Genomic DNA, 72089 nt, shown 5'->3' on the forward strand with positions numbered 1-72089 from the left:
TCAGAAGCAAGCAATTGTATGATTGAGTTCGACATTGTTGAAACATTTTAAACAAACTCTATTAAATATGCATCTAAATCCATTTTTAGCAAAACTTAATAAAGTGCCCAATAAATATTTATTTATTTGCAACGATACTTAAGTGATTTAGAACAATTACTACCGAGGGGCAGTCAAAAATTCCTTCACAAAAGCAAGACAGTTCTTGACCAAATACTATTATCCAGAATAACTCATATTCCAATAGTTCTTTTGGTTATCGCTTTCGGTCAAGATGTTTACTAACAATTAGTAATTCTTGTAAGTGTGACCCACTATTTTCAGATCTTATAGAACTGTATGAATATGCCTTCGAAATAGAAGACAATATCCAAGACGGAACTATAAGACCCTATTCATTTTACTGAAGCTTGGGTTGTTCCGAATCTTATGTTACAACCCTTTGAGGGGATCGCCACGGTTAAACGACTAGCTAGTGCTGCCTAAACACGACAGTGGGCGCAACATAGAAATCTCACAGTTCAAACTAATGGAGGAGACCGTAGGACAATGTTGACACATTTCCTTCACCCATTTATTATGAACGATATCCCTCATTCACCTTGTTATTGACCCATGCAAACACTTTCTGAATGGAGCAATCGAGGTGAAATTAACAAGAAGCCGAGCATGGATCTCACGGTGTGAACTCTTGAGGACGTAAGAGCTAATAACTATATATCAAATATATTATTAATCTCCCACTGAAGTGTTCTAAATGTTTGGGTAATTTACTTAGACATGACGACTAATTTCATATAACCTAAGTCTAAGTGGTTTATCCAAGTATAACTTTTATAATTAGATTTAACCTACAATGTCTAGGTGATAAACCATTTTATTACCTCACATCGCTCACGCAAGCTCATAAAATCAGTTAACAATTCTCAACCGTTTAGTCATAATCCCTAGGTAGGAGGTGTTCTGTAAACTGTCAGCTTAAGTACCTCTAGCCTTAGATAGGTTTATGAACTAAAATGAGTTTGTAATTGTATTTTATAAGGTAACAATCTATTTTAACGTTTAAAACTAGTTGTTAATGTAAGTGAGCATGCAGTTGTTCTTTGTTATGGATTTTAAACATCTAACCAATTTTATAACAACCTACAAAATTTAGACATGCTTAATATCCACAACATTCAACAAAGATATCTAATATAACCATTATATTAAACATAACCCTAACATGCATATTATGTATTATAACAATTATAACATACTTTCAATGCATGTAACATGCTTCCTATGGTGGGGTTTTAAATCTACATGGCATACTATATGGATATACATGAATTATTTAATTATTACATATATCTCATGTATAAAAAATTAAATACTAATTGATATGGTTTTTGTTTTGGCATAAACAAGCAAACAGAAGCCTAACTATTACAAACAGCTTTAAAATCATCTTTGAACCGCTCGAACTGCTCCAAACTGAATCTAAGCATCTTGAACCGAGCTGGATGAGTCTGAACCGGACTAGACAAAAACCTTTTGAAGCTGAACCAGATTGAACCTTGAGAAAACCAATCGAACCGGCTGCTCTCGGTCCAACCTCAAAGTCTTGCTAAAGCCGATCGTGTAGCGCTGAAGGCAATCATCTAGTGCCATCACCTTATGTTGAGAAGAGGTACACGATCGCTTAGTGACTGCCGAAGCTAAACGATTGCTTAGCTCTATCTTATAGAATTACACAATCACTTAATACCATTGCCTAGCTATCACTTACATGTCATCGTTTAGTATCCGTCGTAGCTAAACGATCATTTAGCTCTATCGTATAGAACATCATCATGTCGCTTAGCATTTTGTCTACACAATCGCTTAGCACCACATCTAAATGATCGCTTAGCGCTATTGCGTAGCACTTCATCGCATCGTTTAATGCACGCTGTAGCTAAACGATCACGTAGCACCATCGTTTAACAAATCCAACATATTGTTTAGCTCCCACGCCAAAGCTAAACGATTGCATAATGCTATCGTATAGCATTTGAACGCATCGCTTAGCTCGTAGGTACACGATCGTTTAACGTTCAATGTCACAACTACCAGTGTCCATTGCTATATGATCGTCTAGCTTTTTTTCACATTGTGTAGCGACGGGAACTAGATGATCGCTTAAAAACTACCCAACAACGAATTTGAGCAGAAGTTAAAAAAACTGGAACAACAGCTTGGCCTCTTTCACTTGTTTCTTCAATTACATCTTAATTTCAACTCTAATGACTCCAAATAAATTACAGACTCTTGCTAACATATAAAAGCTCATCAAACAAGAGCCAATTACAAATTTAATTGAGAAATTAAAGAGAATTAAAATGCCAAAACTTAGAAAACTATATCAGTGCATCAGTTTCATATATCTCATGAAAAACACACACCAGACCAAAATTAAATTGAATTTAACGCTTATATGATGCTCTGATACCAATTGTTAGAGTTAGATAACATGCAGCGGAAATATCAAGGATCCATAAGCATTCAAATTCACTAATTTTGGCAGAAACTAAAACATGATCTTCTAAAAAAAAAGGGTTTTAAGATCATATCTTTGAAAAACTCTTCAAAAACTTGATTGTACAGCAGAAGTCTTCACCAAAGATCACCGTGAACCACCTCAAGATCTTCCCCACTATCCTCTTGGAGCTTTAGATTGAGTTGTGGGACTCAAGAACAACTTGAAACGATGAAGAATAGTGAAAAACTCACAACAGCTCACTTTGAAGAACTTTTTCTTCTCACTGAAATTTTTTCTCAAAGTTTATGTACTAGCATGCCCTCAAATCACTCTAAACTTCTTTGTTTATTGCAGATGAACATGCAAAGAAGAGAAATGCATGGCTTGTAGCTCATGCTTGGAGTATTAATGAAGGGAAGAAAATGGGTTTTGTGTGAGCATGAAGAAGATGATATTAGAAAATCAACATTTTCCTTTTAATGCATGCAAACCGTTTTTTCAATTTTCTTTTAAAATCAAAATTTGATTTCAAAAACCATTTTAATTTATAAAATTGAAAAATAATTTTATAAAATTAATTTGAAATATTAATTAATTTAATATCAAATATTAAATTAATTTTTGCACAATAATCATCTTCATATATTTAAATCATATTTAATTATATATTTTCTATTCCCATTTAATTTGAACGTTTCAAATTAATTTCTCAAGCTACTCTAAAACTTAACCATTTACGAGCTAGTAGGGAGACCTCGCAGACCTACAGATCATGGGCTCCAACGATTCGAGATTAATCGACTAAACTCATTAGTCCGATCTAACCCTCATTCGTTAACTAATGGGACACTCCACTATAGCCTATAGTTGAACTCCCCTCACCATAGATATATTATGTCCACTTAAAACCATAATCATTAAGTCGATCCTTCACAGGTTGTTCGTAATCACAACTAGGTCAAAATTACCATTTTACCCCTGTGAATACATCTTGTTCCTTAAGTTCCTACTAACCCTCTAATGAATAATTTTGATTCATAATCTCTATGAATCAAATCCTTTCTCTATCATGAGAAGGTGGGGCCCCGATTATTCAAGACCTGGAATCAGTACTTAAGAGAACAACCTACTTGCTAACCCTAAATAGGGTAGGAGTGAATTCCATCTTGCAAGGCTATGTCCCCAGCTATTCATCCGATCTTATCCCCAAAATGGGAAACTTATTGAGCAGTGCTATTGGATTACTCTCACTGTTTGCAGATCAAAGGATAATCTTGAACAAATAGGAGTTCATAGCTAGCTCAGGATTAAGATCGAGGTAACCTAGGTTGATGATAAATGAAATAGTCAGTTTTAATAGTAAACAATCGTTATAAAGAAAAATTACTATTTTCGTGGTCCAGTCTATATACAAACTCATTGCATAAGATGCCCTCACTCATATGTCTCAACATGAATGATTTGTGGATCACATCATTTGTAACACTTTACAACTTCTTGTAACAACTAAAGAATGGGCCGCATCCAATAGTGTTACTAGGATGAGATACCCAATTTCATCCATATACTTATTAGACCATTTAGGCTATATGCTATCAACTTGATCCTGTTTATGTCACTATATAAAGTTACAATACTCAGACTATAGCAAAGGATACGTTTATTGGATTTTCATAATAAGATGCAAAATCAACAAGTCATTATTATTGATAAATAGAATGTTTAACATGAACTGTGAGTTCTAGGACATTCCCAACACCTATCTACTATCCCTAAAAGGGGGTAAGAGTGAATTTTATCTTGCACCCTATAACACCTATCTACTATCCCTAAAAGGGGGTAAGAGTGANAACACCTATCTACTATCCCTAAAAGGGGGTAAGAGTGAATTTTATCTTGCACCCTATAACACCTATCTACTATCCCTAAAAGGGGGTAAGAGTGAATTTTATCTTGCACCCTATGTCCCCAACTATCTACCTGGTCTTACCCCTGAAATAGAAGTTTATTGAGCCGGCACTGTTGAGCCAACCTTCACCTATGAAAATCTAAGGATAATCCTGAATAAATAGAAGCTCATAGTTAGCTCAAGATTAAGGTCAAGTTACCTAGGTCATTGCTTTGAAATAGTCTATCTTATACAGTAAATAACGTTATAAAGTAAGAGTGACTGATTTCGTGGTTCGATCTTGTACAAACCCATTACACAGGATGCCCCCACTCCTCATGTCATAACATGTACGAATTAGGATCACATCGTCTATAGCACTTTACAACTCTTTGTAACAACTAGAGAGTGGGCCACATTTAATAGCATTACCAGACTAAGGCACCCACCCTCATTCATATATTATAGATCATTTTGACTATTTACTCGAATTTGATCCACTTTTATGTCTCCACATATAGTTCAAGTACTCATGTAATATCATGGGTCTTTTAATTTATTGGATTTCTAAAACGAAATAAGCAATACATATAGTTAATAACAACTTATTGAATATTCAGAATAAGTTTTATTGTTTACAAACCATGAGTTTTAGGACATAAAATCCAACACATCAACGGATATACTTTCCTAATGCTGATATACGTTGAAGGGTCTGGCCAAGAGAGAGTGATATCGTCGAAGGGTCTGGGTGTCGGTCCGATTTTGGGTGAAATAAAAAGTTGGGTAAAATTTTGAGATTTCAGGAATTTCAGACAATAACTCCTGATGGTCAAAACCACCGTTGGGCATTATGTTCTCTCCCGACAAGTATAAAATATCATCGGGAGTAGTCGTTTAATTTGGTGGCCATTTCTTATTCCGAACACCTACCAATAGGGCGTCGGGAGATCCGTCCTATATGCCGATGGTGTTTCTACGACGTCGGCAATAGTCTTAAACTCCTGATGCTTGCATTAAAGGCATTGGTAGATATTGTTTCGCCCAACAATCTAACCACCAACGCTTCAATGTAACGTTGAAAGATACCTTTTATTCTTGTAGTGAATGGACATTAATAAGAGAATTATTTTTGGTAAATTGCAAAAAAAATCCACTAGTGTTTAAATACAACAATTGCACTCCTAAACTTTCAAGGAGGAGAAAAATAAATCTAAGAGTGAGAAATGAGAAAAATGGAACAAAGAGACCATATCAGCCACAAACTTTTAGTTATTTTTATTTTTATTTTTTTAAGAAATAGAGGACCTTAACATTATTTAGTAAAACAAAAATGAATATAGCTCAGCTGAGTCAAGGGTTTGATTCCCCTAACCTCACATATTGTTGAAAAAACAAAAGAGACCACATCGGTCACAAATTTTAGGCAATCTATTTTACAACTAGATAAACAATTAAATTAAAAGAAGAAGAAGATGAGCAACCAAATGACATGTATGAAGTGAACTTCCTAGAAGTGAGTCGTTAAGATATAATATCAATTAAGAAAGAAGATACAAAGTTTTACCTTTATAATAGTTTGAAGGGTTGTTTGATTTTTTGGAAATTTAAATCCTCTAACCAAGGGGCTACAAGGATTTAATTTTTACTCAAATTAAATTTAGGGTCCAATTTTTACGCTTGTAGGGTGGGTTTTTGAAATTTGGCTTTCTTACAAAATGCAAAAATAATATTGAATATTGTACATTTAAAACTAATTACAAACAAAATTGTACATTTTGTAAGGATTTTTAAAGAGAAAGATGGTAGTTTTGCAATAAAAAGCTAAAAGGTCAAAAGGTTCAATTCATGGTGGTTATCTATCTAGAAATTAATTTCCCACGAGTTTTTTTAACATAAAAGTGTTGTAGTGTTAGACGGGTTGTCCCATAAGATTAGTCGATGTGTGTATAAACTGACCCGAACACTTGCGGATATAAAAAAATAGTAATTTTGACAATATGCAATATATGGCAACAACTATACTTTTCTTTTCTTTTTCTTTTTCTTTTCCCTTTTGGTTTGAGAAAGAATCAAAGAAAAACAAAAGGGGATTTATTCTCATCAACAAGTTGTTGAAGCATTCCAAATTTGAGTTATTATTGGACATTCATATGCCTTTAGCTTGAAATGTTAACATAAACTAATTAACAAATTTAGATTAAGCAAGAACCATTTAAGCATGGTATAATAATAGTGAATCTGAAAAGTGACCTTTATTCATTGATTTTGTTGGTTTTGTATAGGAAGTTTGCAAAGTGCCCAATTACAATTGCAATTCTGTGTCAACAACTATGAGACAAATTTGACAAAATTTTGAAGTTTTGGTACTTGATTAAGCTAGGTATTAAAGGTGACGAGACGATATTTTTGGGCACCAATTGTAGAAGAAACTCTAGCATTTGGAGGCTTTATTGGAAGAAGACATTGATTATTGGAAAAATGATACAACCCGATTCTCCTGGCTAAAGGTTAAATCAGGGTTAAGATTGAGAAAAGTTATATCAGGAGTTATATACTTCAAGCCTTCATCTTTCTTTCATCCTTCTTTTCTTAAACTCTATTTTAGCATTTCAATTTAACTAATTATGTTATGTTCAGTCTTATTATTATTTTTTGGGTATTTTCCTTAGGTGACGATTTGAATATGGTTATTTAGGTGTGTCACCAATACTTGATATTTTGCAAATATGGCAAAAACTTCGGATCTTGATTTCAAATTATTTTTTATTTCAATAATGATAGAGAGAGAAATGGCAATCCACATTGTTTGGTGAGGCGACCAGTGATCAGATGCGTGACAAGATTAAGGGGATTGACAGATGTAAGTGGCAAGAAGGGCAGAGTGGTGGTCGACAACGTATAATTGTAGACAGTATGTTGGTGAAAGAGAGATGTTAGGAGGGGGAGGGGTCTATTGTGTGTGAAGAACAAGAAGTTGAGTGGTTTTTTTCTTTTTTTCTTTTTAATCTATCAATAGTATATCAATCAAGCGTATCAATAGTAAATTAGTCAAGTGCATAAATAATAAAAAAGAGTGCATCACTATCAAGTCTATCAACATTATATTAGTAAAGTGTATCATTACCAAGTATATCAGTCAAGTATATCAAGTCTATTAGCAGCATAAACAAATATATCAGTCAAGTATATCAAATTTATTAGTAGTATAACATAAATGCATGATTGAAAATTTTATCAAGAGTATATCAATCGAGTGCATCATCATTAAGTATATCAAGTATATAAGTCAAATGTATCAAATTTATCAAAGTATAAATGAGCGCATGATTGACAAGTATATCAAATATATCAGTCAAGTGCATCACTATCACATATATCATATATATCAATAAGTGTATATTAGTAGTGTATATCCATAGAGACTTTATTTTTATTATTATTTTTTTTAAGTCAATCCTTATCCTTGCATCTTTTATATAGGACTAAACAAGGTTATCATAGGACAACACTCCAAATTATCATGGGTGGACAAAATAATGCAAAATTTTCAAAAACAAATCAACAAACATAATAAGGACTCTTATCGCGATTTAATTCTCAATCTTTTACCTACAAATAGAGATGTCCAAAAAACTCATAGGATCGAAGCCTCGCAGGACCAACTTCGAATGGGAGGGGGAATATCTAAATACACGGAAAATGGGGAAGGGAGTGGAGAATATTTTTTCTATTCGTAATTCGGGGCAGGGGAGGGGAAATATATTCCTGACTTCGCCCCACCCCAACTTTTGTATATAAATTATAAATTTATCGTGTATATATATATATATTAATATTAATATTGTAGACTTTGTTAGGATAATTATGGAGGTTTTAATTATTTAAGTTTAAGACTTTATTACTTTAATTTAAGATAGAATGTTCTAATTGTTGAATTTTAATTTATAAAAATTATGAGAATTTATCATTTTAATTATAACTTTTTAAATTGAATGAGTATTATTGTTTTTATTACCAAAATTGATAATATTTTTTTAAATGAAAATTGTATTAGATATGTTTAAGAAAATGTTAAAAATATATATTTAATTGAAATTAAAAAAAAAATGATGGTAGGAAAATTTTTGGGAAGAGGAAATGGAAAGGGAGTAGGGAAGGCTTGCCTCACCCGGCCATGAATATCTCTAGGTACAATAAAAGAATACACGACAATCGAAACCACAAAACGCAACTCAAAATTCCTCACCATAGTGAAGTGTGACTCAATTATTCAAACCAATATTATTACATCAATGAACTATAAAGATCCTGAGCCAATGAAACCTAACTATAAAAATGTTAGCCCACCTCTCCCAATTCTTTAGAGGTTCAAGAAGAAGAACCAAGATGAAATTTTTTACAAAGTTTTTTTAGATATTTTTAACCAGCTTAACATCAATATCTCGTTAGTAGAAATCTCTTGAGGAAATTTTTAGCTATCTAACTTTTTATTAGACGAAATCTTAATGAAAAAACACATGTTAGAAGATTTCGAAACAATTTCATTGATTGAGAATTATGACATATTGTTAACAAGAAAAATGACACCTATGAAGCACAGATACTTCATGTGAGACAAAAAATACGTATCTGACACGACGTATCTATTTCTACGCATACTTTTTTTTTTTAAAGAAAAAAGACAAGTAATTCATCTAATTTTTTCTATCTAAAACTAGGCAATCTATTTAAAAAGCTTACTACTCGAGTCCAAAATTAAAAGGAAAAAATAAATAAATAACCGACCAAACCCTAGACTAGAATTATCTAATCTCCATCTTTACATTTGAGTCCCCACAAAGTCCACCAAAATATAAACCATTTGGATATCTTCAACAACAATGAAGAAGTTCTTCGTTTATCTTCGTACTTCTCCCTCTAATCTTCTTCTTCTTCTTTGCGATATGAATAACTTTTCTATTGCATTTTATTAACTATAGTACTTCAACATCTTAGATGTTACTTTTTTTTGTATTGTATTTCAGTGTGTATTCTATTTTGTGCTATTGTTATTAACTTGTATGCTAAATTTATCTATATCCTAGATTTTTTTAAAGGCAAATAAAATGTATCGTCAACATATCAGTATCCTTGTTTTTTACAAATATATATATTAAAAAAATATAATAAAAAATGGCACATCCTTAGAGGTATCCGTATCTTAGTTTTTTTAGAAATTGATGAATCATCATATCCGTATCGTATAGTCGTATATGTGTCTGTGCTTCGTAGAATGACACCCAAACTACAAAACCTAACAATTCCTTACAAGGAAGAAATGTTGGATGTGCATTTTGTGATTTAGGCATAAACATCAACTTAATGCCCCATCGATCTTAAAACATTTGGGAATTGTTGGTGAATTTAGGAAGTGATGTTTTAATTAGTAGGTAGGTTTCTAACTAGATTATTATCAAATTTGTGATAGAAATCTAAAAAAATATTCATTCAGTGAGAGTTGGGCAAATCGTTAAGAAATCGTTAAGAAGATGGAAAAGAAAAAAAGAAAATTGTTTATTTTTTTAAAAAAATAGATTAAATTATAAAATTAGTCAGAATTTAGTTTTTTTTTGTTTGATAAAGCTTTTTTTAAGTAATCTTTGTGGTAAATCACAAGGATCCCTTAAAAAAGGACCAATAGTATTTTTTCCACCTATTTTTCAAAATCTTAGGACTAAATTTATTGTCAATTTTAAAATTACAATAAGCCCTAGCGAATTCTATTTCCCACGCTAGCGCTTAAACCCTCCCCTCCCGTCTAAAACCTTCTCAGCCGAGCTGTTGAGCGCCGCCGCCGCCGTCTTTCCCGAGTTTGCTTCTCCACCGCGCAGCTCTTCAGAGTTCTGATCTCAGGTATTCTCTCTGTTCGCAACTTTGTCCTACAAAGCTTGGTCTTGGAGCTCTCTCTTTCTAATTGTTGTTCTTATTCCGTTAGAAGCAAGTTTCTTACAGCCAGATTTGACCCTCATCTGTCTGATTTTGTTCCCATCTCCTTTAAAGTTACGGCCGAGCCCAACGACCAAATTGTGCACACTCTGAGTCGAAGATTGATAATGTCCGGTAAAGATAAGAGTTTGCATAATATGTCGGATTCGGAATCTGAACAAGAAGGTGTTGCCAAAGAAGGCATTGAATGGATTATGAACCTTCCAGACGTACCCATGAAGCTCCCACCACATTTGGAATTGCAGAGAACTCGAGTCGAATGCAAAGCCGATGCTCCCATTCATGTACTCTTCTTTTCCATTTCACATAATTTGGTTATTCGAACTTTAAGAATGCTTTTCAATTCATGTTAGAATAAATTTTGTATTGTTTTATTGCTCAAGCTAAGTAGAAGCTGGAGGAAATATCCTTTTTAGCATGTTTTCTGTAGTTGAATGTTAAATGTGAACCTATTAAATCACGTTTCATGCTTCTGGAGCGAATTTAATGGAATCTGTGTACTTTACTTGATTTTTATTCATTGTACGTGTACTCGCATTATTTTATGGTGTAACAGGCTTACTTTAATTTTCTTCTCATGGTCCTTGTTGTAAACGTGGACTTCTGTAGACAGATACCATACAGTATTCTGGAGCATTTGCTTCGATGGGTGTTGATAATAGTTTGCGTCTGGATTATTTTCGCAACAACTTTAAAATTGAAGTTATTGATCTCAAAGAGGATGACATTGAGTTTGACATGATTGGCATTGATCCAGCACTTGCTAATGCATTTCGAAGAATCCTGATAGCCGAGGTAGGTAATCAACCACAATGAATTAAAACCATAAATAATTGATTATTTTAGTGAGACTTTGCTGAGTTCTTGGCTTTTACTTCCTTATCACTACTTCTGGTGTTGTATTGTGTGTCATATATCACAACGCTTGAGATTTAGCACAAGCTACAAGCTCTTAGCTTTCTTTGTTTCATCTGAAGCTTGTGCTTTGTAGGAAAAAGACGTATTCTTTCTATGACAATGTATGAATGTTTGGAGTCTGTGGCTTATGAAATGGTTATAAAAATTACGTTAGTTGTTGTCTATTGTTCAAAATTTGTAAGTTTGTTCATGTATTCAAATCTAATAAAATGGGGATATTGGTGGTAATGGCTTGGGATGTTTAAGGTTTGTCTTGTCAGACATGGCCCAGGGTGCAAGCTCACACTTTGGTTAAGAAGAAAAAGAAATTTGTGTTGTAATACCCTATTGTTTCTTTTACCACTTTAGCTCAAAGAGACACTATTGACGTGACAAACATTAAGAATGAGACAATCCTGCTAACCTGAATGATGATGATAGATTTAACCAAGAAGGAATCAACTGATGGTAATTTAGACCCTTCTTCTTCAATCCCTTTCAGGTTTCAGCGTCCCTAGTATGATAGGGAGACATTAAAATTGGCTGATCTTTTCTCTCTTCTTCGAGACCAGCATGTCATCCCAAGGAGAAGGAATGTTAGTATTTGGTCCTTCGATCCTTATAGGGGTTTCTTTTGCCATTCTTTCTTCTTTTCCATATTTTGTCCTCCCCTTCTCCACCTCTTGTTGCCTCTTTTTTCTCTCTCTCCCAATGTTTTGTTTCCACAATGGTGCACTCTATAAGGGCTATGAGGAGGACCTGTTTCATTTGTTTTGGGATTGCCAGTTTACTCACCACATTTGGAGTTGTTGGTCGAGAACTTGAGAATGTTTGGTGTCTGTTTGGTTTGGAATAGAGATGGCACCCAGGTGGAGGAGGTGCTTTCACGCTCTCCATTCAAGGAGCAGGGTAAAGTTTTGTTGCATGTTTGCTTTTTCGTTGTTTTGTAGGGGCATTTGGTGAGATGAACAATAGAATTTTTACAGAGGTGGAGAGATATGTGAGAGGAAGTTTGGGGGCTAGGTTTAATGCTTCTTTGTGGGCGTTGGTCACGGTGCCTCTTTCTAGTTATGAGCCTAGTCTTGTTTTTTGGATTGGAGTCCTTTTCTGTAGCTAAGGTCAAACTCTCATTTTTGGTTGGGGCTTGTCCTTTTTGTGTGGCCTTTTTATATTCTTTCATTTCTCTCAATGAAAGTGCAGTTTCTTGCCAATAAATAAAAAATAAATAGAGGTTGGAAATTAAAAAAGGTGAAAATTCATAGAAATGAGACTTTTATTTATTTACTTATATATTTTTATAAAATAATAATTATCATAGCATAGAGTATTTTTAGTGTTTTAGAGCATTCCTTGTGGTTAGGGATAGTTAATACTTAATAATGAATTGCATATATGTTCTTTTGTTTGCATTTGCTCATATTTGATCTTTTCCTACGTTAACTATTGCATTATTTACATTGTTGCCATTATTGATTTCGGTTTGATCTGTATTTTTATGTAGGTTCCCACTATGGCTATTGAAAAAGTTCTTGTCGCCAACAATACATCAATAGTCCAAGATGAAGTGCTTGCCCATAGGTTAGGTCTCGTTCCAATTCATGTTGATCCAAGGCTTTTCGAGTACTCAGGTATTTCAGTGTATATATATAAAAATTTAATGTGCTTATGCATGTTGACGCTGAGAACTTCTAAATTCTTGTTGTCAGATACTTTATATTTGACTCTTATCCTTTAACTAATTTCAAGGATATTTAACTAATAGCTTCCGTTTATAATTAGATAAAGACACACCAAATGAGAAGAATACCATTGTTTTTAGACTGCATGCTTGCTGTGAACGTGGAAAACAGCGTCTTACAGGTATTTTTCTAGTTTCTTTTGGAGTTCATGCTCTGTGCATACTTTTCTTAATCATTAACTTATTTCAGAACAATTTTCTTTTCTCATTACTAATGATGAATGTATAATTGGTGATTCAGTGACATCAAAAGCATTGACGTGGTTGCCAAATGGTAGTGAATTTCCTTTGGTGTCAGACAAATCAGTTTCAAACTCAAAACCCAAAACCTATACTTCTTTTAGTTGCAGCCAAGACACACTGCCAGAATTTTCCAACAATCCAATTGGTCCAAAGGACAGTGATATTATACTTGCCAGACTTGGCCCGGGTCAGGTAACTGAACTCTAAATTTTATTTCTCATCTATTGAAAGATAGGGAAGCAGTGGTGTGCATGGGTAGATGACAGAAGCTGATGAGTTATGCTTAGAATAGCATGTTTTAAATTTGAAATTGTGATTTATGTGCTTGTAGTAAAAAAGTAGCACATTTACACCAAGTCATAGCAAGGAAAACAATATGATCAAAGAAGCTATCAAATGTGTTTTCCTTATCTTGAAAGAGGCGGCTGTAGAGCTCCCTCCGAGTTTTCCACAAAAAAGCCCAAATGGGATTCATCCAAAGGCTTCTTTTCCCCAAAGTGTAAGGGTGGTCATTGAGAGAATAGTTGAGAAGACGGTTGAAGTCTCTTGAAAAAAGCGCCAATTTGCTGCTGCAATAAGTTCTTTCGAGAATCTATTGGAAAACTGACAATTGATATATAAGTCATCTTGTGACTTATGGAAAGCTTTACAGATGATGCGGCAATGGGGGTAGGGACATGTATGAACATGATGCTGCATTCTATCATGGATATTGATGGCAATGACATTGTGGCAAAGCTCTCAAAGGAATAATTTGGCTTTCTTTTAAGTAATAATCAGTCCAAATCGCTTCATGTAGAGTGTGAATAGTTGCTGCCCAATTATTTTCTAGGTCTGCCAAGAAGGACTTTGTAGAAAAAGAGCTTTTTGTAGTCAACCTCTAAGCCCATTGGTCTCTTTAGTGTGTCAAGTGGGTATTATTCAGTGGGTTCATGATGCTGAGCCATTCCTTCAATTCCTCATTGGAGAGATTTCGCCTCAAAATCAAATAGGAATTTGATGTAACTAATTTATAACTGGAGTTGATATCACTTCCAAAATAAGGGTTTTTATTTTATTTTAATAGATTTTTTATGCTATAGTTGATAAAGTTGTCTCTTGGAGCAAATGCTCCCCTCTCTTCCATCGATATAGCTATTCTTCCCTCCTCTCGAATGAGAGGTTTTTTGTACATCTTCTGTTTGGGGGTTTCCCTCCATTTTGTAATTTCATGCCATCAATGAAATCGTTTCCTATCGTGAAAAAGATATCACTTTGAATGTGGTGCTTGTGCCTAATTATTTATGCTGCAAGTACCTTTGAATGTGGTGCTTATGCTATAAGGCTAATTGTTTCAGTTCATAATGGGATATTGTTGCTTCAAACATTTATAGGAAATTGAACTTGAAGCTCATGCTGTTAAAGGTATGGGTAAAACACACGCTAAGTGGTCCCCAGTGGCTACTGCTTGGTACAGGATGCTTCCTGAGGTGAGTAAATATGTTACTGTGTTACTCAAAGATGCATCAATATTTTGAACTAATGAAACTTGTGATATTAGGTTGTACTCCTGGAGGAGATAAAAGATGAGCTAGCTGAAGAATTAAAAAAGAAGTGTCCCGTTAATGTATTTGACATTGAAGACATAGCTGGTTAGTTTCCTTCTTACATTTGCTATTAATTATGTACGTACTTGGAACATTATGATGGTGATGATTCCTAGATGGGAAGGTTTCCTTGAGAGTAAAGTTCTTGTCATGGATATAACTAATTTTCCTACTTTGGGAGTCTTGTTTATATCCTTGATGGAGCTATAAGCTTTGTAACCTTTCAAATATCAAAGGTGTGTTACAATGTAAGAGAAAAAGAGGGGTTGTCTACCTTTGCCTTTAGGCTGTTCTTTGGTTCTTTTGAAGAATAAATGTCTCTGTTTCTTATTAAAATGTAATTGGAAAAAAGAGTTAAGTTTTTGTCCTCTCTAGGTATGTTATATCCCTTGCACTTCTGATGAATAAATGAATAATTATTTGTTGTTTCTGATACTCAAAAGATGGATTCCAAAGTTGTTACATGCTGTTGGTCTCTTTTTGCTGAATTCAACTTGCATTTCCTTTTATGGACAATTTTTATTTTGTAGGTAAGAAAAGGGCGACTGTAGCACGCCCACGAGCTTGCACATTGTGTAGAGAATGCATAAGAGGAGATGTCTGGGAGAAACGTGTCGCATTGCGTCGTGTGAAAGATCATTTCATTTGTAAGTAATGGCTGGTTCTACCTTTGTTAAGATGCTTTTAGTGCCTTGGGAACTAGAACTTCTATAAAAAAAGAACTCTTAGGGAGTGTTTGGGGCAAGAGTTATCATCAAAATATAATAACCACCTCTTGCTATAGTAAAAACAATTTTAAAACCTCCAATTAGTTACGGTCAACACTATTTTAAAATCCCCATTTGCTACAGTATTTATTATTTACTACAGTTTTTACTATTTTATATTCATCATTTTTTTATTATTTGCTACAGTGTTTACTATTTCCTTCTCAAACTAAAATAGTTTACACCTCAAACACATACTATTATAACCAAAACTAAAATAATCTACACCCCAAACACAAACTATTATAACCAAACTATAATAACCTAGGACTATAATAACTAACTCATTGCCCCAAACGTCCCCTTATAGATTACTTTCAAACATATTTAAGTCTTAGTAGGTAGTATTTTTGTCATGAAAAACTTCTTTTAGTTGTACCAAACATGCTCCCAAATAAACATGAACTTAGTTATCTTTTTTTTTTTCCCCAATTATTATTATCTAGGGATTTGAATCTCGAACCTTTAGGTCGAAGATTTAGTCTTGGTCTATGCTCAAGTTGAATCTTAGTTATCCCAGTCATCTTTGTTTCAAGAAACCCGTTTTTAATTGAGATAAGGTTTTTATATTTTCATTCATTTCCTCTGTGCAGTTAAGATTGAATCAACAGGAGCTTTACCTCCCGAGGTGCTATTCACTGAAGCTGTAAAGATTTTGGAAGATAAGTGTGAACGTTTAATTGCGGAGCTGTCTTGATTCTTCTTGTCCAAAAGACACGGACCTGTATATTATTTCATTATATTTTTAGAGGTCACCAATTTTTGTAAAATATATGAGTTGAATAGTTGAGTTTTTCTTTTTGAATTGACAGTGGAATAGGATCACCAATGGATTACCAAAGGTATCTTGGACTATTCATATGTGTTTATTTGATGATGGATCTAACATAATTGAAGTTGAATATAACTAACTTGAACTAATTTAGTACAGCTGTAGAAAGAGAAACTTGAGACCATTACAATCTGTCACTTAGAACATTTTTATTTTCTTTGGAGCTAATGTGTGAAATTATACTGATGAAATGAAAGCATTGTGTATCTCTAAAGACTCTTAAGGTACTCTACTATCTTCTTTGCTTCTTTTTAGCTTTGATTAATATCAAGCTTTCTTCTTCCTTGCCTTTTCTGATGCTAAATGAATAATACTTTTAGTTGATCGTATCCCTGAATATTTTGTTTTATTTTCATTTAGACCTTAAAAAAAAAAAAAGATAATGTTTTTTTCCAGGTTTTAAGATAATATCAAAATTTATTTTTCAAGTTCAACAAGATTTATTTTTCCAGGTATTCATTGATAACATTTACATTTTTTTATTACTAGGTAGTATATTTGGTTTAAATCATATTTTAGTCCCTCTTGGATTTTGAATCTTGTTCTATTTTGGTCTTTAAACTTAAAATATATTCATTTCAGTCCATAAACTTTTAAGAAGTGTTTATTTTTTGTCCCTACAATTAAAATTATGTTAAACTTTTCAACATAAATGTGAGGGAGTTTGTATTTTTTGGATGACTAGGCTCTAGATGTATTGAACAAGATGAAAGTGAAGTAAAATATCAATCAATATACACCAAAATATGAAATAGTCAAAATTTTAAACAAAAAAATGTCTTTTAAATTTTTTTACATTGTCACCTTATTCAAAATTGAAAATTTAGATTTTTTAATATAGCTAACTTTGGTAGTCTAGTCATCTAAAAATACAAATCACTTTGCCATTTTGTTAAAAAATTAACAAAATCTTAATATATTAGGGATTAAAATAAATATTTTTTAAAAGTTTAAGGATTAAAACGTTCATTTTTTAAATTTTAGGAACCAAAATAAAATAATACTCAAAATTTAAGGACTAAAACGAACCTTTTAAAAAATTTAGGGATAAATAAAATATTATTCAAAGTTGAGGACCAAAATCAAATTTAAACTATGATATTTTTATTGTAGTTTAGGTCTTTGTTTTTAGTTTTATATATTTTTAAATTTATGTTTGTTTCCTCTTAAATTTCTAATTATATTTTCATATTTTTAAAAAAATTATTGAAGTCTTCGCTAAAGTCTAAAAACAAATTTGGTTTATGGTAATTTACAAAGAGCAAATAGTTATCTATCGTGGAGTGCACTTTCACTAAGTTACCTAATGTCATGTTTAAGGGTCACTGACATGTGATTCTTCAATTTGTGCTGCTATCAAATTCGATTTTAGTCTTTAATTTCCTTCTCAAGTTGCCATTTTAGTGATATATATATGAGAGTAGTCAATAGCCCATTATTAGCTCGAACTCTCTTCACATTCAGAAATGAAAATGAAGAAACTAATAATATTCAAACGTTATATTACAAATTTAATTTATCAAAGTATTGATGTATTATTTATCAAATTGATTTTTATGTGTAATAGGGACTATAAACTTTCAATTTAATGTCTAGTAGATTTATGTTTTTTTTTTTTTTTAAAAAAAAAGCGTTGAATAGGTTAAGTACATATTTGACCTAAAATTGAAATTTTAGGTGCATATTGGATACGAAATTGAAAGTTTCGAGGACCTATTAGATATTCTTTTAAAGTTCAAGAACCAAATTCACAAGCTTGGAAGATTAAGAACTTATTAGACACATTCTAAAAATCATGGACCAAATATACACAAACTTAAAAGTTTATATTTGTAATTTAACATGGACGGAATACCCATTTGGGCATTACGAGTTCTAGATTTCAAATACCACATAAGATAACACATGGGGTTTCTCTCAAACCAATTGGCTATGAGGGTCATAATGAATGTATCTTATAAGGATCATGAATTCTTCTCATTTTTCCAATGTGAGATCTTCAATATGCTCTCTAAAGATGGTTCATCTCTGGATTCATCATTTTTAAGTTCAACAATATGTGGGGCGAGAAATTCAAACCTCTAACCTCTTAATCGAAAGTACACGCTTTATGCCAACATAAGTGGGCATGCTGAGAAATGAGAATCTCATACAACGAAAAGATAAAGAGACTTAACAATTATTATAAAATATATTAGTTATTCCACTCATTGTCAATTGGTTTGAGTTGAAACCTTGTGTTTATTTAATAGGAATTACTTCAAGAGTGTACATGATTCATACGACTCACACAATTCAAAGTTAAAATGATCAAGCTTCATTTCAAAATCATTTCAATTCTAAAAAATACTTAAGGTAGTTTTCAAAAATTGGCTTGGATTTTTAAAACATTCATAAAAATGTGGACAAAAATAGGAACTAGGTGAAAATAAGTATTTATAGGCACAATTTTCAAAGGGAAAAAACAAAACACTAAGACCTCATATGATAACTATTTTAGTTTTAAAAATTAAGCTTATTTTCTCTCAAAATCTTATCTGGTTTTCCTTTCTTAAGTAAAAGAGTTGAATTCTTAGCCAAATTCTAGAAAAAAAAAAAATAGTTTTCAAAACTTAGCTTGGTTTTTTAAGACATTGGGAGAAAAGTAGATAAAAAGACAAGAAATTTAGAGGTGAAAAAAGTATTCATAAGCTTAATTTTCAAAAAGTAAAAAATAGAAAACTAAATAATTACCTAACGGAGCCTAACCATTTGGCTTTTGTTTTTAGTTTTTGAAAATTAAGTTTATCAATATCTCTTTCACCTCTAAATTTATTGCTTTTTAGTTACTTTTTACCAATATCCTAAAAAACAGGTTAAGTCTTGAAGACTAAAAAAAGTAGTTTTTCAAAAACTTATTTTTGTTTTTAAATTTGGCTAATAATTCAAATCTTTTACATAAAAAATAAAGAGAAAATAAGTCAAATTTTTAAAAATTAAAAGCTAAATGATTATCAAATGGAGCTTATATTTGACATATGAGCGAAGAATCTAACAAGGGAGTGAGAACAATAGAGTATAAAAGCTTTCTTGGGTTGATAGCAACTAACCACAAAAGATAAAAGTTTCTTGCATTTCATTTCTTCTAATTATTCTTGAAAAGAAAATATAGAGTTGACAAGATGTAGTGATTTGGAATAATATATGTTGTTTACAAAATATGTTAATAGATTCTTGAAAATAACATTTCATATTTCTCTATCTCTAAATACCCTTTGACAAAAAATTGCAATGACTTTGGACTCTCTTGAGGAAGATGATATCATTATTGTTATTATTTTTAATGTCAATATGATATTAGATTCTTTACCAATATAATAAGGAAAAACAAAAAAAAAAAAAAAGAAAAAAAAGAAAAAAAAAAGAAATGAATTTTGGTGGTTTAATGGAAATCTTTCTCACATCAGAATCTTTAAAAAGTATCATATGAGTTGAGCCCTACCCTCACAGACAAACAATGAAGAACCCACTTGCATCCATGAGGAACATCACGAGCATCATTTTTTTTGCCCATAATATATATATATATATATATATATTTTCTCAATGATTGTAACTTTATTTTAAAATTTTTGGAAAACTATCCCGAGTTTTAAAGAATAGTTGCATTTAATTACTGAATTTTCAAAACGTCGAGTTTTTTAGAATAAATGCATTAGGTCACTCAGTTTTCAAAATATACTTTTTTAGTCTCCAAATTTTAAGAATAATTTTAAAAATTCTTTGAGTAATTTAGAGAATTTGAGAACAAAATTACCATTTGAAAACTTAGAGATCAAATGTACATGTTCTTAAAAAACGAAAACTAAAAAGTTACACTTTGAAATTAAGGGACCAAACACATTCTTCAAAACTCGGAGATAAAAAGTTTTACTTTTTTTTTTTTTTAGTACAATAGAAGTAGGGAGATTCAGAGCACAAATCCTTTGGTCACTAAGATATCCGTACATCAGTTGAACTATGCTCGATTTGGTTAAAAATTTTAATTTCATCCTAAGAGTTAACATCAAAACACATTATTTTATTAACCTAGTTTGAAATACTTTATATTTGGAAAAAATATCTTTTTGGTCCTTATGTTTTAGGTATGATTTCTATTTAGTCCTTAAATTTTGATTTTTGTTTCAATTTAATCTTTAGGTTTCAAAATATTATAATTTTACCTTTGACATTTTGATTTTGTTTCAAACACTTGGTCCCTAGATTTTAAGATATATATTTTTAACATAGATTTTTCACTAAATACTCATTTTCGGTATTTAGTGTTAATATATGTTAATAAATTTAAAATAATTAAAATAATTACAATGAATTAAGTTCCACTATTTTTCATCACCTTTAAAATTGAATTTAAATTTTCACTTAATAATTATTTAACATTAATTAAGAAACATTGACGTCAATGATTGAAAGTGCGTATTTAATGAAAAAATGATGTTAAAAATGTAACATTTTGAAACCTAGAAGTCAAATTGAAACAAAGCTCAAATCTATGAGTAAATTGCAACATTTTGAAACTTGGAGACTAAATTGAAATCAAACTCAAAACTTAATAACTAAATGTGTAATATTGTGAAACATAGGGACTAAATAAAAACTAGGTCCAAAATCTAGGGACTAAAAAGGTATTTTCCCTTTATATTTTAATTGAATGAAATATATATGTCTATCCAATTAATCTAATCTAAAAGCCAAACTGAACATAGTTCAATTAGCATACAAGCGTGCTAGAAATCATTAAGTCTATAATTTGAATCCTCCTACCTCATTATAATAATAATAATAAAAAAAAAAGAAACAAAATAATACCTAAACATCTTAGGATTTATTGCTTTGAAAATCGAATACTCATTTAATACTATCCTAATATTTAACAACCTCATAAAAACATCATTTAAATTTATACGTTATCATTCTTAATGGAAAAAAAAAAAACTTTTAACCTAAAAAAATCTATAACTAATAAGTGAAGTTGAAACATATAATCAACCCAAGCATAAAGTAATCGATACGTATTCTTTTTAAGTCGGAAGTTCAAATTCACACTCTATATTTATCATAAAAAAATAAAATTAAAGGGATTGATAATATAGACAAATATATATATATAGTACTATATATATATATACTATAATATATATGATTTAGTGATTTAGGCACAAGAAAAGAAGAGGTTTTCAATGGTTGAAAAAAGCTCATTGTGAGTGAAGGTGGATTCTTGGAGGCATTGAATTGGTTATACTTTAGATGGGTAGGGAGTATCAAAACTTCAGCATATATTCTACAATAAATAGTGAAGTGCTTGCCATTTACTTATAATTGAAAAGAGAATATTATTTAGAAATCTTATGTAATTTAATCATATCAAATCTAGGGACTCATGCACAATTTTTTTTTTCTTCCAAGGAGTGGGGAATCCAATTGAGGATGTAATTTTTTGTTTTTCCAATTTAAAGTTTGGGACCATGATTGAAAATAGGGATCGAGAATGTATTCTCTATTTCTGTTCTATGTCTATATCTCTAACTTTTTTCGTCTTTTTATTTTTTAGTTTTATATTATAACTTTTAGGTTCTTAAATTGAATAAACTGAAACTTTAGGGACCAAATACATCTATTTCTAAAAACTAATTAAAGAAAAGTATTTTTAGTATTTTTTTTCCAATAATCCAAAACTAATTTTCTCTCTATTTAACTTTAAAAATATATTATTAATATTTAATACTAAATTATTTTTTTTAAAAAAAGGAAAAAAGTAGTTGAAAATTTTCCTTCTTGAATCTATTCCCAAACTCACCTCCCACCCTCCAAATTAATAGAAATGATTGAAGGAGACAACACAGTATAACTAACAGTTTCGTATTTTGTTAGAGAGCTTGCAACTTTTTTAATTTATGCATCCAAAATAGTTATTAATTGGCAGTTGTATAGTTGTCAGATTGAGAAAATCTTTTTCCCTCAAAATCAAGGGTAAGACGGTTGACGCGTGAATCTTGCACATGTTCATCGTCGTTGCAAGTCTCTCATGGGCTTGACCTCTAACCCACTTCTCCTGGTTTGGTCTTATTTTTCGAGCTAACTTGCATGAAAGATCCTCGCACTAGTGTTGTACTGAGCCTACCATACTCTGATGCTTAAGTTAGCTGAATATACAAAAGTAAGGTTAGAGCCCTCCTTTAGAGATTACTTATTCTTCTTTTCGGAATCGTCAAATGAGACTATTTCTAGTGCCCTCCTTCTAGCTTGTGGTTATGTATAACTCAAGCGATGTTATGGTTGTTTATTACGCTTGAGCTTGTAAGCACCAGACCGAGCATAGCTTGGTTATTTATTGATTGGTATATATTTATCAGTTCGGCTGGTCGGCCCAAAACTTGAGGCTTTAACTTTTTCCTACTGAGATGTGTGTTTCCCTATGCTACCTTAAAGTTTCTCTTGGATTTGGACATCTTCGTGAGTTTTAGATCTTGTCTGCAACAACCTTCAACATTTGAGAAAGTTCTCTTAAGGGACATATAAAAAAGACATCTTTATCTTCACTCCTGCCCTATCAACATCTCTATTCAAATCCATAGCAACTGTTAATTAAATATTACTAATGCTACTCATGGAAGTAGATACTTTAATCTTAAGATCAGACAATTATTTGATGAAATTAATACAAATGTATTGAAGCAATTCCTAAGATTTTGCTCATATTATATAAAATATGAATTGAAGGGGACAAAATCTTAGAAGATGACAAGATGTAACATGCCATGTGATTGAATGAAGCATGGTATAGTCTTCTTGGCCTTATTGAAATATAATTTGTGTTGATTGCATACAAATTTGTTAGTCTTGTGGATGGGGAATTAGATTAAAGCATTCAAAATTCTTCCACATGGCTTTCAATAATGCCAATCTAATTCTAATAATCATCTATTCAATTCAAACTTTTATTTCATTTGGAACTTAGGGTTTCTTGGTTTTGGAATATTTTTTTATTTGAAATTATTTTAGGTTCCAATTATCAGGTCAATAATTTTTTATTTTTAAAAATTAAGCTTATAAATACTATTTTCACTTATAAGTTTTTTTTTTTTTTATTTCAAAATTTGTCACTAAAAAAAACATATTTTTATTTTTGAAATTTAGCTAGCCAATAATTCAAAAATTTCCTCGAGATAGATGTAATTCATTGTAAAAAAATTACAAAGCACAAGTAAAAAAGTTCTAAATATTTATTTTTTAAAATATTTTTAATATGAAATTTCAATTTTATGAATGATGAGAATGTTTTTCAAATATTTTTTTCTCCAAAGATTTTGAATTGTATCAAATAGATAGAGACAACAATAATTTGAGATTAATACGCAAACAAATCATAGAAGAGGTAAAAACAACGTAAAAGAAAACAAAAAAACATACAGAATAAAAACTCACACAAATTTTTTTTCCCTACAAAATCACTTCAAAATTAAACATGCTCTAACTTTTTAATGTGTAATTTTTAGTAGTTTACTTTCATGAGTACCCTATTTTTAAAAATAATTAAATCAATTTTTTTTAATTTGAAAATCATATACTTATAAAAGTTGCATTAGTTCTACATAAAAATTCTTTGTTTTAAATGACTCTTGGGAGTGCTAGAATATCAAGGCATGAATATACAACGTATTTATAGTTATATAGAATATTGTTATCTCATTATTATTATTTAAAAAAAAAGTGCTTAAATTTAATCATAAAAATATAAAAGCATATCCAATATGGATATGGAGATAGGAATATTAATGTCTTGAATTCCATTATATAGGTAAGGGTCATTATTTGTTGGATTCCCAATTGCATTACCAAATCAACATACGAGTAATTCGAGGAAAAAAAAACATTCCAAAAATTTTGTGAAAGAATAAAGGACATGCTTAGAAATAAAGTTAGCAAGATTCAAAATGTCGATGTCGACGAACACGTTGAAATCTCAACTTTACGAAAATGTATTGATAAAATATCGATCAAATGTCGATGTAAGTTTTAGAAAAATTATATAAATAAAATATTTCAGGCTATTTAAACAAGTTAACGTATTATTATTTATATTATATTTACGACATGATATTTCTTATTTTTATATTTCATGGATTATTTTATGATATAATGAAAATATCGATTTACCCTTCATGTCGATATCAACTCTACAGAAAAGTAGAAATATCGAAGAAAATACCGACATGTCGACGAAATTCAATAACATGAATTTGAGTTCAAAAAATATATATGTCTATATTTTGTTTTATATGTTACTAGAAACTAACTTAGATTCAATAAAAGGAACATTTTAAGCATAGGTTTGGTGTCAACTTGGATTTTGTGAGGATTGACGAGTTTGATGTCTATTTAGGCTCTTGAAATTTTAAAATGAATATTTTCATCATAAATTTAAAAAATGATTCTAAGAATGTCTCGACTTCATTCAATTGTTAGTTAACCTAATAGAATGTTGTCATGGAGTTGATGTTGAAATTAATTTATCGATATTGGTCAAACTAATCATCAATCCATTTCGAGATCAGAGGTTTGATTCTTTCATCCACATAATGTCAAATTTTTTTTTTTTATCAATGTTGAACTACGTGACCAATTTTTCTGCTCTTTCTCTCTCATTTCCCTTCTCTTTTATTCCTTCTATCAACATATTAATCTCTATGTCAACATTCGGTTAGACCAACTTAATGACCAAATTAAAAGAGATTAGAGACTTTTTATAATATTTTTTTTTAAAAAAAATTAAGGGATTAAAGTTTCTTTTTTGAAATCTAAAGACTAAAAAATTAGACTTAAATCTTCTGAATAAAAGTATATTTTGTTCCATTTTAAATCTAATTTTATTTTATTCTAAAAAATAATTCTATATAAAAAATCGATATGAGCATAAGTCAATAATTAAGAATAAAAGTTCTAATTTTTTAGCTATATTATTATATTATTTTTGTCAACAAGTGTATAGGTAAACTAAAATCGAGGTCAGAAATTCGATTCCTCCACTTTCATTTTGTCAAAAAATATATGTATTGCCCATATTTTTTAAGATCATTTTTATACGTTAGGTTTAGTAGAATATTACATGCCTTTTATATTATTATAAAAAACCACATCTATTCTAAAATTTAAATGGTCCGTGTCATGTTGACAAAAACATCAATGTCTTAATTTTATAAAAATATTAATTAAATATCAATATTGATGATTTTCTAACAAATTACAGAAGTAAAATGAATTCAAAAAATTATTTAAATTAACAAATAAACATCTTACACATTTTAAATTAATTAAAATGTTATTATTTATAATTTATATTCACATCAATAATATTTTGTTCCTTCTTTTATTTTCATATCAATCTTCTTACCAATAAGGACATGAACTTCCAAAAATATAAATAGAAATGGGACACTTCCATGTAAATTCAAAACCTTACTTAAAAAATAACCTTTATTTAAAACAAAAAAAATTAAAATATCATTTTAGACTCTATACTTTAACGTTTTTGTAATTTTAGTACATATACTTTCAATAAATCTTAAATTTAATCTTCAATGTTAGTTTATTGTTGATTTATTAAAAACTTTTTGTTATCTCGAAATATTTTTACTATAAATTTTAAAAATATATTTACAAATTATATTAAATTAAATAAAAATTATTTTTTATTTAACCAATTTCGAAAAAAAATCAACTTTCATAGATTAAATCTAAAATTTATTGAAAATATCCTAGACTAAAATTATACCAATTATAGGAAGGAAAATGTCAGTTTAACCAAACAAATTGATATTATTTTAATTACAACTTATTTATTTTTTGTCAGCAGCTTCCGTTTTCTAGCAATCAGCATTGATTGAGAGAGGATTTTGGTGTTTAATTTTAGATTTTGTAGAACAAACGCTTGTTGTTGTTGAAACTTGAAATTCTAATTTTTGAAGCTTAAAACCAAAAAACCCAAGTGAATTTCCCTCTCATTCTCACTCTCTTCATCATCATCTTCTTCTTCTTCTTCATCTTCAAATCAAACAATGTTGTTGCTCTCACTCTGATCCTCCTTCCACCTTTCATTCCCCCAGATTTGGTTGAACCAACTCTGAATCTCATCACTAATTATTACTTGGAACGAGGATCATATTTGAATTTGAAACAAACCCACTTTTCCTTTTCTTTCCATTGCCTGGTTTTGAGATTCCTTCTCTCTTTTTGCCCAAGTTTCTGCTAAAGAAAGGTGAAAGAAGAAATGGGTATTGCCAATCGAGAAGCCATGAAGCAGTTTCAACTGCTAATGGAGGAAGGTAATCCCATTTCCTTGTAGTTTCATCTTGTTCTGTTCTGTGATGGATATTTGTGACCTGACATTTTTCTCTCTCTAATTTTCTTTGTAACGCCCAACAGTCGATGGATCAATGAAGAACACATTTGAGGTTTGTTCTTTGATTTTGATCTTTACTGCTGGATCTGTTTTTTTTATTGGATAATGTGAATAAAACAAAATGTATTGCGACATTGGTCGGGCTTTTCGATCTAAAAGCTTTATAAACGCAAACTAGTATATAGAAGGTTAATTGCTCAATCGCAGCTTCAATTATTGAATCGTAAATTTCTCTTTGCCTTAGATCTGAATCTATTTTTTTGGCTGTTGGAGACAGTGGTTTCGTAACATTTTATAATCATGAATGACATTCATTCTTGGTAGGAAATAGGGCTGCCTTGCAATTGAAGCTAGAATAAATTTTTGTTGTCCAGAGAAATCGATTGATTTTTTTTTCTCCTTAACCAAGATCATGATTTGGTTGATATGGGATCAAGTCTTATGAATAGGTTTGAAGATCAAATTGTTGTTAATTTAACTGCCTGGACGAATGAAGATTTGTTGATTTCTGGGTGAAGTAGTTTAAAAGGGTTTAACAAGTTAATTTCTCCAGGCTTTGTAGGATGAATTGAACTGGTAGGCACTCAAGTTAGAATCTGGAAATTGTTGCAGGATTGTTTTGATGTTTGCATTGATAACAAAAATGAAGGGTTAAGAGATTTCTGGATGTAAAAGTAATGCAAGCTATTTTCTGGAAAAGAAGTTGAGCTTGTTGAAGATTGCCAATAATAATGAGAAAGAAACTTGTTCAGTTATAATATTTGATTCCAAAATGTAACTGGGATGATTACAAACTTCCTTACATTGGAAATGATTTGCATTTTGTTACTGTTATTGAATAAAATTGTACTTTAATTGCATAACTGACTGAATTGAATATCTTATTATCTCCAGAATATGCATCAAGGTCATCCAGCTGAAACTTTGGAACGGTTTCTGAAGGCCAGAGACTGGAATTTAGCTAAAGCCCATAAAATGGTTAGATAAGTCGGTTAGCTTAGTAGTTTCAATTTTCTGTTAAATTCTCTTAGCATTTTTTGTCTGTTTCACATTCACTCACTTTTGGTTTGTTTTGCTTCGGAATCTTCAGTTAATAGACTGTCTACATTGGAGGATACAAAATGAGATTGATAACATATTGGCGGTGAGTTTTTCCCCCCTTCTGTTATTATTGAATAAATGTGTCATTTTTTATAATTCCTTTGATTCCCCTAGTTATGTGTATTGTAATACATTTTTTATTTCCATCAGTAGAAGAAAATTGAAAAACATAAATGTAGAGACAACCATTACAAGATATGCCTTTATAACGTCAAATGCCAATGGTAAACTATCTTTTCCCCCCAGAGAATATGTAAAAAGCATTAAAAGGTCAAGTTTCTGGCAATTATCACTACAAATAGAAACAAAAAGAATCAGGAAGGTGGAGGAGAGATCAAACATCTTGTTTGTCTCTATTCAATGCCACAAAAGCAAGAAAATGGAAAAGCTAGCAATTGTTATAGTAGTCTCAAGTCTGTCTTTTTCATTCCTACATTTGCAACGCAAGAGTCTTAACTTCAGTTAATCTTTTGATAAATTTGATACCCTAGGCTTTTTTTACAACATTTATGTCTCTATGTAAATCATGGATTAATTGTAACATATAACTCAAGTTTTTTTTTTTTTTTTAATTTTTAAATTTTAATTTTTTATTATTAAGCATACTGACAATAGTAAACCAGAGGTGGTACAATATGTCTCATCACTATTCTATGTTGAAGTTTTCAGGTTACTTTTGGCTTTACATACGTTTACAAGTTTTAATTTATCTCCTATTCTTACAGAAACCGATCATTCCTCCTGAGTTATACAGAGCAGTGCGAGACTCTCAGCTAGTAGGATTGTCTGGATACTCAAAAGAGGTACATAAATTGAATCATGTTGTCTTTCAATATTTGATATTTAATACGTTTCCAGTTATCCAACTAGCAACATGAATTATATTTTGCTACCGAGAAGTAAATCAACTTTTCTTCCCTTGGGTAGGCTGCTACATTTTTCCTCCCTCATTAATTTATTCCTCTTTTCCACTGAACAATATTTTCCAGGGTCTTCCTGTCATAGCTGTTGGTGTTGGTCAAAGCACATTTGACAAGGCATCTGTAAGGATTTACTTCCCTCTGTGTACCATCTCTATCTTGATCTTTTCTTAAAGCTTAGAGAATGGAAATCCTAGTTTTGAACAAGACATGATCAAATAATATGCACAGATCAAATGCATGACATTGCAGCTATGAAACTTTCTGCAACTGTGTGCACATTAACTATATCTGTGATAGAATTCATTACATTGAGCAATGTGCATATACATTCACTACATTTGTCGTGATATCATGGATAATAAGGTTAATTGATGTCACATCACATCTGCTAGAAGCACAAGACTTCAATAACCATTTAATTCCATTAAAATTTCAAAGGATATTTACATGGGTTCTTTCGTTTTAGGTTCATTATTATGTGCAGTCCCACATCCAAATGAATGAATATAGGGATCGCGTTGTGTTGGTAAGTATGTAAGATTAAGACCGTTTAATCATTTTGCTGGCTAATAAATGTTGCTTAATATAACATGCTCTTTTTGCTGTAGCCTGCTGCGACAAAGAAGCATGGGCGACACATAAGCACCTGCCTCAAGGTTTTGGATATGACAGGGTTAAAGCTTTCAGCATTAAATCAAATAAAGGTACTTAGCTCTTTATACGTCACAACATTTCCTTACCTTCAGCCTTATTTTTGGAATCAAACGTTCACAAACATGACAAGCCTAATTTAGTCAAACTTCAGTTGACAGAATGCATTTTCTATTTTATCATTGATGTGAAGCTTACAATACAGTTGCTTGTTTACTCGTTGATCTTTTTTTCTCCGGCAGCATATGCTGTTGGTGCTTCCTTCTACGAAAACATTTGGTATTAGTAATATGCTAATTATGTTTTTTTTCCCCGGTTAATGCAGCTTCTGACTGTCATATCCACCATTGACGACTTAAACTATCCCGAGAAGACCGATACTTATTACATTGTAAATGTTCCATATGTATTTTCTGCTTGCTGGAAGGTGTGTGCCTATATTAATTCATGTAGAAGTATTCTCGATATACTTACTGTATCAGAAAGAAAAAGAAAATCCTGGGACGGTAAGCCATTCGAAGGGAATGTGAATATGATTTGTTGACCTTGCTGACAGGTCGTAAAACCTCTTTTGCAAGAAAGGACAAGGAAGAAAATCCAAGTGCTACAGAACTGTGGACGAGATGAACTACTAAAGGCAAGCTTCCTTTCTCTGTTGTTACTTTTCACCCAGTATGATTACCATTTCGACATGAAATTCTCTCTCTCTCATCCTTTTAGAGAAGAAAAAAGTCACCCCATATTAGTGGAATGGACATAAAACATCTCTTACTGAAAGTTACAGTTCCACTAAGCTGACATTGACATTTGGTACTATACTACAGCATCACCATATCTTTCTATCCTTAGAAAATCTGGAAAATCTCAATCTAAAACGAATCATCATTGTATTTCTCACTCCATGATACATGTTAATTCTACAATACTGAGATTCACTTATGATGGAACCGAATCATCAACTGTGGATAGGATAGCTGCTTTCTTGGTGGTTATACAGTGGATGTCGAACCCAGCCTGATATCCATATGGGTCCGTTCCATGTTGATTAGGTTCATCCTTGCCTCTTTAAATTTCAAAACTACATAAAGTTGCAGGGTTTAAGCTGGACAATACGGTTCAATTTTGTTTGGAACCGATACCTTGTTTTATAAAGATTACAAGAACTGTCAATCAAATATTGTTAGAAACTAAACCAATTGTCCAACCAAAACTGATGAAAACCAACTAAGAACTTTGATCAAATTGCATTGCACTAAATCAACTGAAAGTAATTAGAACCAGCCAGTTCATTTGGTTTTTGTCAGCTTTTCAAACTTCAATTCTGCACTTTAAAGTTATAATTCTAGTGGTGATTGATACGAAAGTTTCCATTACTATAAGAGTTACATACTTTTTTTGTTCACACCATAAATTTGTCTTTATAAATATTAGTGGACCTCACATTAGTATCAATAGACCCTACCCTATTTTTAAAAGCATGCTTACGTGGCACACAATAAATTGAGGGAGTATGGAAAATTTTTCATACTCCCATCGTACTAGAAATTTTTTTGAGATTGACTTAGAGCTCTTGTGAATCTAGATGTTTCTGATCAGATTTGACCTGTCGGTTGTTACCTGCTCTCATGCTTTACAACTCTTGACATCTTCAACTCCCCCCCTATAGTAGAAGTTGAAAATTTAAACAACTATGTGTTATCATTTAGTGCACTAATTTAATCCTTAACATCAATTTTCTTATTTTAAAGTTTGGAACTCAATTGCAGGTAATGGATTATGCATCACTACCACATTTTTGTCGAAAAGAAAAATCAGGATCATCTCGGCATGCTGAGAATGGAAATACAGAAAACTGTTTCTCCTTTGATAGTGCATTCCATCAACAACTCTACAATTACGTTCAGCAACAAGGTGCTGTTAGGGAGTCGATTGTACCAATCAAACAAGGATCATTCCATGTGGATTTCCCTGAACCAGATCCAAGAGATGTCGAAATCGCCAGAACGATAGAAACAGAGTTCCATAAGTTGGAAAATCACAATGCACTCAGTTATTCTATGAATGGCCTTCAAGTCAATGGAGAATGAATGTAGAATACCAATCATGTCTTGGAAACTACAAGCCTCTTGTTCTATTATTACATTTAGGATAAAGCTCCTGCTTCCAATTTCATATGTAATAGAAAGTTTATTTACACTATCTGCTGCATTGGTACACATCTCTAACCTATGCTTAAGGCTGGTCTTGTTCGAGATGACATAAAATGAAATGATTCAATGCTCTTATTTCGATTTCTCAAACTAAACTAAAAAAATCCATGAATTAAAGATCTAAGTGCACATGGTCCGAAAGGGGCAAAACTTTTCAACATTTCATCGTTTTCGAGAAGAGACATCTCATTTCATTTCATTGAAATTTAACATCAGCAGCTGATTAAAACATATAATAACACCTTCCATGTACAACGAACCAAGAGAATTATGGCTGAAACAAGACCCCCTGGCTTGTCAAACTAGGCACTTCATTTGCCGATTATGCATTTCCAGTTAAAGAGATAGGTTGATATGATTAGTAGTAACAAATGTTGATATGATTAGTAGTAACAAATGATCCATCCCTTTTCAGCTCAGTAATCCAATCATACCTTGATTAGCAAACAAATTTCCGTTAGCAGATAGAAAATCTCAATACAATATGCTTCGATCAATAATCTAACAAACCAGCCCATATACAAAATCACTCATCCATGTTGCTTACAAGGTCATTTTTGGTTACCTGAGCACAAATTTACAGGCAACAAAATGTACACACAATGATTATATGTTCCCCCACCTGAATACTAAAAGTAACATGAAAGTCAAGCAAAAGAAATATCACGTAGACTTCTCACCAGGCAGGTAGGAGGGCGATCCACCCTCGACTTGGTTCTTTTTCCTAACAAATAAGCCGCTGAGGTTCGGTAAAAGCACCTTCTTTGAGAAGGTTTTATCTTTCTCCAATTTTTTGGACTCAACTCTTTTCACTGTTGTGCTCTGCTTTTGAATCCTATTGTGGGTTGGAGATGATTCCAATGACACCTCTGTTTCAGCCAAAATTCTTGATGCAGCTTCTACCGCTTTTTTCTGCTCTCGCTCACGCCACCTCCGTAGCTCTCCTTCCACAGCTTTCTTAGCTGCTTCTGCCATATTGGCTTTCTTTGAAGCTTCCTCAGTTGCAGTCTTCATATCCTCAATTTCCTTCTGGGATGCTTCTAGCCTTTTTAGAACTTCATTTTCACTAGCCTTCACAGCTTCAACCTGAGCTAATGCAGCAGCTACTTTCATTTCTGCTAATGTGTCAGACTCCTCAACTTTCCGGCTTAATGACTCAAACTCTTCCCTGGAGATGGTGATGTTAGCGCCTGACTCTGAAGTCGAAGCTCGTGCAGCATTGGTTCTCTCAGACAGTACCTTAATCTGATCAAGGGCCCTACCTTCCGCTGCTTTTGATTCTTCAGCTTCATCCAGTGCAACTCTCAGCTGCTTCTCAGCATCTTCCAATGCTATTCTGGTGGCTTCTGCTTCCTTCCTCAAATCTTCTGCTTTATTATTCATTTCTTCTGCTCCCCGTCTAGCATTTTCAGTTTCTGACGACAGCTGGTTAAGAGTTGAGAGCATCTCTTCACAAGCACCTCTTGCTTTAGATTCTTCTGTGAGGTATGCTTCAAGTTCAGATTTGCTCTTCCGGAGCTTGACATGCAAATTCCCAGCAGTAGATTCTGCCTCTGCTTCTTTCTCCTTGAGTTCAGAATGCTCTTTCCTCACATTTTCCAGTTCCAACTTCAGAGCTTCAACCAGGTTATGGAGAGTTCTTTCCTCTTCAGCCACTTTTTGTAGGGACTCTTTTGCATCATCAAGCTCTGAGGTGACATTCTTCACTGAATCTAAATCCAACGCCTTTTTATCTTCCATTTGTTTCTGCAGTTTCCCAATTTCATTCATCGTCTCGCTCAACTGCAATTCAAGATTCCGGGTGAGATCAGGGTCAATTTCCTTCTGCAAAGAAAACAATTTTTTTGCCGAATCTTCAAGAGCCGCTTTATAAGACTGCCTCTGGATGTCTTTCTCCACAAATATTTTTTCTTGCTCTTTATGTGCTTGCAGGGATGCAAGCTTGAGCTTTTCAATGGACTCCCGTGCAGCCAAAATTTCCTCAGAAAGTTCATTTGCTTTCAGCTTGTGAGTTTTGACCGATTCCTCAGCCTCCGCCACCTGTTTCAATGCAGCTACTTTTGCTTCCAAAGATGCATCAGAATCTTGACGGATTTTCCTCAATTCTTGCTTTGCAGCATCTAGTTCTCCGATCACTACATTGTACTGATCTCGGGTAGTTTCCAAGTCTTGTTTCCAAGCACAATCATTTCCAGAATGATTGCTTCCATTTGTCTCCTCAAACTGCTTTGCTCGAGCCTTGGCAACTTCTGAGTCCTTGATGGCTGATTCTTTCGATTCCCTCAGCAATTGCAGCTTCTTGGTCAGGTCATCAACAGCTCTTTTAGTATTTTCAAGCTCAACAAGTGCTTCAGATTTGGTAGTTTCAGCATTCTTTAGCTGATCCTTTAATTTGCTCAGTTCTTTTTCTGCCAAGTGGAGTTGAGTCTCCTTTGCAAACACTTTCTGTAGACAACAAGAACCAAAAAAATTACCAACACAATACAAACTGTTTTACTTCACCCCTTTGTGGAAGAAAATAAAACCTCAAAAAAAAAAAGCTGCTAGATGAACTTCTTAAATGCACAAAAATAAGCACCTCTGCAGAATGAGGTTGTTTCGCCTTCCTCACAATCATTCGTTCTCCCGAAAAAGCACCTTCACCAAACAAGTTAACAGCGTCTTTAACAGACTGGAAAGGTGCACTAGTGTCAATCTCTCCTACTTCTACTTTGGCATTAGGTGAGTGAGTCGCAATTTGATGGTCCTTCGCACCCATTTTACTTTTCAGTTTCCAAGTATTATGCAAATTCTACCTGTTAGAACAAATCAACATCAGGTTCAAGGTGAACCTATATACGAACAACTTACAGCTACATAGACATGAGACATCCAATCCACTCGAATCCTCCAACATTCTCCAAACATAAACGTTATTTTCCATCTTCCTAAACTATATCATCTCTAGGAACATAGAGAGATGGCTGCATATGTTCAGAAGGCCATTATTATTCATTACAATGAAGCTGGAAAAACTTACCTGGATCTCAACATGCAATAACAATCACTAAAAGTTCAGAAGATCATGAAACTAAAAATTTTGCAGGGCAGTAACAAAGCTACATAACTCGTGTCAATGATCCACAACAATTTTTACAATTTTTCATGACAATATCAAGATCAAGAGTAACTATCAAGAGAAGTTCCCTATCAATATCAGAAACGGACCAATCAATCAGAGAAAATTCTTTAGTCAAACAAACCCCATAACAGCCCAACATTTTTAAACTACCAAAAAGCTTCCATGAAAGCCATTTCAAGCTCCATATGACTAAAAACTTCCAGCCAAACTCAAGAATTTGAGAGATACTTGATGAACAATCATGTCAACACAAAAAAACCAATAAGAACAGAGGATAAATCAAAAGAAGAGTCGGAAACAAACCTCAAAATTACTCAGCCAGAAACACAAAACACCAAAAAGCCAAGAAGATATGAAACCCTAGAAACGATCAAAACACCACGCGAAAGCGCCAAAAGAAGAGTCAGCTATTCATCACAAAATCAAACAACCAAATCGTCCACCATATTAACAAAGAAGCTCCATCAAACCCACAAACCCTTTTAACACAAACCCACAAAAAGATCGAACAAAAAAACACTGGGTCAAGAAAACAAGGGATTTCTTCGGTATTTCAAACCCAAAAAACCAGTACCCAACAATCGTATCACAAGAAAACGCAAAAGGGTATTCCCAAAACGATACAATACGTGAAACGCAGTATCGATTTGAGAAGAAAAAATGGCCAAAGGAACCGAGGGATTCTTTGTCGAAGGAGCTTCAATTGAAAATGGGTTGTTTTTGTTTCAGACAAATTTTGAATCAGAGAATAGTCAGACACGCATGAAGGTGGGGAAAGAAAAGAAGAAACGAAGAAGAGCCAATATCCTCTACAATGTCTTCCATGCTGGCGCGTGATCTTCGCTGTGATTTTTCCAAAAAGTTTCATCTTTTTCACCTAATAATGGACAATCATGACCCACATCATTGATCCAATTACCCCTTTCCAAGATTTACAGAAGAAAGGCTCAGAGATCATGGGGTGGACTTGCTTTCACACGATCACAGCTTCCATGGATTGTATGAAACTTGGAGCCTCACTTCACTTTATAGGTAGATGCAAGAAATATGTGAAATTTTTTGGTTTTATCTCAATCATTTTGTATTGAATAGTTTTTTCTTTTATGAAAGATTATTGTATATAGAAAAAAGGTGGGAGGCTCAAAGTATTTGTTTTTATATGTTAAGGGAAGATGATGGAGCCCTTCTCTTTGTAAATTATGGTTGTTTCTTTTGTCACACCAACATGGACATGGGACAAACCTATTGTTTCTTTATTACATGGGCCTATCATATTCTCTTCCCTTGCTTGGTCTAAATATGGGTTGGCATTATTTATGATGTTTTGTTTATATAATAATCTATAGTTTCTAATTAAATAATAAATAAATAAAGTAAGAAAGGGGAAAGTGTTATATTCCTATTTTGCCCTTTGATTTTACTACTTGTTCCTATCCTTTCCTCCCTAACTTTATAGTTGTAGTGTAATTTACAATCTTGCCTGGTATAAAGAAAGAATTAAGTTCCTTGTACTTTCGATCTTTCATGTGTTATATTAGTATTTTTTCGAGACCAAATATTCATCCTTCGATCATAAGGTAAAAGATCTTTAATATTTCATAGGTTAGATATTTCAGGGTTTTCTTAATTTGATTCCTAGTAACCTTATGTATATAATAATCTATAGTTATTTAATAAAAAAAGGAAAAATAAAAAAGAACGAAAAAAAAAGAGAAAGAAGTGTTTACTTTCCAATTTTGCCCTTGAATTTTATTACTTGTTTCTATTATTTTTCCTCCTCTAACTTATATAGTTGTAGTGTAACTTATAATCTTAGCTACAAAGAAGATTTTAAAGATTTTCCACAAATTTTATATATTATTGTATTTTTTTCTTGTTTTCTATAAATATAGAGTTAAGATCAAGTATTCATTCTTAGATCACACGGTGAGGATTTTTAATATTTCATAGATTAGATATTTTAAATAGTTGCTAATATTTTAGAGTATTATTAATTTGGTCTTTAGTCTATTGAAACTCTCAATAATCTTAATGTATTAAAAAATTATCAATTAAGTCATGTCGTAGTAAAATCAGTTAAAACTTGGTAGCATAAATGAATTTTTGACATATACGGATTCGTTAAATATGTCCAAATACACTTATCAAATAATATTTGAATAACACAATAACATTTTGTATGGACAAACTTGATCAATAAAATGGAAATTTAGAAGTAAAGAAGCAAATTCTCTCACACAATATGTATAAAAAGAATGAATTTTATAATGTCGTTTATTTGTAGGAAAACAAAATTGTTTTACATGCTCTTATAATATTTAGAACTTAAATCTGGCGAATATTAATTTTTTTTATGATCGCTAATCTTTTAAACATATAATTGACAATAAATACTATAGTAACTACGATAATTCTAAACTAAGTCTGGATCAAATTTAGATTGCTAGAAAATACTATAGCAACTACTATAATTCTAAACTAAGTCTGGATCAAATTTAGATTGCTAGATTAGTTGTACTAGAACTTTTTTAAAATACCATATTTAGAAGTTTGGATTGAAATCTATGTTGATTATTTGTACCAAAATTAAAATGCACTAACCAGAGTGTCCATCTTCTCTTATCTATCCAACTCATTAATGAACACCAGAACTACAAACTTGTCCATCCTTTTTAGCATAGAAAGGCAATTTGAGTAATCAATTTTTTAGAAAATCTACCTCATACAACATATTGGACTACACTTGTGTTTTATGCAATTGATTTGCTTTGTTGTGTAAAAGGTTATATAGAGAGAAAATTTTCTGCCCATTTTATCTTTTCGTTCTCACTGAGTAAATGTATATCTTAAGGGGAGGTTTGTGAAAAGGATAACGAACCTCCACATATCTTCACAGTGGTATGATCTTGTCCACTTTAAGTATTAACTCTTATGATTTTGCTTTTGGTTTTACTCACATTGATGGAGATAATTGTCGTTATTTATATATCCATGATCACTTTCTTTCCTAACCAATGTGAGATTTTATTCGCACTCCTAAAAGTTTGGTGTGCATGTTTAAAATATTAAGCTTAGGGTTTAGCTAGGGAGGGTTTAAGTAGTCTGGATCTAGCAAAACTATGTTTGAAGTGCAAATTTAACAAGTATGAGTTTAAGAAATTTGTGTTTATAGTGCAGATTTGAGAAGTTTAGGAATGGAGTGCTAATTTGTAAATTTTAGATTTGTCAAATATTTCACTATATTTTAATTTGTAGATTAGTTACCGTTTTCAATTTTCATTTATTTTTTTTTTAATTTGTGTATGACTATGTATAAATTAAATATCTCATACATTTTTTACAATGAATATGACTAATTTGTCAATAACTTAACTATAATGTTATAAACGATTTTGGCATATTGATTAAATTTATATATTAAATCACCATTGTTATGTCCATAACTTACCCTCTACAAAACATTCATATATATTGTAATCATTAACATGCTCCTAAAAATTTATTAGTACCTATATAACATAGATTTGACATACATACATCTTGACATACAAAAGAGTAACGAATGGTTTCACCGCTATCCATGATTGTCATGCTTAAATCACAAACGAGTGTGATGTTATAGGATTGTAAGCAAATATCGGCTGCCTCTCCCTCCAAAAGGCACATGCAATATTGATATCTCCAATTATCTAGTGTAGCTAGGAACAAATCGATCTTATAAACACCTCTGAACAAAGCCTCAATTAGCTTAACATGGTAATTAAGATTCAGATCAGACTGAAGGAACCATTGAAGGTCCTTGAATAGAAACGGGATCAAATCCAAAATCCAAAATTTACAGAGCATTCAATTTATAGAGAACAAATAGAAAACTTATACATTTAAGATGAGAAATACAGCATGCTCAAAGAAATTAAGAAAAGAATAGGGAAGATGAGACTTAACCTTGAAGAACGTTTTCTTCACGTATTCTCTTCTCCGTAAAATCACGCACTTGAAAATCTTAATTTTCCCAAATGGCCACTACCAAAATGGTTTCCTCTGTATTCTCTGAGATGAAAATCCAGGAATGTGTGGGCTCTAAATTTTTGGTGAGGGAAAGAATTAGAGGTTTTGAGAGAGGAATTGAGAGATTGGGGAAGGAGATTATCAATTTTACAGAACTATTATGTAACCCTACTAACTGAGGAAGAAGATGATCAAAACTCCCAACCCCCTATTCCCACTATCACGTTGTAGAGAGAAAAGAATGACTTTTTTTTTTTTAAAATAAAATTAATAAAAGCTTAAATATATATTTATATGATAACTACTTTATCATATAATATATATTAAACTATATGTTATATCAAATATAACATATAACCTATAGTTTAATATTGTATCCAATATAATGTAACCTATAGTGTAACTCTCTCAACCATGATATTTAATATAAATCACATTTGTATTAAATTTAAATATACGAATCCAATTCACATAATTAATATTTGAATAATATTCAAATATTTATTTCCTCCCAACTAAACTTTATATTATAATATATCAAATAGACTATAATAATTATATCATATATAATTAAATTAAAATAATTATATCACATATAATTAATTCCCTCAACTAATTGAACAATTCAAATTCATCCAAAATTGATTTTCATAAATACCTCGTTAAGCTACAGAGGGGACCTCTTAGACCTATAGCTTGAAGCTTCAACGGTACTTGAATGATTAATTTACTAAACATCCATTAGCTATCGAGCACTCCATTACAGACCAAAAGCTACACTATTCGCACAACAAATATATTACTGTCTCCATTGGATATAACCAATCAACAGTGCAATAACCTTTCACAAATTGCTTGTAAGTATAGCTAGGCCAAAATTACCGTTTTTCCCCCTGTAGTTACATCTAATTCCTTAAGTACCACTGATCCCTCTAATGAATAATAAATCATAGTTCAACTATGACTAGACTTCTCTCAGGCTAGGAGAGGGTGTGACGCCACATTGTTCAGGCCCCGGAATCAGCCCTTAAGGGAACAATTTATCTACTTCCCCCTACCTTGGGGAATGAGTGAATTCCGTCTTTATAGTTGTGTTCCTTGCTCCCCAATCAGACAAATCCTCAAAATGATAGACTTGTTGAGTCGATGATCTGGCCACTCTCACCCATACAAATCAAAGAACTACCTTCATAGGTAGTATCTCACAACTCACTTAGAATTTAGGTTATGTCATCTATGGTCATCCTCGTGTAAAGTAAGTCTCTATTATGAATGTCGTTATATAATGAGACTAGTCATTTTGTGGTCTGGTCTTATACAAACTCATTTGTATAGAATACCCCCACTCACATGTCTCCACATGAATGATTAGGATCATATCACTTGTAGCACTTTACAATAATTATAACATCTACAAAGCGGACCATACTCATAGTGTCACTAGGATAAGATATCCAGTCTTATCCATGTATTACAGATCATTTAGGTTATCACTTAAACATGATCCACCTATATGTCTCTACATATATGTTTAAGCTACAGAAGATAACCTTGGATGTTAGTTGTGGGTTTAATGCTACTAAATGTCAAATAAAACATCTCATACTTTATTAAATAAATAAAATATTTGTACAATACAATTACAAACTACAGAATCCTACGAGATTTAGGACACCAACCCCAACACAGGCATCTCTTGAAGTTTGTCCAAGTGCTTATCGTTAAAGGGCCTCCACCTTTTTCTCATCCTTATGTTAGGAAGCAATTTTCCAAAGGTCAATGGTTTGCGTACTCATAAACTTCACCATATCAACAAAATATGTTGGACTTAATCACTTCCTTTTGCTCATTCTAGAGAATGATCCTACTCCATTGGTCCTATTCATAGGTGTCGTTGATGCTGAAGGAACGGTGAAGTTCCATTTGAAAGCGGGGACTATTTTCAATTTTAGTTTTCACAGAACAAAAGTTTACAAAACATAATTAAGTAAATTACAGAAACTTTACAGCATGCAAAAGAAGGAAAAAATAAATTAGGGTTTAGGAAAGACTTACTCTTGAAGAATGGAAACCTTCTTCACGAAATCCCCTCTTCAAAAATGATCACAAACAATCACAATTACGAATACCCAAAGATGACACAACCAAGCGGAGCCCTCTGTATTTTCTTTTAGGTAGAGAATCCACAGAAGTTATGGGGGCTCTGAGATTTTGGAATAGAGAGAGAGATTGAGAGAAGAAGAGAGTTTTGTGGGAAAGTAGAGAGATCACCAAAAAACAACCCCCTGTGTGCATATGTAACAAGTCTTTTGTAAAGAAGATTATCCCTACAACTGCCCCACTCCTCATGATAAACCGAGAGAGAATTAAGGGGAGGGAAGTTATTTCCCTCCTTTTAATTTTAAAATTAAAATTGAATTTAAGTTATTTTTAATTTTAAATAAATATTATATATATATATATATATATATATATATATATATATATATATAAACTATAGATTATGTATTATATATGTTATAACATATAGTATATAATTAAGTTAAATCATATATAATATATAACCTATAGTTTTATATTGTATCAAATACAATATAATCTATATTTTTGTTTCTCTCATTATTGCATGGTATTTAATATAAATCTCATTTATACTAAATTTAATTATATAAATCCAATTCACAATAATTAACATTTGAATCATATTCAAATATTTATTTCCTCTCAAATAAACTTTATATTATAATGTATCAATACATTATATTAATTATATCATATATAATTAAGTTAAATCAATTATATCACATATAATTAATTCCATCAATTAATTTGAACAATTCAAATTAATCCAAAATTAATTCTCAATGATCACTATTGAGCTACAAAGGGGAACTTATACTTGAATAATTAATTAAACTCCTTTAATTAAATTATTCAATAGTTTAATTAATTATTCAACATCCATTAACTGTCAGTCACTCCACTAAAGATCGATAGCTACACTCTTCGCACTACATATACATTTTTGTGTTAATTGAATATAACCAGTCAACGGTGCGATGACCCTTCACAAATTGCTCGTAAGTACAACTGAGCCAAAATTACTGTTTTGCCCTTGTAGTTACATATAACTCCTTAAGTACCACTAATCACTCTAATGAACAATAAATCATAGTTCAACTATGACTAGACTCCTCTCGGGCTAAGAGAGGGTGTGACAGTACATTGTTCAAGCCCCGGAATCAGCCCTTAAGGGAACAATTTAACTACTTTCCCTTACCTTGAGGAAGAAGTGAATTTCTTCTTGTGTAGCTATGTTCCCAGCTTTCCAATCAAACGAATCCCTGAAATGGTAGGCTTGTTGAGTTGGCGATCTGGCCACTCTCACCCATACAAATCAAAGGACCACCTTCATAGACTCACTTCACAACTCAGTCAGGATTCAGGTTATGTCACCTATGGTCATCCTAGTGAAATGTAAGTCTCTATTATTAACGACAATATATAATAAGACTATTCATTTCGTGGTCTGGTCTTATACAAACTCATTTGTATAGAACACCCCTGCTCACATGTTCTACATGAATGATTAGGATTAGATCATTTGTAGCACTTTACAATAATTGTAACATCTACAAAGCGGGTCGTATTTGTAGTGTCATCAAGATAAGGTACCCAACCTTATCCATCTTCTACAAACCATTTATGTTATCACTTAAACATGGTCTAGCCTGTATGTCCTTACATACATGTTTAAGCTATAGAAGATAATCTCGGATGTTAGTTTATTGGTTTTATGGGTTAATGCTACTAAATTTCAAATAAAACATCTCATATTTTATTAAATAAATAAAATGTTTATACATTACAATTACAAACTATAGGACCCACGAGATTTAGGGCATCAAACCCTAACAATATCCCACTTGTCCTAAAGCTATTGGAGTGTACAATATAAAAGTCACACTAATATTAAAGTACACACAAAACAATAAACTAGGGCATAAAACACACCCAGTACAAAATCTCCCATTTTCCCTAGACTAGATGTGGTCCCATAGACCCATACTTTGCAATTGACCCTTAAACACCTTAGCCATGAGGGCCTTTGTAAATGGATCAACAATGTTGTGCTTCGAAGCTATCTGCGTCACAATCACGTCTACTGGATGCACAATATCTTGGATGAGATGATACTTCCGCTCTATGTACTTCTTGCACTTATGACTCCTAGGCTCTCGGGAATTAGCCACAACATCACTATTATCATTGTTGGGTTTTATGCCCTAAAACTCCTAGATAGTGAATGTAATTAAATGACCATCATTAATAAATAGTTATTAATGTTTTTATCAATAAGTGTTATTGATATTTTATTTAATTTTGTCTTATTAACCCTAAAATCCAATAAACTAACATCCAAGGTTGTCTTATGAGTCTTGAACTGTATGTAAAAACATATAGGGATCCATGTTCAAGATACAACCTAAAGGGTCTATAGTATAGGGATAAGGTTGGGTACCTTATCTTGGTAACACTATGGATATGACTCACTTTATATTTGATACAAATGCAGTGATCCAATGCGTTTGTGTAGGAGACATGCGAGTGGGAGTATCATGTGCAATGAGTTTGCATAAGACTAGACCGCGAAATAATAACCACTAGATGTAACTCCGTTGACTAGTTAGGTTTCTATTTCAATAGGATGACCTAGGCAACTTAGTCTTGCTCCTAAGTATATTATGAACTTCTATTTACAAGGGATTGTCCTTTTATTTGTATGGGTGAGAGTGGCCAGTTCGCTGACTTAATATTCCTACCATTTTGGGAATAAGACCGAGTGGGTAGCTGGGAACATTATCACACAATATGGATTTCACTCCTTCCTGACTTCAGGGTAAGTAGATGAATGCTCCCTTAAGTGGTGTCTCCGGGACTTAAACAAAGGGTCCTACTCTCTCAGTGGCTCAAGAAGATTTCTGTTTAATGGTTGGACCATAAACTGGTTGTTTATTAGAGGAGCACTGGTACTTAAGGATGCAGAGGTAACCTAGGGGTAAAACGGTAATTTAACCCGAACACTCGTGAAGGTCTAACTTTCTATTATTGGTCTATATCCATGGACACAGAAACATATATGTAGTGAGAAGAGTGCAACTGTGGGTCTCTAGTGGAGTGTACCCACAGTTAACGAATATTGATTAATTTGGTTAATGAGTTTAACCAATTAATCTCACATCGTTGGAGCTTCTGATCTGCAGGTCCATTAAGTTCCTTTCCTAACTTATAAAGGGTATTGAGGTAATTTATCATTAAATTGAATTTGAAATGTTCAAATCTAGAATTGGGATTTTTTTAATGTATGTTAATACATTTTAATATAAAGTTTAATTTTAGACTTCATTTTTAATTTTGGATATAATTCGAAATTAATAAATGAGCGAATGAAATATTTGAAAGGAGTTCAAGTATTAATTTAATATGAATAAGATTCATACTAAAAACTATAGGTTAAAAATAATGTGCATTGGATGCGAATTAAAATTATAGGTTAAATGAGAGAAATGTTTTTTAATATGATTCAAATGGACAATTAAATTAAATATGTGATATTTAATTGGATGATTAATTAATTGAAGAATTAATTAATGATTAAATAAAAAACTATAGGTTAAATTTAATGTATATTAGATGCACATTAAAACTACAGATTATGTGAGAGGAAATCATTTAAATATGGTTTAGATGATCATTTAATTAAATATGATTTAATTAATAAATTTAATTTAATTTAATTTAAATTAAAAAAATTAACTTTCTACTTTAGGGAAGTTACGAGAAAACGTGGGATCAATCCCACGTTTTTCTCTCCCCCTCTCACCATCCCTTTGTTTTGTTTCGCAAAGGGAGGAGAAAGGCTTTCAAGCTCTCTGTGGTTTTTTCTTCTTCCTGAGAAAAGAAAGAAAAATTGTTATGTGTTATTCCCAAATCCCAAAAGTAAGAATCCTACAATTCTCCATAGCCTCAATTCCCTGCAAGAATAGAGAGGTTTCCAAGTGGTGGTGTCCATTCCAATTCAACAGAGAAATTTTACAGAATTATCAAAAGTTTTACAAGGTAGGGTTTCTTCTCTTGTATAATTAGTCTTTTTGGAAATTGCATACTTAATCGATATTACCTTTCATTCCAATGTATAATTATTTTGATTTTAAATGCCAATTTGAAAAAATGAAATGGTTCTGTGTTTTGACTTCCATTGTGCCTTAAGGTTTCCATTCATTTCAATCACAATAAAGAGTGATGGACTTAGACATGTCTGGATCCACTTTCAGATCAATCAGAAATGTCTTAAGCCACAAAACTTCTTTAGCAGCTTCAGAAGCCGTTACGTACTCAACCTCCATAGTGGAGTCAGCAATGCACCCCTGCTTGGTGCTTCTTCAGACTGCTACCTTTCTACTAAGAGTAAACACTGATCCTGATATGTATTTCCTAGAATCCTTATCAGTTTGAAAATTAGAGTCCGTATATCCTGTAAGGATCAGATCCTTAGAACCATACAAGAGTTGTAGTCCCTCATTCTTTGTAGATACTTGAGGATGTTTTTAATGGCGGTCTAGTTATCAAATACTAAATTAGACTGATATCTACTAACTATCCCCGCTACATAATAGATGTTAGGTCTAGTACATAACATCGCATACATCAAGCTACCAACAGTTGATGCATAGGGGATCCGTCTCATTTCCTCAACCTCTTGAGGTGTCTTAGGACACTGTTTCTTAGACAATATAACTCTATGCCTGAAAGGGAGTAAACCTCTTTTGGAGATATGCATAAAAAACTTGACATGCATCTTGTCAATATATGATGCCTGAGATAGGGCTAGCATTTTATTTTTTCAATCTCTAAAGATCTGAATGCCCAGAACAAACTGTGCCTCTCCCATATATTTCATTTGGAATTGGGTTGCTAACCAATTCTTAATTTCAGTCAGCAGATCTACATCATTCCCAATGAGTAGGATATCGTCTACATACAATACTAGAAAAGCTACTGAACTATTGATGATTTTCTTATAAACACAAGGTTCATCAACATTATGATCAAAGCCATAAGATTGATCGCAGTATCAAATCTTATATTCCAAGATTGAGAAACTTACTTCAATCCATGAATGAACCGATTAAGCTTGCAAACCTTTTGCTCTTGACCTTGGATTATGAATCCCTCAGGCTACTTCATATAAATGGTCTTCTCAAGATTGCCATTCAAAAAAGCAGTACTGACGTCTATTTTCCAGATTTCATAGTCATAATATAAGGCAATGGATAGGAGGATACAAATAAACTTTAACATGGCAACAGGTGAGAAAGTCTCCTCATAGTCGACTCCTTCAACTTGGGTATAACCCTTTGCCACAAGTCTAGCCTTAAAGGTATACACCTTCCCATCAGCAGCCCATTTTCTCTTGCAGATCCACTTATAACCTATAGGTTTTACCCCATTAGGTTGATCTCCAAGATCTCAAACAGAATTGAAGTACATAGATTCCATTTTGAGATTCATAGCTTTGATCCATTCATTTTTGTCAACATCCTCCATTACCTTCTTATAAGACAATAGATCCTCAACATCTTCATCAGCTATGATAGCTAGGGTTTCTATTAAACCCATATAATGAACAAGTGGGTTCACAACCCTACTACTACATCGAGGCTCCTTCAACATTTAAGGTGAACTTGACCTACTAGATGATCCAACTTCAACAACTCTTGTTGAGGTATTGGGTTCTTCAACAACTCTTGTTGAAGGTTCAATAGTTTTATTGGAAAGTTCACTCAACACAATCTTACTGTGAGGCTAATGCTCCCTTATGTGGTCCTCTTCTAAAAAGGTAGCGTTTGTCAATATAAACACTTTATTTTCTTTTGGATCATAGAAGTAACCACATCTCATTCCTTTAGGGTAACCTACAAATAGGCACAATTTTGAATGAGATTCCAATTTCTTAGGATTTTCCTCAAGCACATAAGCTAGGAACCCCAGATTTTGAAATGACATAAACTACCTTTACGACATTTCCATAATTTCAAAGGTATTCTAGTAACAATTTTGGATTAAACATAGTTCAAAATGTAAGTTGCAACCTGTACTGCATAACCCCAAAACGAGTCAGGTAAGGAAGCATAACTCATCATAGATCAACTATGTTCAACAGGGTTCGATTTCTCCTTTCTAATATACCATTTTGTCGAGGTGTACCAAGTGCTAAGAGTTGGGGTACTATTCCATGTTCTATCAAATAGTTTTGGAATATAAGATCCAAATATTCTCCACCTTGATCAGATCCAAATGTTTTAATTATTTTATTTAATGCATTTTCAACTTCAGCCTTAAACTCTTTGAACTTTTCAAAAGCTTCAGACTTATATTACGTTAAATAAACATACTCATATCTAGAATAATCATCAGTAAAAGTTATAAAATATTCAAACCTTCTTCTTGCCTTAACATTCATTGGACCATAGAGGCTTGAATGTACAAGTTCGAAGGGTTCTATGCCTCTATGATCTTTTCCAGTAAAAGATCTTTTAGTCATTTTGCCTTCAAGGCATGACTCACATATAGGTAAAAAAATTTCTTCTAACTCGCTTAGAAGTCCATTCTTGACCAATCTCTCAATCCTATTGAGATTTATGTGTCCTGATCTTAAGTGTCAAATATGGACATTTTTCGTTTGCCTGTATCCAATGCTCGGGCCTTTTCATTTGCAAGATGTATGCTCGGGCCTTTTTGTTTGCCTGTATCCAACGCTCGGATGCCTTCCGAATGTTTCGAGGAGCATTTTGAGTAGGAACAGGAGAAAAATCCTCTATAAGGACAAATTTCAAGTCATCAATGATTAAAATTGTGTTAATTTTGTTTTTCTGTGTAGTGTAATTTTCGCTGGTAAGTTTAGCTACGAGTAAATATAGCATTGCGGAAGTCATTATGAAATTTGTTTAAACATACAATTTATTTATATTAGTATTCAAGCATTACCCATTTGGAAAAACCAATCAAATTTAGCAAAATAATTTAATACACCCTATGTGACATCTATTTTCAATGATATTTCAGTGAGGTAAGATAAAAGCCGTTGTAGGGTGATCAAGCACCCCTTCACTAAAATGAGACCATCTCAACCAATATACAAAACAACTCCTTGTTACTGTAAATATCAGTCACCATTGTTTAGTCTAGAAACTCTTAACTAACTTAACATTTTCTTGTAAGTGTAATCCCTCATTTTAGATTTTAGAGTTCCACCCCAATCAGCCAACTGTAGATAAAAAGAAATGATTGTGGTAAAAACTAAAGTAATCCTATCCATTTCTGAAGTTTGAGTAAAAAGTCATACAAATTCCATCCTTAAGGGGACACAAGCAAAGGTGTATCAAAGCCGAGTATGAAAATTTACTACAAACTAATGAGAAATACCGTGGGATGTGTTGACACACGTCCCACTCCCACTTACTATAAACACTCTCTACATTCACCTTGGTATTGACCTATACAAACACCACCCATAGGGGACACAAGCAAAGGTGCCTCGAGGTCGAGTATAGATTTCATGGTATGAACTTATAGGGAAAAATGTGAAAAAGGAAAAATGAAGTATCACATACCCATTTTCTTCCTATTGAGTGTTTTATCTAGGGTTATTTAACTTAGAAAAATACAGCTAATTATTTTACTAATTGATTGTTTAAATTTGCCCAAAAGTAACACTTACTTTGGATAGTTAAACAACTTTGATTAATGTCTATTAAACACTTTAATAAGCTTTAATCAATGATTGCATGCTTGTAGAAAATCTATCTAATTCACTTTTCTAGGTCAGTTCCCAAGTAGGGATGTTCCGTTTCCGTCAGCTTAAATACCCTAGCCTAGACAAAACTAGTCTTAGATAAAAGCCTTATAGATACATTTGCTACAAATTTAATCTTTTAATTAAACTAATTTAATCCTATTAAACTGATTAAAAGATTAAACTTATTTCTAATCTCACTAGAAATATGATCAAGTCTATGTGAATCATGTTTTAAAACTATTTTGAAAAATGATTTTAACTTAAGGTTTGCATGCAATTCTGGATTATTAGTCTTAATTTTTAATTTCACTTAATTATAACATTTATAAAATAAATCAAAAAAATTAAAACCAATCATTGCATGTGAAAGCATATTTAGGTAAATTATAATAAGGGACAATTGTAAATATAAACATTAGACCCAAAGTATTAGCATATATAACATAATGTAATAAAAATTACAAATATGGCCAAATTTAAATAGTCTATCAGTGATAAACCGAATTATTAGTAGGAGTCTATTAATGATAGACCATATCACTGGTAAGAGTCTATCAACGATAGAAGTCTATTGCTAATAGACTTGAGAGTCTATGAACAATAAAAGTCTATCGCTGATAGACTTGTCTATATTTGCAATTTTTTAAAATGATGTTATACACTTAGTTGTTATTCCTAAAGATACTACCAATTGAAATTACCTTTATAATAATTATAAAATAACCTAAAATAGTGTCATACTTCATGCAATTCCATTTCATTGCTTAACATACATAACACTTGTATAATAAAGTAATGAAATGATTAATAACATACATTGATCTATACATTCAAACTATATATTATAACATTTATAATATAAATGATGTATGACTATGTTATTAATGCATGCACACATATATTATAACACTTATATTATATGATGCATGAGTATGCTATAAAATTAAATCATGCAACTATATATTATAACATTTATAATATAAATGATGCATGAATAATGCATAACCTACAGTGGGATTTACTATATGGCATACATCATGATATATAATTATATACATCATATGCATAATTTAAACAAAAACTATATGATCGGAATTGGACTCCTAAACAATTAATTAAATTAATATGATACTTATATTAATTTAATTAATTAAAAACAACTAACTATTGCATAATTAATAGTTAACCGATTTGAAACAGGTGGACTGGGCCTTGAATCCCTTAAACCGAACCACTCAACACTCGAACCGCTCGAACCAAGCAAGCCAATGCGAACTAGATGCACCACGAATCGAACCACGCACGAATAAATTTTTTTTTGTCTTAGAGCGTTGCAACGTTGTGACTTAGCATTGCAACACTGTGACCTAGCATTGAAATATCATGACCTAGCATTACAACACTGTGACCTAGTGTTGCAATGCTACGGAAAGTTTTTCCATTCGCTTTTCACAGTGTTGCAATGCTAGGACATAACGTTGCAATACTACTTACAATAGCCACTTGTACAATTGTGAATTTCATCGATCTTTATCTAATTTGGGTCTCGTTTTATCAAGAAAAACACTTGAGTGATCACGAACGACACAACTTACAAATTATAGACTCTATAACAATTTATGCCAAAAAATAAATGGCCTTTACAAACTAAATTTGTAAAATGATGCAATAAATCTATGATCCAGTCCCAAAATTATCCAATTGGAAACCAAAATATATTCCATTCATCACATGAATCAATTTATAAGAATGCAACCCACCATAAAATTGTAAAAAAATTATGGAAATTAAAAAAAAAAAATCGGGACCAAATCCTGGCTCTAATACGATTTGAAGGAACGGTGAAGTTCCATTGCGGAAGCGGGTATCATTCCCAATTAAATTTTCACATAACAAAATTTTACAAAACATAATTATGAAAATTATAGAAACTTTACACTATGCAAGAGAAGAGAAAAATAAATTAGGGTTTAGGAAAGACTTACTCTTGAAGAACTGAAACCTTCTTCACGAAATCCCCTCTCTAAACCAATCACGAAAAATCACAATTAGAATATTCAAAGATGACACCACAAAGTGGAGCCCTCTGTATTCTTTTTTGGATAGAGAATCCTCAAGAGTTGTGTGAGCTCTGAGATTTTGGAATAGAGAGAGATTGAAAGGAGAAGAGAGTTTTGTGGGAAAGCTTAGAGAGAGATCACCAAAAAACAACACCCTAGTTGCATCTGTAACAAGTCCTCTATAAAGAAGATTATCCCCACAACTATCCCACTCCTCACCATAGATTAAGAGAGAATTAAGGGGATATAAATCCAATTCACTTAAATAACATTTGAATCATATTCAAATATTTATTTTCCCTCAAATAAACTTTATATTATAATGTATCAAATACATTATAATATAAAGTTGCACTCTTATAATACATTATAATATAAAGTTGCACTATTATACATTATAATACAAATAAACTTTATATTTTCCCTCAAATAAATTATATTAATTATATCATATATAATTAATTTTAATAAATTATATCACATATAATAAATTCCCTCAATTAATTTGAATAATTTAAATTAATCCAAAATTAATTCTCAATAATCCCCGTTGAGCTAAAGAGGGGACCTTATAAACCTGTAGATTGAATAATGGTCGCTCCACTAAAGATTGATAGCTGCACTCTTCGCACTACAGATATATTTCTATATCCATTGGATATAACTAATCAACGGTGCGATGACCCATCACAAATTGCTCGTAAGTACAGTTGGGTCAGAATTATCGTTTTGCCCCTATAGTTGCATCTAACTTTTTAAGTACCACTGATCCCTCTAATGAACAACAAGTCATAGTCCAATTATGACCAAACCCCTCTCGGCCAAGAAAGAGGGGGTGTGGCGCCATATTGTTCAAGCCTCAGAATCAGCCCTTAAGGGAGCAATTTAACTACTTATCCCGACATTAGGGAAGGAGTGAATTCCATCTTGTGTAGCTGTGTTTCCAACTCCCCAATTAGACAAATCCCTAAAATGGTAGGCTTATTGAGTCGATGATCTGGCCACTCTCATCCATACAAATCAAAGGACCAGCTTCATAGACAGAAACTCACAACTCACTCAAGATTTAGGTCATATCATCTATGATTATTCTAGTGAAATGTAAGTCTCTATTATTAATGGTGTTATATTATGAGACTATTCATTTCGTGATTTGGTTTTATACAAACTCAATTATATAGAATACCACCACTCACATATCTCTATGTGAATGATCAGGATCAGATCATTTGTAGCACTTTACAACAGTTGTAATATCTACAAAGTGGGCCGTATTCATAGTGTCATTAGGATAAGGTACCAAACTATATCCATCTACTATAGACCATTTAGGTTATCACTTAAACATGATCTACCTATATGTCTTTACATACATGTTTAAGCTATAAAAGATAACCTCGGATGTTAGTTTATTGGTTTTATGGGTTAATGCTACTAAATATCTAATAAAACATCTCATATTTTATTAAATAAATAAAATACATTACAATTACAAACTATAAAATCCACGAGATTTAGGTCATCAACCCCAATAGATGTCTCATCCCCCAATATATTTTTGCTTATTATTGGATTTTGGATTTTGGATTTCAAACTCATCAAATTGGAATGTGCTTTGTCTTGTTCACATCAAATGTCATGTTCCTAGTGTTAGGGTTGATGCCCTAAATCTTTTGGTCTTGTAGTTTATAAAATTATATTTGTACAAACATATTATTTGTATTTGACATTTAGTTGCATCGACCCAAAACCAATAAAGTAAGATCCAAGATTATTGGATGTAACTTAAACTTGTATGTGGAGACATACAGGTGGATCATGTTTAAGTAATAACCTTGAAAGGTCTGTAGTAGATGGATAAGGCCGAGTACCTTATCCTGGTGATACTATGGATACGACCCACTTTGTAGTTGTTACAACTGTTGTAAAATGTTATAAATGATCTAATCCTGATCATTCATGTGGAGATATATGAGTGTGGGTATCCTATACAAAGAGTTTGTATAAGACCAAACCACGAAATGCATAGTCTTACTTTATAACACCGTTGTTAGAAAAGACTTACATTTCATTAGAATAACCATAGGTGACTTGATCTTAATCATGAGTGAGTTGTGAACTCTTGCCTATGAGAGCAGTCCTTTGATTTGCATCGGTGAGAGTGGCAAGATTCGTCAACTTGATATGCCTACAATTTTGAGGATTCGTCTAATTGGGGAGCTAGGAACACAACTACACAAGACGGAATTTACTAGAGTGACCAACAGTTAATGAAGGTTGATTAATTTAATTAAAGAATTAATTAATCAATTATCATTGGAACTTCAATTTATAGGTCCAAAAGATCGCCTTGTTAGCTCAATAAGAATTAATGAGAATTAAATTAATTTTGGATTAATTTGAATTGTTCAAATTAATTAAAGAAAATTAATTGTATAAGATACAACTAATGTAATATAGATGATACATTATAATATAAAGTTTTAGTGAGAGAAATAAATATTTAAATATAATTCAAATTTTAATTATATGAATATGATTCATATAAAAACTATAGGTTAAAATTAATATAAAGTTTTATGATTTCTTTTTATTGTTATGAATTTTTCGGTCCTATACTTTGATTCTTATGTTGATGTTGAGTTGAGTTGGGTTAAATTTTTTTCTTTTTTTGGTGTAACTTCCAAACCGGAAATGTATAACCTCAAATCAATTTTATACTTGTAAATGATTTATAGTGGTTTTCACATGTGTTTATAAATTTTTTTAGCTACTTTTTTTTAATCTTGCAAACATCTTAGAACTTCCAGACATCAAATGTCTAATGCCCCAAATCATATTAATACTATAGGTTAAATGAGAGAATAATAAACTGTTGGAGTTAATGTCCTAAACCGAGTGTATCTTGTAGTTTGTAAAGACAAATTATACATCTAATAGAATAAAAGGTATTTTATTAATGTTTAGACTGCATTAATTCAATCAAATAAACTAAGATCCAAGGTTATGTCATGAAATTTAAACATGTATGTAGAGACATACAAGTGGATCATGTTTAAGTAATAACCTAAATGATCTGTAGTAGATGGATAAAACTGGGTACCTTATCCTTGTGACACTACGAATATGGCTTGCTTTGTAGATATTACAATTGTTGTAAAGTGTTACAAATGATCTGATCCTGATCGTTCATATGGACACATGCGAGCAGAGGTATTCTATACAAAGAATTTATATAAGACAAGCCCGCGAAATGAATAGTCTCTCTATATAACACAATTACTAGAAGAGAATTACATTCCACTTGGATGACCATAAGTGACGTGACCTTAATCCTAAGTGAGTTGTGAACTCTTGTCTATGAGGGCAATCCTTTGACTTGTACGACTCAACAAACCTACTATTTTAGGGATTTATCTGATTGGAGAGCTGGGAACACAACTACACAAAACGGAATTTACTCCTTCTTTAATGTCAAGGTAAGTAGATAATTTGCTTCCTTAAAAGCTGATTCTGCGACTTGAACAATGTGGCATCACATCATCTCTTGGTTTGAGAAGGTTTGATCATAGTTGGACTATGACTTATTGTTCATTAGAGGGACCAGTGATACTTAAGGAGTTAGATGTAATTATAGGGGCAAAACAGTAATTTTGGCCCAAATGTACTTATGAGCAATTTGTAAAAGGTCATCATGCTGTTGATTGGTTATATCCAATGGACACAGAAATATATCTATAGTACAAAGAGTGCAGCCGTCGGTCTTTGGTGGAGTGACTGATAGTTAATGGATGTTGAGCAATTTAAGTAAAGGAGTTTAATTAATTATTCAAATACCATTAGAGCTTCAATCTACAAGTCCATAAAGTTCCCTCTGCTCAACTGGGATTGTTGAGAATTAATTTTGGATTAATTTAATTGTTCAAATTAATTGAGAAAATTAATTATATATGATATAATTAATATAATATATTTGTTATATTATAATATAAAGTTTATTTTGAGAGGAATTAAATATTTGAATATGATTCAAATACTAATTATATGGAATTGATTCATTTAATTAAATTTAGTATAAATGTGATTTATATTAAGTACCATGATTGATTAAAAGAATTCAAACTCTAGGTTATATTGTATTTGATACAATATAAAATCTATAGGTTATGTGTTATATTTGATATAACATATAGTTTAATATATACTATATGATAAATTAATTATCATATATATAATAAATAATTTATAAAATAATTTATAAAATTTTAATTTTAATTAAGAAGGGAGTTGTAATTCTCTCCCCTTAATTCTCCCAATCACTCAGAAACATAACTCTCTTAGAGAAATTTTTCTCTCAAAACTATCTCTTTCTCCCAAAAACCAACAGAGCCCACACCTCTTGTTTGATTCTCTACACAAAGAGAATATAGAGGATTACCTTTTGGTGGTGGCCATCTTGGATTGTTGTTTTTGGTTCGAGGAGAATTGGAGAGTTTGTGATCAATTGGAAGGGATTTCGTTATGAATTTGGCTTCAAAGATATTTAATTTCTAACCCTTCTTCCTTCTCTAAAAAGCATGCTATAAAATTCCATTTATAATATATAATTTATGTTCTTTGTACTTTAATTATGTGACTTTGAAAATTAAGAACGATCTCCACTTCCGCAATGGACTTCACAGGTCCTTCAATTGGTATAGAACAAGGTTTTGGTTCCAAAATTTTCAATTTTTTTTTAAATTAAATTACTTCATTTTAATGGTGGGTTGCATTACTGTATTGATGAATAATGAATGGTTTGCGTTTATGGATTCTTTGGGATTGAGCTCTAGCATTTACTGCTTTAATTTACAAATTTGGTTTGTAAGGGCCCTTTGTTTTTGGTCATTAATTTTGTAATTGAGCCTGTAATTTAATTAGTCTGGGTTGTTGGTGGCTGTTTCAATGAAGATCTAGAAGAGATGGGGCCATTTCTAGAGCAAATATTTTTTGTAGTGGGAGATTTGGTCCGATCCAGGCGATTTTTGCAGTGTGTTTTTTTCCATTTTTTATGTTTTAATTAATTAAATTAATATAAAAGTTATATTAATTTAATTTATTTTTTGAAAGTCAAATGTTTTGGGCTTCTGTTAAACCCATGTAGCGTATAAGTGGGTTCATAATCCTCATACTACGTTGAGGCAATCTCAACTATTGAGATGGATGACTAGATGAACTGACATCAACAACCTTTGTTGATCTATCAGTCTGTTCAACAACTTTTGTTGAAGTCTCAGCAATCTCATTTCTCACTTAAAACAAGTTTACTTCGTGGTTTATGATCCCTCATGTGATTTTCTTCCAAGAAGGTAGCTTTTGTCGATACAAACACTTTATTCTCACTTGGATCACAAAAATATCCACCTCTCGTTACCTTGGGGTAACCTACAAATAGGCACACTTTTGAACGAGGTTCCAACTTTTTGAGGTTTGCCATTAGTACATGAGCTAGACATCCCCAAATTCTGAAGTGGCGTAAACTACCTTTACAACCTCTATGACCTCTCCATAACTAAAAAGGTGTTTCAGAAACACTCTTTGAGGGAACGTTGTTCAAATATAAACTACAGTCTCTATTGCATATCCCTAAAACGAGTCAAGAAGATGAGCATAACTCATTATAGATCGAACCATGTCCAACAGGGTTTTGTTTCTTCTTTCCGATACACCATTCTACTGAGGTGTACTTAGGGCTGAAAGTTGGGACGTGATTCCATGTTCTATCATATAGTTTTAGAATCTTAAGTCCATATACTCTCCACCACGATCAGATCGTAATGTTTTTATCTTTTTACCTAATAAGTTTTCAACTTCAGTCTTGTACTCCTTGAACTTTTCAAGAGCTTCAGACTTATGTTGCATCAGGTGTAGACACCCAAATCTAGAATAATCATCTATTAAAGAGATGAAATATCCATACCCACTCGTGCTCTTAAATTCATCGGACCATAGAGGTATGAATGTATAAGCTCCAATGTTTCTTTGGCTCTATAACCTTTTCCAGTAAAAGGTCGTTTGGTCATTTCGCCTTCAAGACATAACTCACATACTGGTAAGCACGTCTCCAAGATAAATAAATCATATTTATTTTATTTGGAGTTCTTCCTTTTCTGGAGAGTAGTGGGATCAGCTCCAGAACCCAAATCATAAACTCCAAGTTTCATTTTAGAGGACAATTCTCGTCGATGAACTTCATTAGAGTTGGCAACGATTGCTTTCTCTGTTAGTCTCTTGACATTTAATATGGACTGGAGATTATCTTGGGAACTGACATTACTAGTTTTATTGTCATCAATCCTGTTTTGCTTGAATAATGAGAACTTTCGTTTAAACAATTCTCGCATGGATTCCATTATCTCATGTGCAATGACCATGTTCTCAAACTTTTTGGCCAATGCATCAAGTATGCTTGCCAAAATGTGAACTCGGGCCTTCGAATTAGCCTTCATCCACATCTCATATGCATTATGAATATTTCGTGGTGCATCAGGGGTTAAGACTTGAGGACAATCCTCAATCGTGACAATTTCGAGGTCGTTTACTATGAAAAACGTTTTAACGGATTCTTTTCACGTCGTGTAATTAAAATCGACCAAACTAAAAAAGGCAACTAATGAAAAATCGCTATTTGACATATTTGCTAAAAAACAAACACATTGATCTAAATTAAATTTTAGCATAACTCTTTAAAAAAAAATCCAATCAGTTTTAACAAAATCTAAATGAACCTCGTTTAACATTTACTTTTGCAATGACACTTCAGTGATTTAGAACAAAAGCCACTAAAGTGTAGCCAGTTGTCCCTTCATTGAATTGAGACACTCTCAACCAATCATTACACCTAAATAACTCTTATTACTATAACGATCAGTCATAATTTATTCAGAAAAGAAATCATTAACTTGCTTAATAATTTTTCATAAGTGTAACCCTTCATTTTAGATCCTAGAGTTCTGCCTCAATGAGCCAACCGAAGGGAAAAACCGATTGGGGCAAAAACTAAAGCGATCATCCATTTCTTGAGTTCGCTTTGATATTAACTAACTGCACAAACCATCTGAAGGGGGACGCTCCCAAGGTGTCTCAAGGCCATGCAAGAAGGTCTCACGGTGCAAACCAATAAAAGAGACCATAGGACATGTTGACACACATCCCTCTCCCACTTACTATAAATACTCTCTTCATTCAATTTGATATTGACCCATGCAAACACCATCCGAAGGGGAAAGCTCCCAGGATGCCTCAAGGCCAAGTATGAGTCTCACGATGTGAATATTAAGGGAGAAACATGAGTGGAAAAAGGACATATCATATACATCTTTTCCTCCCACTGAGTATTTTAACAACCTAGAGTTTAGTTTACTTAGGAAAAATATTGCTAATTATTTTTACTAAGTAATTGTTTAAGTTTGCCCAAAAGTAACACTTACTTTGGAAAGTTAAAAAATTTTGATTAATATTCGTTAAACACTTTAACAAATGTTAATAAAAAATTGCATGCTTGTAGCAAATCTATCAAATTCATCTTTCCAAGTAGGTTCTAAGGTAGGAGTGTTCCATTTCCACCAGATTAAGTACTCCAACCTAGCCAGAACCCATCTTAGACAAAAGGTCCCTTATAGATATATTTGCTATAAATTTAATCTTTTAGTGAAATCAATTTAATCCTGTTAAATCGATTAAAAAAAGATAAATCTAATTTCTAATCTTATTAGAAATTTATGAACTTAGGTCTATCTCAATCATATTTTAAAACTATTTTAAAAAATGATTTTACCTAAGTTGCATGCAACTCTTCGTTATTGATTTTAATTTCTAATTTCATTTATTTATAACTCTTATAAAGTAAATGAAACAAATTAAAACCTATATTGCATCGATTGACATACTTTATAAAATTATAACGCTTATAAGATTACCTAAACTAATGACATGCATCATGTAATGTTCATTTCATTACTACATATACATAACACTTATATATATCAAAGTAGTGAAATTAAATAACATACATCACATGCATACATTCAAACAATATAATATAAATGATGCATAACTATGTTATTTATGCATGCAAGGATATAGTATAATACTTATATTATATGATGCATGAGTATGCTATAAAATTAAATCATGCATATATATATATTATAACACTTATGATATAAATGATGCATGAAATTAAATGCATAACCTATGATGGATTTTCAAACTATATGACATACATTATGACATATAATTTTAAACATACATCACATATACATTTACACTAACAGTTGATGGACCAGGATAGGACCTCTAAAAAGAAGAAAATAAAAGGCTAACTATTACAAAATTTGTGTCAACCGGTTCGGAATAGGTGAACCAGGTCTTGAACCGCTCGAATTGAATCGCCCTTCAAAGAACCACCTTACAACTAATCGTGTAGGAAATGAACTATGCGACGAGCATCTATACGATGAGCATGAAAGCCTACGTGATCATGTACCAAGCAACCATGTGATGAGGATCTATGCGATTATGTATGAAAGACTGTGCAATCGCTTAGCTAACAACCATGCCATGAGAAACTAAAGACCGCACAATCGTTCAGCAGGNTCATGCATATACATATATTATAACACTTATAATATAAATGATACATGAAATTAAATGCATAACCTATGGTAGGTTTTAAAACAATATGACATACATTATGACATATAATTTTAAACATACATCACATGTATATTTACACTAACAGTTGATGGACCGGGATAGGACCTCTAAAAGAAGAAAATAAAAGGCTAACTATTATAAAATTTGTATGAAAGACTGTGCAATCGCTTAGCTAACAACCATGCCATGAGAAACTAAAGACCGCACAATCGTTCAGCAGGCAATTATGCAATCTTGTAGCAAATGCCACACGATCCTGTAGCAAACTCTACACGATTGTGAAGAATTAGCTATGCGATCGTTTAGCAAATACTATACGATCGTGTAGCAAAAGCTACCTGATCGCGTAGCAAGAGCTACCCAATCATTTAGCTGTAGCTACACGAACTGGAACCTTTGTTTCGTCTTCTCCATCGATGCTCTGTAACTCTTCTTTGAAGCATCCCGGGAATAGCATGAGTGACTCAAACTTTCAAATTACAGACTCGTTTATCAACAATAATGTCCAAAAATGCAGTGGGCTTTACAAACCAAATTTGTAAATAATGAAAGCCTTAAACAGAGAGTTCTATCCTGAAACATCCATCAATAATTACATCCACAAACATTCATTGCATGAAACAACATACAGATTATAAAACCCACCATTACTGTAAATCGATTCAATAAAACAAATGAAATTTGGAATAAGAAACCTACAATGTGGCTCTGATACCAATCAAAGGAAATTTACAGAAAAAATCCTCTAAGTGGAAGTAAAGATCATCCCAAATTTCATATTTATTGAATATAAAGTTATACAGTAGAATAACAACAAGATATGCATTTTCTACAATTACAACATGCTTTAAAACAAATATTTAAGGTTTTAGAAACCCTTACCTTTGAAGAACCCTTTCTTCAATAACTCCCTCATACAAGCCATGAACAAACTTCTTATCCACATGGATCTTCTTCTTCAAGAACGGACACCAACATTCGAGAACCCTCTGTATTCTCTTGGAATAAAGGATTTAAGCAAGACTTGTGAACTTTGCTTAAATCCTTGGAAGAGGGAAAGGAGATGGAGAGGAGGAGAGGGAAGTTTCTATAGAGAACTTTTCTCTTGGAGAGAACTCTTCTCTCTTAAGCCAATTAATAATTAGAATCCTCTGTAACCAACTTGAATCCCACGTATAATAATTGAAAGAATGAGGGGAGGGAGTTGTAACTCTTTCCCTTTAATTAATTTCAATAAAATTAATAATANAACTCTTTCCCTTTAATTAATTTCAATAAAATTAATAATATATATATATATATATATATATATATATAATAACTACTTTATTATATATACACACTATATATTATATAAAATATAACATATAGCCTATAGTTTTATATCCTATAGCTTTATATTGCATCAAACACAACATAAAATACAGATTTTATTTTCTCTCAACAATACATGACATTTAATATAAATCACATTTATATTAAATTCACTTATATGAATCTCATTCAAATAATTGATATTTTGATCATATCCAAATATTTAATTCCTCTCAATATAAATCATATTTATATTTAAATTTAATTACATGAATCTCATTCATATAATTAGTATTTGAATCATATTCAAATTCCTCTCATTTATAATGTATCAAATACATTTTAATTAATTAGATCATATATAATTAATTCCCTCAATTGATTTGAACACTTCAAATTAATTCAAAGATTAAATCCCCGTTGAGCTACAAAGGGGACCTTATGGACCTGTAGATTGAAGCTCCAATGGTACTTGGATAATTAATTAAACTCTTTAATTAAATTAACCAACATCCGTTAACTATCGGTCACTCAACTAAAGACCGATAGCTGTACTCTTCGCATTACAGATAAATTTTTGTGTCCACTGGATATAACCAATCAACAGTGTGATGACCCTTCATAAATTGCTCGTAAGTACAGTTAGGCCAAAATATCGTTTTGCCCTTGTAGTTACATCTAGCTCCTTAAGTACCACTGATTTCTCTAATGAACAATAAGTCATAGTCCCACTATGACCAAGTCCCTTTCAATCCAGAAGAGGATGTGGCCACTATGTTCAATACCCAATATCAGGCCTTAAGGGAGCAATTTATCTATTTGCCTCTGCATTAGAGGTGGAGTGAGTTCCCTCTTGTTTAGCTTTGTTCGTAGCTCCCCCTTAGACGAATCCCCAAAATGGTAGGCTTGTTGAGTTGGCAATCTAGTCACTCTCACCCATACAAATCAAAGGACTACCTTCATGAGTAGAAGTTCACAACTCATTCAAGATTCAGGTCATGTCACCTATAGTCATCCTAGTGAAATGTAAGTCTTTATTATTAACAACGTTATATAAAGAGACTAATCATTTCGTGGTCCAGTCTTATACAAACTCTTTATATAGGATACCTACGCTCACATGTCTCCACATGAATGATCAAGATCAGATCATTTGTAGCACTTTACAATACTTGTAACACCTACAACAAGCCATTTTATATATATACCCCTAGGAACATTCAAGCCATTAGGTCTTGAGTTTGCATCCCTAGGAACTCTAGAATCAGCTATAGACCCTTCCCGCACAGGGTGGACATAGATAAACTCTCCATCTTTAGAGCATACACCTAGCACGTTGGTTGCTATCTCACCTTTTCTTATCTTGTACCTTGGGCAATTTGTAACACCAACATTTACTTTAATGTAGGTGCCATCTAATGCCCCTAGACAGTTCTACAATGAAAAGTTGATAGATTTTGTCAATTTACTAATGTCTATAAAATAAATGACTTTAATGCTAACAATATAGGAAATGTTGAATAAGATTTTACTTGAAACTATTTCCAATGCTCATCAGAACATGTTAGGCCTGCTTCTTCTGTTATTGGCCTGCTCCTGCAACAGAGAAAATATTTTAGCCCAAATGATGAAAATAAAGAGGCCTTTTTTACCTTGACCCAATTCTTGAAGCCCTGATTCTTTGCCCCAAATTCTTGGTTGGTAGAGAACTAGGTTGAGAATTGACCACGATTTGCCAGCTGATGGCTAGCACGTGGATGATCCCACTGAAATTTGTCTGATGGAAAAAATGAAAACAATTTTGTTTCTGATGGGTTCAAAAATGAAATTTCTTTCTCTATCTATCTTTCAGATTCTCTCGAACTATCGTCTTTCTGTGTTCTTTCTTTCTTCTAACCTTAATGAGTTTTCTTTGATATTTGCGATTGTTTATGAGTAAACGATGGGAAAGCTTACAGTCGGGTAGACGAATGTAGAAGAAAGGATGTAGATGATCATGCAATCGTGTAGACCATTGCTCTGAAGAAAGGTTCACGATCGTGCGTCGAGTAGACGATGGCTTGAGGGAAGAAGGACGATCGCGCAGTCGTGTAGATGATTGCTTGTAAGAAGATGAACGTTCGCGCAATCGTGTAGACGATTGCTTTGAAGGAAAGGTAGACGATCGTTTTGTTCTACTAGACGATACGAAGAGTAAATGTAAAAGATAGACGATTCTTGTAGACGATGAGAAGAGAAGAAGAAAAATACACTGCGATGTATGTGGTTCGGCTGTGTAAGCCTACATCTACAGGAAGAAGAGAGTTTTATTATGAAGCTAAGTCACAGACCATCTTTTCTTTACAGATTGCTCAAGTTTTCTTGATGCTTTGTAATTGTTGTTATATCTAAAATTTGTAAATGATGAGTTTAAATACTATTTCTCATACAAATAGTTACAATAACTAACTGTAAAGATTAAAGAAATGTGAAACAGCTTCTTGATGTTGATGTATGAGCTTATATTCTTCAAATCTCCACCTTAAGCTCAACATGCAACTTCTTCTCCTTCATGATTTAACATGTCTTCACCCTTTTTCAGGAACCGAAAACCCAATTTGACCAAGACAGCTTGAAATCTTGAGTTTACTCATAGGTTTGGTAAGCATATCGGCTGCATTCTCGGTGGTATGAACTTTGAGCACCTCGATTTCTCTTTCTCTATTCTGTCACTAACAAAGTGATACTTGATGTCTATATGTTTGGTCCTTGAATGATACTGAGAGTTTTTTTAAAGATGAATGGCGCTTTGGTTATCACAGTAGATTTTAACTACTGTTTGATCAATACCAAAGTCCTTCATTAGTTCTTTTAACCACAGAGCTTCCTTTATTGCTTCTGAAAGTGCCATATACTCTGCTTCTGTAGTTGACAATGCTGTGATTGACTGTAAATTAGCTTTCCAACATAACAAGTTTGGACCAAATAAGAATAGATAACCTGTTAGAGATCTCCTTTTGTCTTGGTCACCTACAAAATCTGAATCAACATATCCATATAGTTCTAAATTTGATTCATTAGTACTTTAATATGTTAATTTTGACTGTTTAGACCAAATAAGATATCTTAAAATTCATTTTGTTGCTTTCGAATGTCTTTTTCCAATGTTAGACATGTATCTACTGACTAAACTAGTGTTGTATGATAAGTCTGGTCTAGTAGATATCATTAAGTACATTAGACTCCCTACTGCTTGATTGTATGGAATTGATTGCATTTGAGCCAGATGTTCTATGTCTGTCTCTTTTGGTGAGTTCTCAGAGGACAATTTAAAATGTGTAGCAATAGGAATAGTAACAGGTTTTGCATTTTCCATATTGAATCTATTTATAACCTTTTCACAGTAGCTTAGTTGACTTATGGTTAGGGTTGAGGTTGTTCTGTCTCTCTGAATTTCAATTCCAAGGATCTTTCTAGACTGACCCAAGTCTTTCATGTCAAATTCTCTCTTTAGGAGATTTTTGACATGAGTTAAATCCTCCTTAGACTTTCCAGCCAGTAGCATATCATCAACATAGAGTAATAGGTAGACTTTCTCTTTATAGGTAGTAGATTTGATATAAGTACAAATATCATAGGAACTCCTTTGAAAACCTATACTCTCTATGTAGTCATTAAACCTTCTGTACCAGCATCAAGGGGATTGTTTTAAACCATATATTGATTTGTTTAGGAGACAATATAGGTCTTCCTTGCCTTTTTCCTTAAATCCTTTAGGTTGAACCATATATATTACCTCATCTAGGTTTCTATGTAGGAAGGCAGTTTTAACATCTAGTTGATCTAGTTCTAAATTATATTGAGCAACTAGTGATAAAAAAAGCCTAATAGAGGTTTGTTTCACTACTAGTGAAAAGATTTCAATATAGTCTATTCCTTCTCTCTAAGTAAAGCCTTTAGCCACTAACCTTGCCTTATATCTAGGCCTTTCATCTTTAGTAGAACCTTCCTTTAGTTTATAAATCCATTTAGAAGCTATAGGTTCACAAGCTTTAGGAAGAAGAGCTAGGGTCCAGGTTTTATTGACAATGAGTGACTCCATCTCTTCACACATAGCTTGAATCCAAGACCTAGCATTAGTGTAGTTCAATGCCTCTTCAAAAGTAGTTGGTTCTTGGTCATTAGAAGCTATTGTGGCATTTAGAACTAAGCTCATATAGCTATTTTCAGTATACCTAGAAGGAGGAACTATCACTCTTCTCTGTCTATCCCTAGATAAAGAACATTGACTTAGGTCAGGGACAACTTCAGTATTCCCAGTGGTCTCATTTGAGACATCCTCTTCTTTTACTAAATCTATAGGAGGTTTTTTGTAACGACCCGATCCCCTAGGACTTAAGTAGGACGTTACTAAAACACATGCATGCATGACACTTAAAACGACACTCCTTTATGTTGAAATAAATGCTAAATAGATAAGGAAGTTCAAAAGTCCTTTATTAAATGTAAACGTTAAAAACAAGAATAGGGTACCCATAAATTATAAAGGTTAATAAATAGATATGAAAACAATTCTTACTAATAAGTTTCAAACATCAAAACTAACATTAAGAGAAACATGAAAAGAACTCTAAATCTCATGATGCGAAAGCGTAAAAACTAGTCCCAGTGGCTCGATCACGGATTCCGCTTGTCCATTGCTGGTGCATCTCTACCCTTGCTTGAAACAACAACATAAGAAAGAATGAGTATAAAATACTCAATAAGTAACCCTATTACTAGGGTCAGGTTGGGCATCTATGTTCTCTAGATACCCACATCTGGCACATATATACATGAAACAAGAAGGAGAATGAGTCCTATCCTACTGTAGTTAAGTATGCCCACTACCTTTGGTGAATCCCGAAGGAAACAATAATTGGTGAATCCCGAAGGAAACACAAACTGGTGAATCCCGAAGGAAACACAAAATCTAATGGCCATCTAACTAATCAGTAAGGATATTCACATAGTCTCAACATCAAAAGCATCACCGTACGAATCTAAGACATACATGTAATCCTCAATACCATGACTCTACCACATACACATATACCTCAATAGCATGGTTCTACAACATACATGTATACCTTAACATCATAGTTCTACAACATACATGTATATCTCAACATCATCAGATCAGANACGTGAAAAGAGGGTCTTTGTCCGACACGATGGACACGAGCGCTCCATGCAATCTTACCAACTTCTTCATGTATATCTGTGCCCACTTATTCACTGAAAATGTGGGATTTCCAAGTATGAAATGTGCTAACTTCGTTAGTCTATCTACAACGACCCATATCACAGTGAAACCTTTGATTGTTCGAGGCAACCCCACGATGAAGTCCATAGACACATACTCCCACTTCCATTCTGGTACACTCAATGGTTGTAACAAGCTTGCTGGCTTCTGCCTTAGGGCTTTCACCTGCTGGCACACCAAACACTTACTAACGAACTCTGCAACCTCTCTTTTCATATCATTCCACCAGTAGTAGTGTTTCAGGTCCTGATACATCTTGGTGCTGTCAGGGTGAATCGAAAATAAGGAACTATGAGCCTCTGACAACAACTCAACTTTAATATCACTAACCGTTGGCATGCATAGACGCCCTTGATAAAGGAGGCCACCTTCTGTTGAAACTGAGAATTCACTGTTCTGGCCTGACTCCACCCTACGAACTCTCTCTTCCAGATAAGGGTCGTCTTGCTGTGCATCAATAATCTTCTGCCTTAGACTCGGTCGCACCGACAATTGTGCTAACTGTGCCGTGACCTTTCCCACAACCACTGCAATCTCTACCCTTTCTAGTTCCCTGCACAAGTGATTTTGTCTGGTGCTGAGGGCTGTTGAATGGGCCACCTTTCTACTTAAAGCATCTGCCACAACGTTTTTTTTTCCCGGGTGGTACAAAATTTCACAATCATAATCCTTCACCAACTCCAACCATCTTCTTTGCCTCATGTTTAACTCTTTCTGAGTGAAAAAGTACTTCAAACTCTTGTGGTCGATGAAGATCTGTATCTTCTCTCCATATAAATAATTTCTCTAGATCTTGAGAGCAAAAACTACTGCTGCTAACTCCAAGTCATGCGTGGGATAATTCTGTTCATGCTTCTTTAGCTGACGAGAAGCGTAAGCAACTATTCTACCCTGCTGCATCAATACACATCCCAACCCCTTCTTGGACGCATCACTATAAATGACAAAACCACCTGATCCGTCCGGTACTGTAAGAATTAGGGCTGAAACCAGCCTCTTTTTGAGGTCATAGAAGCTGTTTTCACAAGCCTCATTCTAAACAAATGTTGCTCCCTTCCGGGTCAACTGAGTTAATGGGGCGGCTATGCGAGAGAAGTCCTTTACAAATCGTCTATAGTAGCCTGCTAACCCCAGGAAACTGCGTACCTCACTGACTGTGGTTGGACGAGCCCAATTCGTAACTGCCTCAACCTTTGCAGGATCTACAGAGACACCTTCCTTCGATACTACATGCCCTAGGAAGGACACCTGCTTCAACCAAAATTCACATTTAGAAAACTTAGCATATAGCTTATTGGCCCTCAACGTCTCTAACACTTTCAGCAAATGCACCTCATGCTCGGCCTCTGTCTTGGAATAAATCAAGATATCATCAATAAAAACAATCACGAAGGTGTCGAAGAATTCCTTGAACACTCTATTCATTAGATCCATGAACACTGCTGGTGCATTCGTTAGACTGAACGACATCACTATGAACTCATAATGTCCATAACTCAAACAAAAAATTATCTTAGGTATGTGACTGTCCTTTATTCTTAGCTGGTGGTATCCTGATCAGAGATCAATCTTAGAGAATATCGTAGCTCCCTGCAACTGGTCAAACAAATCATCGATCCTGGGAAGGCGATACTTGTTCTTGACGGTCACCTTGATCATCTCTCTGTAATCAATGCACAGACGTAACGGTCCATCCTTCTTTTTCACAAACAAAACAGGTGCACCCCATGGTGACATGCTAGGGAGTATGAAACCCCTGTCCAACAACTCCTGCAATTGGACCTTCAGTTCCTTCAACTCTGCTGGGGCCATTCTGTATGGGGCCTTCGAAATAGGGGTTGTGCCTGGCTTCAATTCAATGGCAAAATTTGTCTTCTGCTGCGGGGGCAGCCCGGAAAGATCTTCTGGAAAAAGTCTGGAAAATCCCTCACTACTGGCTCCAAAGTCAAGGTGAATTCATTCTCTCTAGTGTCCACCACACTGGCCATAAAGCCCCAGGCTCCTTGGTCGAATAGTCTACTGGCCTTCAATGCGGATATCACTTTGGATAGGACTACGGTCCCAACCCCTTTAAACTTAAAACTGGCTCCTGTAAAAGGGTTAAAGATGACCTCTTTATGGGAGCAATCTATGCTGGCATGATTAGCAGCTAACCAATCCATGCTCAATATAACATCAAAATCGTGTATATCTAAAATTATCAAGGTTACATCTAATGCGCGATTGGCTACCTCTACCTGACATGCTTTTATCCTTTCTGTAGCTAACATGATCTCTCCTGATGGAGTGGAAATGGACAATACAAAAGACAAAGGTTCTGAGTCTAACATGGCATGCCTCACAAATACAACAGATATAAATGAGTGCGAAGAGCCAGAGTCAAATAAAACGAGAGCATGGTGTCCCAAAATGGGAAGTGTACTGTCACCACAATGCTTGACTTCTCGACCTCATGCCAAGTGGTAGAAAATACCCTCCTCTATTGTTGCTAGCGGCTCAGGCCTCCTTAGAATGAACTTACGGGCTGGCCCATATGTTCAGGCGCATTCCTCCTCGAGCATCTATCTGACATATGCCCTTTCTGGCCACATCGGAAACAAATCCCAAAGCCGACTAAACAACGTCCCCAGTGTTGCTTACCACAAGTGGTACATATCAACCTATCTTCCCTGCCAGTCACAACCTGGGAACCCTGTTGTCCCCACTGACGTGGAGTATTCACTGCTTTCTGCGCTCCTCTGCTGAATGTTGAGGATCCGCTATGCTCAGCCTTTCCTTTCTGCCTTGCGATCTTGGCCCAATCCCACGGAACTTATCTGTTACTTGCTCTCTCCCACCTAGAATCACATCAATCCTCACTTCCCATAGTACCGCAATCTACATCTTTAGAGATCCAAGGCAGCCCACATCCCCTCCAGTCCTCCCTCGCCCTATGATAAATAGTCTCATCCTCGCTGCCCTTCTCGAGGGTGGGTGCTACTATTCGGAGCAAAGCGTAACTTATCCGAATCTTGTCATATTCTCCCTCCAGCGATATAACCCTACCTCCAGTTCAATGTTCATACGTCGTATGTATCGGGTGTTGCCGGAAAGTGACTTCTCATAAAAGTGTTTCCTTTGACCTGGCTCCCAAGTTGCAACGTTCACCACCGAGTATCAATCCAATCTTTTCTGCTTGAACGTCCACTAGTTTCCACACCGCAGCATGAAAAACAAGATGCCGCATTAAAGTTTGTGCTCTTCCGAGCACCTCATTAAAAACGAAAATTGTCTAAATAGATGACATCCACATCTCTTGCATTGATGGGGTCCCTTCATACGATCCATCAAAGGGGCCAAAGGTCATTTACTTCCGCGAGATACTCCCTGCAGATGTTAGCCTCAAGAGGTAGACCCTTGTCTATGTCCTGTCCTCGGTCGGGTTTTTCGTTACGACTCGGGTGGCACCGATTCCTCCTGAGCCTGGGTCGGGGCAGGCTGTCCTGTCATCGTGCTACGGATCAGTTCCTACAACTTTCCCATTAGAGCGGATGCAACAACTTCACTAATTCTGGCTTCCATTGCCTTTTCATCAACTTGGGTCATATATAGAATTGGAGCTGCCGGAGCAGTCTGGCTACTCTCAGCTCTCTCTGCTTGTATTTCTTCTCTAACTGTCTTTCTTGTTCTAGGTTTAGGTGTCATGTCCTATCATAAATTTGTACGTTAACTAACTATTTTTGGGTCTTTCTTATACATTATGCATTTAAAACACTACGTCACTATTCTCATATATGCATTGAAACTTTCATTAGTAGAATGCACCTGGCGATGACGAGGGATCCGTTACTGGGCCACAAGGACTATCTAGACTTACAAAGTAAGTCAGTCTATAGAACCCAAAATATGGGCTTTGATACCAACATTAACGACCCGACCCCCTAGGACTTCAGTTAGGCCGTTACTAAAATACATGCATGCATGGCACTTAAAATGAAACTCCTTTATGTTGAAATAAATGCTAAATAGATAAGGAAGTTCAAAAGTCCTTTATTAAATGCAAACGTTAAAAACAAGAATAGGGTACCCATAAATCATAAAGGTTAATAAATAGATATGAAAAACAATTCTTACTAACAAGTTTCAAACGTCAAAACTAACATTAAGAGAAACATGAAAAGAACTCTAAATCTCATGATGCGAAAGCGTAAAAACTAGTCCCAGTGGCTTGATCACGAATTCCGCTTGTCCATCGCCGGTGCATCTTTAACCTTACCTGAAGCAATAACATGTGAAAGAATGAGTATAAAATACTCAGTAAGTAACCCCACTACTGGGGTCAGGCTGGGGATCTATGTCCTCTAGATACCCACCTCTGGCACATATACATATGAAACAAGAAGGAGACTGAGTCCTATCCTACTGTAGTTAAGTATGCCCACTATCTCTGATAAATCCCGAAGGAGACACAAACTGGTGAATCGTGAAGGAAACACAAACTGGTGAATCCTGAAGGAAACATAAACTGGTGAATCCCGAAGGAAACACAAACTGGTGAATCCCAAAGGAAACATAAGCTGGTGAATCCCACACAAAATTTAATGGGCATCTAACTAATCAGTAAGGTCATTCACACAGTCTTAACATCAAAATCATCACGGTACGAATCTAAGACATACATGTAATCTTCAATACCATGGCTCTACCACATACACATATACCTCCACAGCATGGTTCTACAACATACATGTATACCTTAACATCATAGTTCTACAACATACATGTATACCTCAACATCATCAGATCAGATACAATCATATGGAAACTCATACCATCTCATACTAGCATTCTATGTGCATATTTAACTAATTCAGATCTCGTGCCAGAACATACTTTGATTCATATCATACTATAAATTTATCATGCTAACATTTTTCCATAACATACATTTATCATGCTAGCATATAACTAAAGCCTGGCCCGTGGGTAGTTTCAGTAGTAAGATTGCTTACCTTAATTGAAATTACACAGATAAAATCAGACAACCAAACGATGACAGCGGTTTGAAGTAATGGCCCTAACATACGAATACAACCATTAGATTTCAGTCTAACAATAATTGCGAAACCTCATATTCAAATCCAAAATACCCAAAAGCTTACCCAAAGTACTTGATCAACAACCACTCCCAAGATTTCGACTCCAAAATCTCATTCTAACAGATTTTAAGTCCCAATAAACGACGACTTGGAACCTTAAAGATACAAGGGTTAAGTCAAACTTAATTCAGTAATCAAAGCGTGTCCACAAACCAACAACAAGGACCCATACTCTTACTAAAACTCTTGTCGAACAATCTCGAATCTGCTGGACAGCCGCTTATTCCCAAGCTTAAATCTAAAATCAAAATTGTGCGACTAATTTAATCTTTATTCCAACTTAGTGGGAATTCAAAAATCCTTAAAGAAACCAACCACAAAATAGATCTTACCAAAATCTAAGAGTCTGACGAAGACCCACGCAACATAAGACAGGCATCGCGGCGATGGATGGAGGAGTAGATCGGCCAGAGGCAACGGTGGCTCAAGCTACTGGGAGATAGCATGGCACGCGACGGTCAAGAGGCTGGAGCGACGGCAGCGTGGGCGACTCAGACCAGCTGGGCAAGATCGGCGCGGCACACGATGGTCAAGAGGCTAGAGCAGCAGCGGCGCGGGCGACTTAGACCAACTGGGTGAACATGTGGTTGGTAGGGATCGCGCGACTGGGCTTGGCTCGTGCGATCTACGGTCTTCGACGGTAGTGGAGGTAGTTTGAACCGACGGTCTTCGATGGCTCGGACTGACAGCAGCGAAATGCTCGTGGCTCTGTCTCTTATACACATCTAGATGTGTATAAGAGACAGGCCTTCGACAACTGGTGGAGGAAATTTGAATCGACAGTCTTCGATGACTCAGACTGACAGCAGCGAAATGCTCGTGGCTAGATGCGGCAAGCTGAAA

At 33.3% G+C, this 72089-nt stretch overlaps 3 protein-coding genes across 6 annotated transcripts; 2 read left to right on the forward strand and 1 right to left on the reverse strand.

Moving 5' to 3' along the window:
• Nucleotides 1-10126: 10126 nt before the first annotated feature.
• On the forward strand, nt 10127-16465 carry LOC120090060 (DNA-directed RNA polymerases I and III subunit RPAC1). 4 transcript variants are annotated; one of them, XM_039047547.1, is made up of 10 exons: nt 10127-10286; nt 10369-10663; nt 10989-11174; nt 12778-12904; nt 13056-13136; nt 13256-13449; nt 14631-14726; nt 14798-14888; nt 15374-15490; nt 16204-16465. In XM_039047547.1, the coding sequence occupies exons 2-10, from the start codon at nt 10487-10489 to the stop codon at nt 16305-16307; spliced, it is 1173 nt and encodes a 390-aa protein (XP_038903475.1). In that variant the 5' UTR covers nt 10127-10286; nt 10369-10486; the 3' UTR covers nt 16308-16465. The 4 variants fall into 4 exon arrangements, with proteins under 4 accessions (XP_038903475.1, XP_038903474.1, XP_038903476.1 ...); XM_039047546.1 differs by having other exon boundaries at nt 10434-10663; XM_039047548.1 differs by having other exon boundaries at nt 10133-10286; nt 10372-10663.
• Nucleotides 16466-26325: 9860 nt separating this feature from the next.
• On the forward strand, nt 26326-31850 carry LOC120090169 (phosphatidylinositol/phosphatidylcholine transfer protein SFH2). Its single transcript, XM_039047693.1, has 11 exons — nt 26326-26803; nt 26904-26932; nt 27775-27858; nt 27971-28024; nt 28707-28784; nt 28971-29024; nt 29371-29430; nt 29513-29608; nt 29881-29982; nt 30112-30192; nt 31322-31850. The coding sequence occupies exons 1-11, from the start codon at nt 26749-26751 to the stop codon at nt 31640-31642; spliced, it is 1014 nt and encodes a 337-aa protein (XP_038903621.1). The 5' UTR covers nt 26326-26748; the 3' UTR covers nt 31643-31850.
• A 323-nt stretch (nt 31851-32173) lies between these two features.
• LOC120090168 (WEB family protein At5g55860) lies at nt 32174-35965 on the reverse strand. Its single transcript, XM_039047692.1, has 3 exons — nt 35190-35965; nt 34344-34560; nt 32174-34210 (listed from the first exon to the last, which is right to left on the reverse strand). The coding sequence occupies exons 2-3, from the start codon at nt 34521-34523 to the stop codon at nt 32429-32431; spliced, it is 1962 nt and encodes a 653-aa protein (XP_038903620.1). The 5' UTR covers nt 34524-34560; nt 35190-35965; the 3' UTR covers nt 32174-32428.
• Nucleotides 35966-72089: the final 36124 nt, after the last annotated feature.

Source organism: Benincasa hispida, chromosome 11, assembly GCF_009727055.1.
Source record: "Benincasa hispida cultivar B227 chromosome 11, ASM972705v1, whole genome shotgun sequence".
Lineage (NCBI taxonomy): Eukaryota > Viridiplantae > Streptophyta > Magnoliopsida > Cucurbitales > Cucurbitaceae > Benincasa > Benincasa hispida.

What these genes read in the sequence shown, in the direction of transcription:
- LOC120090060 (XM_039047547.1), top strand. Translation starts at nt 10,487, where the DNA reads ATGTCCGGTAAAGATAAGAGTTTGCATAATATGTCGGATTCGGAATCT. An exon ending in AAGCCGATGCTCCCATTCAT is followed by an intron (nt 10,664 to 10,988) that starts GTACTCTTCTTT and finishes GGACTTCTGTAG; the next exon opens with ACAGATACCATACAGTATTC. An exon ending in TGTGAAAGATCATTTCATTT is followed by an intron (nt 15,491 to 16,203) that starts GTAAGTAATGGC and finishes TCCTCTGTGCAG; the next exon opens with TTAAGATTGAATCAACAGGA.
- LOC120090169 (XM_039047693.1), top strand. Translation starts at nt 26,749, where the DNA reads ATGGGTATTGCCAATCGAGAAGCCATGAAGCAGTTTCAACTGCTAATG. An exon ending in AGATTGATAACATATTGGCG is followed by an intron (nt 28,025 to 28,706) that starts GTGAGTTTTTCC and finishes CTATTCTTACAG; the next exon opens with AAACCGATCATTCCTCCTGA. An exon ending in ATAGGGATCGCGTTGTGTTG is followed by an intron (nt 29,431 to 29,512) that starts GTAAGTATGTAA and finishes TTTTTGCTGTAG; the next exon opens with CCTGCTGCGACAAAGAAGCA.
- LOC120090168 (XM_039047692.1), bottom strand. Translation starts at nt 34,523, where the DNA reads ATGGGTGCGAAGGACCATCAAATTGCGACTCACTCACCTAATGCCAAA. An exon ending in AACAACCTCATTCTGCAGAG is followed by an intron (nt 34,211 to 34,343) that starts GTGCTTATTTTT and finishes TGTTGTCTACAG; the next exon opens with AAAGTGTTTGCAAAGGAGAC.